The sequence below is a fragment of the Cibotium barometz genome, chromosome 49 (genome assembly GCF_041138505.1).
Source record: "Cibotium barometz isolate CiBa-2024 chromosome 49, ASM4113850v1, whole genome shotgun sequence".
Taxonomy (NCBI): Eukaryota; Viridiplantae; Streptophyta; class Polypodiopsida; order Cyatheales; family Cibotiaceae; genus Cibotium; species Cibotium barometz.
In genome coordinates, this window is record NC_141094.1 from 33,211,003 (window position 1) to 33,283,091 (window position 72,089).

The following is a 72,089-nucleotide window of genomic DNA, read 5'->3' on the forward strand; positions in this document are numbered from 1 at the left end:
ATGAATTGAACAGGGTCTGTTGTTCCGTCATATTTGCTCTAAGCATAGGTTCAACGCATGTACCTTAGTGGGGCAGGTGGGATTTCCAAAGGCTTCACATCTCTATTCAAACATTTGAATGAATTGAACAGGGTTTGTTGTTCCGTCGTATTTGCTCATAGTTTTGGAAATTTGTACGACCGTATTTCTGTATGAATCATTGAGGCCGTATGTGAGTGCTCTTGTTGGAAGAGACTCAGTGAGACCTTGGGCCACCCCCCTTCCTAGACTAGTCAGTATGTCCAAGGTGTGGGCATCCAGGAAAGGGTTGGTACTTATAGGATTTGTGGGAATGTTAGGCAAGGGACCAAAGCTTATTGGGATCAAAGTCATAGGGGGTGTAAAACCCAATGACACACTTGTTATAGACATGGCCAATGGCATTGGCACGTGAATTTGTTGCATAGATCTCAATGGCTCGAAGATGTCAGCCATTGGGTTGAGTTCTTGTGTGATCCCTAGCAATCCCTCTATCATGGCCATGTCAAATTGCCTAAATGGTCCTTAATGAGCAATCACAGTTTTTTTTTTGTTTCTTTTTATACTTCCCCATAGCCCGTTACAGCCTCAAGAGGCTTAGCGTACTCTTCGTTGGATCAAACGGGTGTTCCTTTGCCCTAATTAGCTTAGACGCTATACGTACATGAACGACCCAAGATATTTTTCCAAAAAAAGCATATGCTAGGAACTTCCCAGATGGAAGAAGAGGTCCTAAAACCTATTTTCCACATCACTCTCTCAAGAGACAAAAAATTTTCCCGAGAATTTTTTCCCTGTTTCACAGCACGTTTCAAGAGGAATTTTGAAAAACTCTGAATGAGGGAGTTGTAGTAATTTTGGAGTACTACAACTTTGTTTCCCTGAGTCATCCATGATTTTGTCGTTTAGGCCCTGAAAAAGTAGCCTGAATATGACTCGTCGTCGTCGTTTTCGTGCTGTTTTTACGATTTTTTGTGGTTCTTGGGCTGTTTTTTGCCTCGATTTTCAGGTTGAATTTTGAGACTGTTGGTTGGAGGCCAAATGGTCAATTTTGACTTCGGATGACCATCCAAAGTTGAAGAGCTCGATGTCAGCTTTCCGATAAGCCCTAGAGCGCCTTCATCGGTTTAGGAGATACGGGCCTCCAAACAGGGGTGTTTTCCAGAGTTTTTATTTTTTTAACGGAATATTAAATTATTATTTTTTTGGTGGACCTTTTCACATGCCAAGCTATTCACGTGCCAAGCCGTTCATGTGCCAAGTCGTTCATGTCCAAGCCGTTCATGTCCCAGCCATTCATGTCCCAAGTTGTTCACGTGCCAAGCTGTTCACGTCCTAGCCGTTCACATGCCAAGTCGTTCACGTCCAAGCCGTTCATGTCCCAACCATTCACGTCCCAAGCCGTTCACGTCTTACACTTTCACACCCAAGCCATTCACGTCCCAGCCGTTCACATCCCAAGCCGTTCACGTCCCAGCCGTTTATGTGCCAAGCCGTTCACGTCCAAGCCATTCACATCCCAAGCCGTTCATGCCCCAAGCCGTTCACGTGCCAAGCCGTTCACGTCCCGTACTTTCACGCTGGACCTTTTCACGGCCTGGTCTTTCACGGCTTGGCTTTTCACGCTTTTTTTTAGTCTAGTGGGGGAAATACGAATTTTCCTTTCTGTGGGAAAATATTTTTGAACTTGAAATGAAAAGGGTATTGGGATTTTCCCAAAAAGGTAAGTGGGAATCAAAAAAGTCAACCTTTTAAATGACACACCTTACACCCTTCATAAATGACCCACAAAATGGATAAATTGGCAACTCATGAGCATCTACTCATTAAATGCTCATTAGCCTTAATGAGTTATATTAAAAAAATAATTAAGAATTAATCCTTTCACTAATCTTTCTCTCTTTTACGTTAATCAAGAACTTTAATTAACCATTAATCCCTAATTAATTCACACAATTGGGCACACCATTGGATAGAGCAAGGAAAAACTAATCTTTGTGTCTTAACAATTATGTAAATTAATCTAAATTAGGAGATTAATTAGACTCTTAATTATAGTCTCCTCTTTAAGGTAAAATTAAGCAAAGAGAGTTAAATTTTTCCAATTTATCAAAAAATTGATGTGATTAGGTGTTTTGATGCATCTAGATGCTCTCAAAACACTCAAAAACCCCAATTTCGACAACTCATATGATCAATTTAGAACCCAATTAACACATTTTCTAAATTTTTAGTCTCTTGAATAAGATTAATCACCCTTAATGATAAAAACCAGTCCATTAAGTGAATTTATTAAAATTCATGGGTTTTTTTATGGTTTTAAGAATTTTTTTGAAAGATTAAGCTACTCCTAATGCTTGCTAACACTCTAATCCAAATAATTTCAACAAAAAAACACACAATTAAACTAGAATTAATGATCTTAGATCTATGTTTAAACTAAAGAGAGCTAACATTCACTAAAAAATGTATTCTATTGCATTGTTTGATGCAATGGATGCAAACTAAGCCTAATACAAACTATGTGCAAGCCCTCAGAACATGAAAAACCACCAAAACAACAAATTAATCTTAAAATTAAGCAAAAAGCATTCTTTTCAAAAACAAAAAAGAGAGTTATTCTACACCAAATCTCACACAAATCACCATCAAATCCACATCTTTTTCATGGCAAACCATTAATCAAGATAATGGGCAATGGGTTATGAGTAGATTAGAGACAAAACGATGGAAAAAGCTAAGGGATAGCTCCCCCAACGCCAAAAATGTTATGGCTCACCCTAACCCTCCTGACAAAAAGAGATTACCTGGTGAACTGCAACTGTTGTGAGGATCTTTCCAATGGCCCAGCTCATAACCCTTAAGGTCTCCAAGCTCTACAACTCCTTTGAGAAGCAATTCCACTGTGTCTCCCATGAGCGTTGTCACACCGTCGCGTTGCACTATGGGTCCTCGTCCCTCCTCTCACCTCACTTCACTCACACACACTCACTAGCATGCATTAGGGAGAGAGATTAGCAAGTGGATTAGCAAGAGCAAGACTCCATTACACAACGGGAGAATATGTTGTATTTTGAGAGAAATTCACTTATATACATGGCCATAAGTGTTCACACTCACTTAAACTATGGCCGATCGGGCACTTTAGGCTCATAAGAGGCCTAATGCTATTACAATGACTACTCTCATAATCTATCCATGAAGTACATCACTTAGGACTTCATCCTAACTTGCTACCACATGCTTTTGAAGCGGGAATCGCCCATAAATATTCTGTCACACCATTACAGGTGCCCGTCGTCCAAGTTGTAGCTTTGGACACTATTACTTCATATCTTGAATGTATGACCCTTTGGTGTGACTCCTTGATGTAAGATAATGGTGGTAGCTCTTGTTAATCCTAGAATTGGATTAACAAAGAGGTAGGTGAAAACTCCATAGCTTCAAAAAAGGGCTTCCATATCCTCCTTTGGAAAGGAGGCCTCCATCACATTCGCTTGTTGAGGTTGATTCTTTAACCAGCAGTTGCTTTCCGTGTGTCCGAGTTTCCCACACACTATACATTCAAGCTTTGGTTTATCTTTAAATTTGCATTTGTTGAATGTGTGGCCTAACTTGCCACAACGATTGCATCTAGGCTTGAATTCCCTTTTACCAGCATAAAGTGCCAAGTCCTTTGATGAGCCATTTTCATATTTGCTTTTCATCTTTTGCTCATGTTCAAGAAATGAGGCTTGTACATCATTCAAGGTTAGAGTAGAGCTGTTAGACAAGATTTCAACTATGTTGGCATACTCTTCTTTCCTTTCACAGCTAGCAAGCAAAATAGCCTTAGCTTCATCATCATCAAGCATCTTACCAATGGTGGCAAGCTATTGCTTAATGCTTTTATACTTGTTGATGTGACTTGTTAGACCATGGCTAGTACCTAGGTTGAGTTGATATAATTGCATGCGTAAATGAACTTTGGAGTGTTTTACCTGTGTACCAAACAACTTGTTTAACTCTTCCCATGCATCCTTGGCCTTCTCAATCCTAGTAATATGATGAATGGCCTCATCATACAATGCAAGTGCTATGAGTCCCAAGGCCCTCTCATTCCATGCAGTTTCTAGGCTTGCTTGAGTGTCCCTCCCTTGAATTATTCCCCATAGATTTTTCTTCATGAGTGCATACATGATCTTTGACTGCCATGTGTGGAATTCAATACCACTAAACTTGATGATTTCATCGTGTGCCATGATGAGTAGGGGCCTTACCAAAGTCCCTGTCTATACAGTGGTACTTGGCAGTGTCTACCCTTTACAATGATTGACTCAAGATGACTTATGACCACTTTGCCTTAGCATGGAGGATGCTTACATACATGCCACATTCATTACTGATTTTTAGAATGCCTCAACTCATGTACATCAATGAGGGAATGCATACACACATCAATGAAGGGATTCACTAGTGAGATCTAGGCATTTCAAGGCAACTTGGACATGATTTCTCATGAGTTCATGGGTGCAAGAAAGAATTTAAGCAAGCCTCCACCAAACAACTCACAATAGCTCAAAAGATCACTTGTACTTGTGCCTAGATTAAACCCAAAGTACTGTGATTAAGATTTCAATTAAGTTTCTTCACAATACCTCAAGCTTTCGGCTATGGCAACTAGGGTACCCTCTGCTCTTTCAGCCAGTGTGGACAGCTCCTTACCTTGTTTGAGAATCCCTCGTAAGCTTCTAGAGGACCCCTAGGCGTAGCCTCCCCTCAGTGGAATGGTCGTGAAAGTCGCCGTGCTGGCCACGCTGAATATTTCCCCCAAATTGTAAGCGGTTTTGACTTCTCTGCTAATGCCGTTGCCTACATGTGTCCATCGTCTATCTGCTCCGAGTTATGGAGTCACCCTGAGGTCTGCTAGCTCCCTCTAAGAGGGTTTGAAGAGAGATGCCTTATGGAGGGAGAACTGATAGAAAAACCAGTAGTCCCGGCTGCCATGAGAGCTTGAAAGGGATAAGATGGAGATTAAGGCTAGATTAATGAGGAGATTAGTGTGAGACCTCAAGTGAATGATTTTAGGGAAATGATGAAGGGGATTCAAGGATTATAAGTGCTCTGATACCAACTTGAAACTAGAGTTTGGGCATGGAAAGAAGAGCTATGGTGGGTGAAATGTGAAGAAAGCCATAGATTAGAGTGTGGAAATGTTGCTAATGACAAGGATGATGGATGATTAGTGTAAAGCAAGATGATCACGACTTGGATAGGGTAGAATGTAAACTCTTCTCATTACGTGAGGATCTTAATATAGCCAAATGGCTACAATCATGTGGACTCCATTGATGCCACCTCATCCAGGCAATATCTCAAATATCTCCTCTCTACTAGAGGCTGTTCACACACCTTCACACCCCCCCCTTGATACATGCTCCTTGTGCATCTAGGCACCACATTTTCAACATGTTAGAGTTTGATTGATTGGGAGCTTCCATCACTAACTTCTTAGTGAGAGCGTTACCTCCACCAATTGTCCTTCCACTTCTACCCTTCCTAACATCATTGGTGGAGGTAATGCTCTCACTAACTTCTTAGTGAGAGCATTACCTCCCCCAATTATCCTTCCACTTCTACCCTTCCTACATCATTGACTAGATCAAAAAGAGTCTCGAGGTTATCTAAAGTCTCTTTCACATGTTAAAGTTTGACTTTATGTTATGGGTAAAGAAGTATGCTTTGTGGAAGAAATTGCGGCCTTTGGGTTGCCCACCTAAATGCTACAGAGGAAGCTCATGCAAATGTAAGCATCATGCAGTTAAAATCTATGCCTAACATCATTCCATGATGGTAAATGGATTATCCTACATATTAGTGGCAAGCTCTTATGGCCATTTACCCTTCATTCAAGATTATGCATGCCCCATGAAAAGATGCAGGGCTACAATAGACACTCTTTTCTACGAGTATGTTGAAACAAATTATTATAAAGATGATGGTAGTGTGTGTGCAATGAACAAGAATAGGGTTATTTATTATGCACATAAATGTAATAGTTATTAGCTTATTTTACGTAAAAACATAAAAATCCATGTTTCTTTTCTCCGAAAAGGTAGTTAAGCCCCATGCAGAAAGCTATGAGATTTTATAGATCTATGGTGAAGGTCAAGGTATACTTGTTGCAAAGTTTTAACAACATTTCGATATAGTTTTGGCCACTTTAAGTCATATATTTGAAAGATCATGCTTTGTAGGCTTAATATAGCCATTTATATGGTAGTGATATGTGAATGTAGGTTAATAATTTGCTGGGCCACTTTTCCTTAGGAGGTTTTTCCCCCCGAGAATATGTACACACTCTTAAGTGACCTTATCATGTCACTTCACTTGTACTATACTTATTCTCATCAATCTACTTTGAGTGTTATGCTTCCATCTATCTCTCCTTGCTTCATGTATCCAAGTGTGCATTGTTACCTTGATCTCCACTCTAACAATTGGTATCAAAGAAGGTTTTCTTGGCTCTCACCCCCTTGTCATTTTCTCCTTGAGATGTGCTTTTGATTGTCTCACATTGAGCTATCCTCTTAGATGGAGAAGGTATAACCTGTAGTGTGTTGTTAACTATAATGTAATTTTTTACACGTTTCAGAGCATTTCTTCGAGCACATTTCAAGGCTCGTTTACATGTTGTAAAGTTTCCACATACATCCTAAGGGAGTGCCACTTTGAATTATCTTTGCTCAATTTAGGGTTTTCTACACTACAGCAACATCAGTATTTGGTTTGTTGACAAAGCGTCATCATCTTTGACATCGCATCTTCAAGCTCATCTTAAATAGCTTCAACATCGCCGTCAACATTATCATCGGTTTTTGCATTCTTACTAAGTATCATTTCCACACTCTATATTATAATTTTTCATACATTTCAAGTTTCCTTCGTTATCACTGATCTACTAGCAGCCATCTCAGTTACATTTAATGGACATTGATAGTACCTATAGGTAATTTGAATTTTGTATCAGAGATTAGTTATTTATGTTAAAATTTGAGCAAAATGATGAGCTATGGTGGATCATACACTAGAATCAACATGATTAACAAAGTGATTAAGAAATTATTAAGATGTAATTAGTGAATAATTAGCAGATAGATTAATGTAGGCATGGATACTCAAAAACCAGCAAATTCTCATTAGGGCTATGCCTCAATTTATAGTGTTTACATCAAGCATCAAATCCCATTGATTTCTCCATGATTCACTCCCAGAATATCTCCACCTTTTGCTTGATTCTCTCCACCTCTTCTCTTTTCCCTGAATATCTCCCAGAATAACTCCACACTCCTAAATTCCCTCATGCTACCCATTATTCTCTCCCAGTAGATTCTTCTAACCTTTTCACAGGTTCTTTCACAATTACATCTCCTCTTTTACAGCCTCTATCCAAGAGCTTGTTCCCACACACACCCTATTCACTTGTATATTTCAACACCTCCCCTCAAGTGAATACTCCTAGTACACCTAGACCCTATACCAAGTTTGCCTCCCCTTACTTGGCAGTCCGCGACCAGTGTCTACTCCTCCCCTCAAGTTATCTCAGCACACCTGGACCCTGTATCAAGTTTCTCTCTTACTTGACAGTCCACGACCAGTGCCTCAAGTCCCTAAACTCCATAGTCCTTGACACTCTCTCTCTCTATGTGTCCAAGGCTACTATAAATGCCCGCGACCTTGACTAAAGTGCTCACACATACATCTACCACGTGGCCTACATCATCGGTGGCTCAGAGGTGGTTTTACTTTATTGGGGCAGGTTACATTGGGTTGTGGGGTCTCTCTCTCTCTCTCTCTCTCTCTCTCTCTCTCTCTCTCAGAGATTTTCACATGGCTCCTCACTCTTTGAAGCCTCACATCTTCTCTTTTCTTCAGTCTTCTTCTCGTGGCAGCATCTCTCCATGCGTCCGTCTCTTCTTCCAGTCTTCTCGGGGCAGCTTCTCTTCTTGTGGCAGCTTCTCTTCTCATGTCCATGTCTTCCTTCAGCTTTTCTTCTTGGTGTGGATCCTCTTCTTGGGAAGAGATATTCTTCTTCTTTCATGGCTGGGGCCATGAGCTCGTCCATCAGGTCATTTTGCTCCATGTGAGCAACATGTTTCAATGTTTGCTGACAGTTCCTTTGGGCTTTTTATGTTTATCTTGTATCATTATGCAATGCAAACCCAAATTTATGCGGGAGGTCTTACCTCTTGCCTTAATCTGGACAAGGGCAGTGTCTGTTCCCATTTTTACACTGATGCAATGTGCCCAATACATAATGCGTATAGCATTCATTCTCATGCACATTCCAAATGCAACTCTGGCTGTGAATAATCTTGAATTTGAGTGAGATTTACAGGCATTAACCAAGGGTTAAATGCAAAATGATGATTTTCACAAATTTTATCAGCACAATTTTCCAGAAATTACACTAAATTGAGAGTAACCAATTTGTACAGGATGGTTGGAGTATCAAACCAACTCTGATTTGCAATCTGAAGCTTTAGGGATCTGTATCAGATACCTAATGGTTAATTTGAACCCTCAATTGCACCAAAATACAGTGATTAGCACTGATTAATCTGATTAGCAAATTAATGCTCTGGTTTGTGTGCAGAAAACAGAGTATGCGGGGAGTCCAGATCTGGTGCCTTCCACTTCAAATGAGCTCAAATGCTTTCAAAGGCATCAATAGCAATGAGTCTAGTAGAGGATTAAGCTAAGAAACACAAGATTTGACCAAATAATGAAAGCTTAATCTCTATTTTACCAAAGTCACCTGCAGATTTGATGAAGAGCTTGGATCTCTCTGTAGACTTGATGAAATTGATTTCTGTCTTCACCAGCTTGTAGAGCATGCTTGATTACCCCTTGGGCTAGGAGGAATTGAAGTAATTTGATTGGAGCAAAGAGAAATCTGCAGTTTCCTTCAGAAAAAACGCGCCGGCTAAAACGTTGATTTTCGCTTCGTCCATTGGGCGGTTTGCTGCGTGGAGTAGATGGGCTTGAAGCTAGAAATGTTAGCTAGCTTGTGTATAAAGCTTGTGCCCTAATTTTGAGTGTGCTAGATGCTAGAGATCCTCCACTGGTTGGGGGTGAAGGGGAAGATGAAAAACTCACTAAAAACTGATTTTTTTGCTAATTACTTACTAATCCTGATTAATTCACTAATGGGCTCATAAATCTGGTTGATTCTAGGCATGGCTCTGATACCATGTTGAAATTTGAGCAAAATGATGAGCTATGGTGGATCATACACTAGAATCAACATGATTAACAAAGTGATTAAGATGTAATTAGTGAATAATTAGCAGATAGATTAATGTAGGCATGGATACTCAAAAACCTGCAAATTCTCATTAGGGCTATGCCTCAATTTATAGTGTTTACATCAAGCATCAAATCCCATTGATTTCTCCATGATTCACTCCCAGAATATCTCCACCTTTTGCCTGATTCTCTCCACCTCTTCTCTTTTCCCTGAATATCTCCCAGAATAACTCCACACTCCTAAATTCCCTCATGCTACCCATTATTCTCTCCCAGTAGATTCTTCTAACCTTTTCACAGGTTCTTTCACAATTACATCTCCTCTTTTACAGCCTCTATCCAAGATCTTGTTCCCACACACACCCTATTCACTTGTATATTTCAACAATTTACGGACTGAAAATGGTAGGTAATGATTTATTTGGGATGCTTTCAAAATTGAGAATGAGATTGATGAGACCAACTACCCATTATGGTCATATAAGATGTGCGTCAAGTATTGGTTATTTGCCAAGGGGTTTGGAATGTCGTAATTAGCATTGAGGCATGCCCTACCTCACTATCACAAGATAGTATAGGGACCTTGGATGGTGACACTAGTTCAAATGTAATTGTGACATCTTTATCTACCTCTGCATCACCCACATCGAAACAAACCAAGTGGGATGGTAGGGATGCATAAGTGTAGCCATATTTGGTAGTGATGTGTGTGAACACACTAGGACCAATCATGGCACTTTTTCCCTCTTTAGGAGGTTTTTTCCCCCCGTGCTAGTATACACCCATCTTGGGGTATACTTATCTTCTTTGTTTCTTGCAACCCTATTTCAAACATTTGGTATCCAAGCATACGCTCCTTGCCCCTTGTGCTGCTACCTACCCCTCACCCCAAGTCACATGTCTTCTTGAATCGGATCAAGGAGCCCTTTTGGGAGAAGAAAGAGGATCGTGAAGTGTGTAGTACTTTGTATTGCAGTTTATCGTCGGCGGTTAGATTTTTGTTCCAGGAGCATTTTGGGAGCCGTTCGCGTGGTTTTCGATTTTCTGCAAACATATTTGGGGACTCGATTTGCATTTTTCTCCATTGGATTCTAGAGTAGATTTGTCAAATCTACTACAGACAGGTGTAGATACACAAGAAAGCATCTACATGCTTCACTTCAGTAACACATCGATCTTTGCATCTTACGAGTAAAATTTCTGCTCACTATACTTTGCATTTCTTTCATACACCTTGCAGGTCTCCATTGTCACAGTGCCCTTATTTAGCAGCCACCTTGGTTGCATCAAAGAGCACTCAGCACTTTGCAGGTTGCCTAATTACTTTCTTGGGTATTATAAAAAATGATAGACATTAATGTATTTTGAATGTTATCCGCCGCCCGCTGATGACAAGCTTGACGTGACCAACTACCCATTATGGTCCTATATGATGTGGCGTGTATTGGTAGCCAAAGGGCTATGGAATGTTGTGGTTGGTATTGACAAATGTCATGGTTCCTTTGATGATGAACATGATGTAGAAGGCACATATGTAGACATGGACTCAATTTCACATGGTACATTATCATAGCATAGCTTACATCCTACACATGAACAAAAAAAGTGGGATGGATTAGTATTGAGAAACATCTTGATTCCTCTCATGAACATGATGTAGAAGGCACATCTATAGACACGGACTCAGTTTCACATGGTGCATTACCACAACATAGCATGCCTCCTCCACAAGAACAAACAAAGTGGGATGGAAGAGATGCGCAAGCACCTACATTGCTTGCTTTGTCAATTAAGAGGATTATCATTCCTCACTCATGTAGGACTGCTAAACATGCTTGGGATGTACTTGTGTCATTATAACATGTACGTAATGAAGCACATGTTGCTTATATACACAAGCAATTAGAGTCAAAGCATATGGATGAGGGAGACTCCATGGATAGTTTCCTTACAAAAATCAAGGATTTTAAGGAGCAGTTGGCTAGTGTTGATGAAATATATCCTAACAATTCATTGATGCTTGCCTACTATCTTGAATACGTTGTCGAACTCGTATCAAGTTTTTTCTTCTACCATCATACTCATGATGAAAGGCAATCCAAATGCCTTGAAGTTTGAGGAGTTGGTTTGTATACTCTTGCAAGAAGAGCAATCCAAGAAAAACAGATATGTCATGCATACAGAAGATTAGGCTTTTGCTGCCAATCAACAAAGAGGCAAAGGTAAATCCTTTTCTCATGGTAGTTACAAGACGAAATCAAAGTCATTAGGGCAAGCCTGCAGACAAGGAAGTGACAAGCCAAAGAAAAAGGACAAATGCAATATTGTAGGAACCTTGTCACTACATTAATGAGTGTAGGAAACGGCAGGAGGAGTAGAAAGAAAGACTCAAGTATGACTATAGAGCTGATGCATAAGCATCCAATACAAAAAACAAAGAATCTACAAACTATGCACATGATGATTAGGCTTTCATTGTGCAATGCAATTATGAATCTTCGCATAAGGATATATGCATAGCTATTACAGATGTACATGTCTGGTATTTTGACAATGGTGCTAGTAAGCACCATTGTCTGGTATTTTGACAATGGTGCTAGTAAGCACATTACTTCTCATCACACTCTATTCTCATCTCTTGAATCTTGTCCATAGGGAAACATTGTAACATGTGCGAACAACTCCTCATATCTTGTAAAAGGAGTTGGTAAAATTGTTCTCATTGTTGCAAATGATGGAATAATCACGCTTTCAGATGTATTATATGTACCAAGGATCAAGAAAAACTTATTATATGTCTTTTCCCATTACTAAGACTATCTTAGTGGTTCAATTTGAGGATGACAAATGTGCTATGCAATGATAGCAGTGATGGCAAGACAATTGTTGCTTCTAGTACTTTGTCTCATGGCCTTTATAGGCTAGATGCATATAAAAGACAAAGGCATGCTACATGTACAGTTTCTGCCACAAAGTCAATGGGTGATGCTAAGTTATGGCATGCACACTTTGGTCATTTTAATTTTGGCAGTTTCCTGCGTTTGCATAAACATGACATGGTGTCTAAGTTGCCACATCTTGAAGTCCCTATCAATCACGTTTGTGAGGGCTATATTCTTGGAAAAATGTAACAAGCATCATTTCTCAAAGATGGTTCAGTTAGAGCTGTCCAAAAATTACAACTTATACACAGTGATGTATGTGGTCCTATCAGGACACCATCTATTGGGGGCTACCTCTATTTTGTCATATTCATTGATGATTATTCCAGCCATACCTAGATATATCCATTCAAACAAAAATCAGAGGTTTTTATGTGCTTTAGACAGTTTGCTGATATGGTTCAAAATTTTTCTACATGTAAGATTAGTACCCTACTTATGGTTTAAAATGTTTCTACATCTAAGATTAGTACCTTGCTTATTGATTGAGGGGGGGGAGTATATGTCTAAGGAGTTTCATGCATACATGGCTAATAATGGGATAAAACAACAATGTATTGTGCCCTATACACCTTAGCAAAAAGGTGTAGCTAAATGTAAAAGCATGTATATCATGGAGATGGCACATTGTATGGTCAAAAGTCAAGAGTTACCCGATGGTTTCTGCCTAGAAGTAGTCTTGTGTGCGACATATGTTTTGAATAGGTGTTCTACAAAAGGCTTTGCATACAATTATGCCTTTTGAAGCTTGGAATGGCAAAAAGTCCTCTGTGGCTCACTTACACATTTTTTGTTGTCTTACTTATGCACTTCTGCCTAAGAAACTTCGCAGTAAGCTTGATGATAAGGCTGTTAAATGTATTTTTGTGGGGATATAGCTCAGAAAGTAAGGGTTACTATCTCTATCATCCTGCTACCAAGAGGATTCTTGTTGTTGTGAGTAGAGATGTATTTGTGGAAGTGCAATTCAGCCCTTGCTTGCATGTAAAAAACTCTTTCATTGTTCAATGTAGGACACATTGATATAGAGCATTTGGGTAATCCAAGGAATGTTGAAAATCATCCCACACAAGTTACAAACCAGCATGTTTTTCAACCCACAGATCAGCCTATTCATGAGGCAACTGTGGATGATGCATGATGAGAAAAGAAGGAAATTTGTGGATTCTAAAAGTATGCAAAAATGGCTAGTACTACAAACACTGCGTGATAGCAAATTGGCCACTCCTTTGCCTAGCACAACATGTGCAAGCTCTCATCATGCATCTCTTTTTGACATAGGTTATGCTCTTATTGATGAAGAGGAACCTGTCTCCTTTGATGAAGCAAAGGAATCTAAAAATTGGATTAGTGCTATGGAATCTAAGTATGATTCAATACTCAAAAATGATACATGGGATTTGGTAGACTTGCCTCTTCGCAAGAAGGCCATTGGTACGAAATGGGTTTACAAGCTCAAACGTAAATCGAATGGTAGTGTTGAGAGATACAAAGCTAGGCTTGTTTGCAAGGGTTATGAACAAGAGAAAGGCATTGCCTATGGTGAAACCGTTACACCCACATGTTGTATGACTACCATGCAGAGTATCATTACATTGCCACACATAAAGGTTGGGAATGTACGTCAGTTAGATATCAAAACTGCTTTCTTGAATGAAGATTTGTATGAGGAGGTCTATGTATCTCAGCCACATGGTTTTGTTCAAAAAAGTCAGGAATCAAAAGTATGCAGATTGAAGAAAGCCTTATATGGTCTTAAGCAAGCTCCCAGAGCATGGTATGAAAAGATACATGCATACTTGGTTGCATAGGGTTTTTGCAACAGCAACCCAACTAATAGTACCCTCTATATTAAGGAGACTAAGGATGCTTTATTGGTCATCGTGTTATACGTTGATGACATGCTACTCATCACACGCCCTAATGCTAATTATATTTTAGCTTTTATATAACTGATTTACAGAAGTCTTTTGAGAATTTAGATCTTTAACCATTACACTATTACTTGGGCATTGAGTTTTGGCAGTGTAATAATGGCATTGTTATGATACAAAGGAAATACATAGATGCATTATTGAAGAGGTTCAATCTTAAAGACTATAAACCTGTGGGCTACACCTATGGAGCTAGGTTTATGACTAAGTCTTGAAGATGTATGTGACTCTTTTGATGCTGGCTTGTATTAAAAAGCTGTTGGATGCCTTATCTTTTTGTGTAACACTAGGCTTAACATTCAATATGGTCTCAATATTGAGCAGATTTATGCATAGCCCAAGCATAAAGCATTGGCAATCTATCAAACGGGTGTTCCGTATCTGAAGGGCACTATGCACTTTGTTTTATTTTATCCCAAGCGGAGTAAATGACAACTACATACATTTATAGACTCAGACTCAGCTGGATGTTATGACACACGAGTGTCCATGAGTGGTTTTTTCTTTTGTTGGTGATTCATGTATATCATAGCTCAACAGGAAGCAACGCACTATGGCCACTTCTAGCTGCTGTGAAGATGAGTATCTGGCAGTGTTTATAGCTATAGTTGAGTGTGTTTGTTTCAGGCATCTTATTTTGCTAATTTGGATATTGGCAAGTCCTTAGCCACCACTACCATCTTCACTGATAACAGTCAGAGCACTATGACAGTTATGAGGAATCCAATTTTTCATGCTCGCACAAAGCACATTGAGGTGCACTATCATTATGTCAAGGAGAGATGCTCTATAATGCTTATTCAATTACTACCACACATGTGCTATGAGTGATGTGGAGCTATGACATTTCCACTTTAGTCACTTTAATTTTGGTAGTTTGTTGCACCTTAAAAGGAAAAAGATAGTATTAGAATTACCAAAGCTGGAGGCCCCTGTCAAGCATGTATGTGAAGGGTGCATCTTGAGCAAGATGCGCGTTACTCCCGAAAGATAGATCAGTTATTAGGACTATCCAAAAATTATAGCTTAATGTTTGTGGTACTATGAGGACACCGTTGATCCGGGAATATCTCTACTTTGTGACTTTTGTTCATTTGACTAATCTATGCACTATCCATTGAAAGAAAAGTCAAAGGTTTTTACATGCTTTAGACACTTTTTTTCTATGGCTGAAAATGCATCTACATGTAAAATTGGCACCCTTCATATAGATCGAGGGAGAGAGCAAAAGAGTTTCATGTATATATGGCTGAAACTGACATAAGACATCAATGCACAGTGTCTTACACACTTTAGCAAAATGGTGTGATTGAGAGGAAGAATAGATCTCTCATGGAGATGGCCCGTTGCATGGTTAAATGCCAAGATTTGCATCATGTTTTTTTGGTTGGAGAAAGTTAGAGGTCTTGCAAAGCATTGCCCCTTATGAAGCTAGTAGGAAGCCCTCTGTGGCTCATTTGTGTGTTTTTTGTTGTCTTGATAACGCTCTTATACCTGAGCAACAAAGCTATAAGTTGGACGAAAAGGTGGTAAAATGCATTTTTATGAAATATAGCTCAAAAAGCAAAGGGTATAAACTTTACCATCTGGCCACAAAGCTAATATTGATGAGTAATGATGTTGTCTTTATTGAGAACTCAGTTCATCCCATGCTTTTATACAAAAAAACAACAAAATCTATGCCTGCATGACATTCCTCTTTGACACACTCCTACCTTTATATAATGTTGGTAGCCATATGTGGAATAAATAAATGCTCAACGAGGTGCTGCAAATGAACCCACACACCGATTGAAAATGAGCTAAAATTTCGGCCCATAAATCATCTTATTGATGATGCAATTATGGATGGTGTAGTGGATGAGGAAAGGGTGTGTTTAAGAGTATACCAAAATGCCGGTGCAAACATTGCAAGACTGTAAATTAGCTACTCCTTAGGTTCTTAACATGTATCTTATTCTTTTCTGGATCATGCTCTTATTACCAGTATATGCAATGAAGAGGACCTATTTTATTTGAGGAAGCACATAAAAATGATCATTGGATGCAGGCTATGTAGGATGAGTATGGCGCAATCCTAAAAAATGACACTTGGTATTGAGCATATTTGCCTTATGGTAAAAAGACCAATGGTATGAAGTGGGTTTATAAGCTAAAGCATAAATCTTATAGTAGCGTGGCCGCCGCTACTATAGGGCAAGGCTTGTTACAAAGGGTTATGCTTAGGAGAAGGGCATAGATTATGATGAGACCTTTGCATCCACGTCTCGTATGACTATACAATCAGGTAGCGCATTATGGTTGGAATGTACATCAGTTGTATATCAAAACTACCTTCTTAAATGGTGATTTGCATGAGGAGGAATATGTATCTCAATTTGTTAAGAAGGGACAAGAATCTAAACTATGTAGATTAATAAAAGATTTGTATAGCCTTAAGCAAGCTCCTAGATCATGGTACGAGGAGATAAATGCATACTTGATTGCAAATGGTTTTTGCAACAATCCAAGTGAATATGAGGCTAGTCATTTAGTTTGGGGTCTCCCAATTGTGCAAGTTTATAGAGAGTCCCGAAAGTAAGCATTGGCGGGCTACCAAGCGAGTATTGAGATACTTATAGGGCATTTAGTCCCTTGGCCTATTCTATGCTAAGGGGGATGATATTCAGTTGTATGCTTTCAATGATTCTAATTGGGCTGGATGTTCTAACACATGAATGTGTGGCTTTTGCATTCATCTTGGTGATTTATGTATATCGTGGCGGAGTAAGAAAGAAGTAGCCAACAATGGCCACTTTGATGCTAGCAACTATGGAGTGTGTATGGCTCAAATACCTTTTGGGTAGATCTTGGTGTTAAAGTAGCAACAATGGCCACTTTGATGTTAGAAACTATGGAGTGTGTATGGATCAGATACCTTTTGGGTAGATCTTGGTGTTGAGTCCGCCACCTCCCTATTCACTGACATCTAGAGCGCATTAGCCGTGTTGTTGTAAAGGAACTCAGTGTTTCATGCTTGTACAAAGCAGGTGCATTATCATTACGTCAGGGAGAGGCTCATTACAGGACAGGTTAGTCTAGCTTATATCTCTACACACAATAATGTGACAGATATGTTCACGAAGGCTCTCTCACAAGAGAAGTTTGAAGCTTTCACAAAGCTTTGGGCTTATTGCCATTTTGGGGAATTTATCAGCCACATGATCTATATACATGTTCACATTATCACTCTAGGGAAATTTGTAGCTATTTATCACTCTATATGTAGTGATGTGTGGATATAGAGTGTGTATAAGTGACCTTATATGCCACTTCAATTGTACTTCACTCATTCTCATCAATCTACTTTGAATCTTAATGCTTCCATCTATCTCTCCTTGCATGTTGCATCTAAGTGTGCATTGCTACCTTGATCTCCACTCCTACACTTAAAAGATAATATCTTCCCATGCCTATTCTCTAGGATCCCAAAAATTTCATTTTTAGTATGAAAATCTTGGAAAGCAAGTAATTTTTTTGAATAAAAAATAAAAAAATATCTTAGGGCATACAAAAGAGAGATTTGGAAGAAAAATTTTAAAAATTAAATTTTTACCTTGTGATTAACAAATATTAATTGGATGATTTAGGTTTAAAAAGTAGAGAAAAAGCATGAAAATCAAATTTCTTGGAGTACTTGGATTGAAATCAAAGTTTTAGAATGCAAAGATGATGCAAATTTTGAGAAAGAATACTTCTAGAAGCAGGTGCTTGGTTTTTACTCTCAAAGAGAAGATAACTTCTTGGGGTTCTGTAGTGGTGATTTGGCTTCAATATTTGTGTAAATTAAGCAAAAATTTGTTAAATAATACTAAATAAGCTCTCCAAAGTAGGTCTTCCTATTCATGATTGGCTATACAACTGATTTAATTTAAAAACTCACCTACATATTAAAAAACACATATAAAGCATTAAATATCATAAAAATAGCTCAAATTTCATTTTAAAAAGCATTCAATAAAATGTAAGAAGTAAAATGTAAATCCCAGATGCATAGAGGACCTTGAATTAAGTATGAAATTTATAATGAGCATTATTAATTACCCGTCACCCATTCAATTTTGCTATTTTTAGCTCCCACTCATAGTTGTCAGAACTTGGCATGCATGTGGGCCTTGATGAGAAACATATTATACCAAATCTTGTGAGTTCTTAGATGATCTTCTTACCCAAAAGGCTAGATGGTGAAATTACCCTTTCTAGATTAATACATGTGATATCAAGTTTTGAGTAGGATAAGGCCTCTTTTGAAGAGCAAGCGTGGGAAAAGAAGATGTATGTGGGAGTCTTGAGCAGTCTCTTCGTCGGGCATTCTTCTGTAGAATTGGAGAATTGCCTGATCCTTTGACAATTAGGGTAGAGTCTGTAATGGCTTAAAATTTTATATGATGGGGGTTCCTAGTTATTAGGTTATTCTTGTGTATAAGCATGGAACTATCTAATTACTAGAAGACCTTTTTTTTGGAGTAGGTGGAGAAATTTTTGGATTTCCAAACCAGAGTTATTACATCTCTATCGAAAGACCACTTCTGCTTGTTATGATGTCGGAATCAGTTGAGGTTTGGTATACCTAATATGTGCATACTTTGGAATATATGTAGAAGACCTTTTCTGCTATACGTAGCATGGGAGAGCCCCCTTTGATCTAGGCATGGAAACTTGGAAGCCTGCCTTAACCAAAGATAGTCTTGTGTAGAGACTGTGTCAAAAAACATGTCCAATGGAGGCCTAGGATGCCCAAATTTGTCAAGATTTTATAGGCCAATGATGAAGACATATACATGATCTCCTGACAATTAGGCCTTCAGAAGGCTTTTTCCACATCACTTTGAGAAATTTCTAGATTTTCAAGCAAGGGTTTTAAAACTTGTGTTGGGAGGCTACTTGAAAACATGACCAATGGAATCGTAATCAAATGGGTTCTAGTATGCATATATGTGTAAGCAATCGTGCATGAATTTAAGTAGGGAAAGGGCCTCTTTGAAGTAAGTGTAGAAATCTATTTGCCTGGGTGTGCTTGGATGTGCCAATTGCATAAACCAAGTGCTTGAAATCAGCTCTGACCTCTACCAATTGGCCTAAAGTTCTCAAATCTACTTCAAGTTACATATGGTTGAATGTGCCAATTGCATAAACCAAGTGCCTAAAATCAACTCTGACCTCTACCAATTGGCCTAAAGTTCCCAAATCTACTTCAAGTTACATATAGTTAAGGCTTTTAGCCATTAGAAGGCATGCACATGAGCATGTCATCAAATTTGATCACCAAAAGGTCTTTTTGGATCGAGAGATCTATGGAATTATGAGCCAAGTTGTGAAACCTTTTCCATGAGACCACTTCTATTTACCAAAAAACCATGCAAATGATGTCAAAATCACTGGAGGTTTGATATATATGAAGTGTGGATTCCTAAATATAGTAATCTGACACCCTAGACCCCTTTTTGAAGTAGGTGTATAAATAAAAAGCTCTACCTTGGCATCTGTGGTTTTGGAACCCACCCTCTGCTATCTAAACTGGTATTTGGTCAAGTTAGCCAAAATTGGAAAATTTTGATATCACGTTGATTAACCACCACCAAAGGAAGATCGCTAGTAAAAGAATTCTTTAAACTAATTAGCATAAGTCCTTCTTCAAAGTTGGCATAGAAAACTTTAGTTAAATATGCCTAAAAATAGCTCCATGCTGGTAGAAAACTTTAGTTAAAAAAGCCAAAAACAGCCCTGTGTTGGTAGATTACCTTGCACCTACCTATCAAACACATGGTTTGAACCATAGTAGGTGATTAGCATAAGGCCTTCTTCGGAGCTGACATAGAAAACTGTAGTTTAATGCATTAAAATAGCCCTCTATTTTGGTAGACTACCTTCTTGCACTTACCTAGTTTAATGCATTAAAATAGCCCTCTATTTTGGTAGACTACCTTCTTGCACTTACCTAGCTAGACACATGGTTTGAACCATAGTAACTGCATATTAAGGTGATGGTCTCTACAAGACCCTACACCATTCTACCATGGTTAAGATCCCCAAACCCTGAGGCTTAGAAACCAAATTGTTGAATAAAAAGGCATCACACTTGGTTTGAACCATAGTAACTGCATATTAAGGTGATGCGCTCTGTAAGACCCTACACCATTCTACCATGGTTAAGATCCCCAAACCTTGAGGCTTAGAAACCAAATTGTTGAATAAAAAGGCATCACACTTGGTACAAGGCTAGTTCATATTCCCATTCACATGTGTGTAGATCCTTCTCTAAAGATTTGATTGTTGGGTCCACCAATCGGTTGGACATAGGAATCCAACTTTCCACTTGGAAGAATACTTCAAGTCAGGGCCTCTATAGCCACCTAGTGTAGACCTTGTCTTTTGAACTTTTTTTATATTTTTAATGGATGTTTGGGTAAGTGTCAAGAAGTGGCCTTGTATATAAGTTATTTTTTTACGTTGTATAGACACACATTCTTACACATGATAGAAGTGACCTTGGCTAACTCGTGCAAAAAATAGAGGCAATGAGCTTGAGAGAGTCTTCCCAATTGTGTGGTGTGCCTCTTGTTATCTTACTTATGTGTGAGAGAGATTGACATATTGGACCATTAAGTGCAACAAAGTGGTGCGATGAATGACACATCAACGGAGCAAGAGCCAGTGCAGGTAGTCTAGACCAACTCTAGAACCTTAATGGTGTCAAATAGAACTCCATTAATATTTTCCTACTTAGTCATAGACATTCTTCAATTTCTTGCATAGCTTCCACCTAGTAGCACACTTTAAAGAGGGTGTATTTTTTTGGCGAACGCTTTTTGGTGTTGAGGCAAGCGGTTTCTCTCTCTACATGTCTCTACTCCTCTCCCTCTATTGTCGCACCTACGAGATGTTGAGCACTACACACCATAGGCCACTATCATTGCAACTCATTTATAAAGACACCATATTATGATCCAAAACTTCCATTATATTCCAAGGCAAATTTACAAGACCATGGTATTACATGACAAACACCTATAAGATGTCACGAACACACGCAAAAATACATGAAAGCATGTCTGTGCACAATGTTCTTTACTTCCATGGGCCACTATCACTACAACTCATTTACAAAGAAACTATATTATGATCTAAAACTTGCATTGTATTCCAAAGCAAATTTACAGATCACAACATTACATGGCAAACTCTGGCCAAGATATTGAACACATGCAACAATACATGAAAGCAAGGGTGTACACAATGTTCTTTACTTCCATGGGCCACTATCACTGTTACTTCTTCACAGAGATACCATAGAGAGATGTAACTTCCGTTATATTTCAAAGAAAAATAACAATATTGTAGCATATTATGACAAACACCTACAAATACTTCTTCACAGAGATACCATCATAGAGAGATGTAACTTCCGTTATATTTCAAAGAAAAATAACAATATTGTAGCATATTGTGACAAACACCTACAAATATAACAATACTGTAGCATATTATGACAAACACTACGAATATGTTGTACACATGCAACAATATATGAAAGCATTTTGGGCATCAACTATCACCTTGGCCTTCTCCTTCTACCCTTCATTTGCAATGAAGCTGGCAACTTCAGCTCAAAGAGGAGCCTCCTTTGCCTCTTCAATGATGCCAAAAGCTCTCCATATCCCAATGGTTGTTTCTACTTTCACCTCTAGCATGTTCTTGTCTACAAGGTCTACCACTTTCTCTGTTGTTGTGAGCTTCTTGTAGAGCTCCTGCACTTTAGACGTTGTTGTCCATTCTTCCATAAGAGCATCCGATCTAGGTTCCTTTTCTTTGAGGTGCATTAAAGATTAAATAGCTTTACTTAAGATGCTTGAAAACGTAATAGTATTAGAGTGATTGCTGGATGAAGCCATGATAAAAGAGTTTACAAAGAGCCTATTTGCAATATGAAGATATAAGGGGAGGGTGGGGTGGGATGTGTTCCTAGAAGAAGAGTACCAGAACATGGCAATCTCTACTATATTTATTGGTGAGTCTAGATTGGAGAAATAAAAGATCCTCCCTATTAAGTTTAGACATCTAAGCCAACACATCTTGTCCCTTCCATGATTGAAGAAGTCCACTAAAATGTTGTAAAAAACTAACTTAGAGGTTAAATTGGTTGATGGCACTAAAGTGAGACCAATGGGGATTTTTCCTAATCTCAAGATCAAAATAATTGGTTAAAGCTTCAATCACAATTTTTGGCCCCATGACTTCTAGTAACGGCCTACAAATTTTGATGCTTTTCTTGGTTGTCCATTTATGGGGATGCTAAATTGGTCCATGACTGGGACACAATAAAATCTAAATTAGAAATAAGGACCAAACTATTAAAATCAACCTAAGAGCTAGTTGTAAATGAGTATAACACCACAAATAACAATGATATACCTATGAACATGTCTCTAGCTTGATAAACCATTAGAGAATGAAACCTCAAATGACAATATTACTATGAACATGTTGTGTGTCTAACTTGATAAACCCTTGGAGGATGAAACCCTCTCTTGACGAGCGTCAGATTGGGTGACCATGGCTTGTCATATGTATGATCCAAGGTAGTATATTACCAATGTAGAGTATTAAAGTAGTTAGAGCTGGTCAAGTGTGTTACATCATAAATGACTAGAGTTTTCATGCAGCATGCAGGATCTTCTAATAATTGTGACATGTAAAATGAAAGAGGAGGATATGGAGACCCAATGTTTGTTACGAGAATGCATTAATGAAGTGGAAAACCATGGTTGTGAAAGGACAGATTTCTTTGGTTTCATGGAAGATGAGGCTCAAGCTAACTGGAATGTAGTTCGACATGTGTTCAATGGTGGGAAAAATAATGTCATGACCGATAGGGAGAGGTCTTGCCTATTTCATTGGGAGCAAAGCATGGTTGTCCACACAACAAAGTATGTGTGCGTTACATCTCAAGGAGAGCACAAAGCAATGTGCGAGAAGTGGCGCATGGCTCCTACCAGCAAAGCTGGATCAGTGGAGGCTCAATTAATATGTTAATGGTGGCACAATGGTCATGTGATGGATAGGAATATGTTAGCAATGGACTCTTGGTTAAGTTGGTGGGAGGTGCGCATAGCACATTAGAGTTCAGTCATGACAGTAATAGAGAGAAGTAATGATGATCCAAATACCCCAAGAACAAACCTAGAAGAAAGCAAACATGGAAGTTGGCTTGCAAGGGAAGGGTATAGATACAAGATTTCTCTTTACAATGCATGTACTACCGATATGGCAAATGCACTTTTGCAAAGCACTAAGGTAGTCTCTTACTCTCAAGGCAAGCACATAGGGAGAGGACCAAGCTTGGAGAAACTAAAAGAACGACTGTCTACAAGCCTAGCCCAAGTTGTCTGAAAAGTTAATCAGGCATTTGAAGGAACACCCATGTATAAGGCACCTACCCCTCTCATGGTGACAAAGAAAGTGCATATATCACAAGAGACTACCCGTTGTGGTCATTGATATTGATAATGAGGCACGCATTGACCAAAGTATAATACATATATGTACGAGACCGCAAGTATGTTGGGAGGCTACATAAGATCATTTTTAAGGAGCATGATACAAGTAGTACTCCAAAAAGAATAGCGGAAGTCACAGAGTGCAATATCATTAAGCGCAAGGTGAATGAAGCAACATGGGGAATCCGAAGGACATGCATTGGTAGCAAGGTCACATGTAGCAAAATGCCTCTTGGGGGTAAAAGGTGTGGGCAATAGCCAGATTTGAGAAGGGTGTTCTTGCACCATCTTTTGAAGGCTATTTTGCAAAAAGCACCTTAGTGGTCTCATTAGACAATGGATGTGGTTCTACCCTGACCACATGCTTCATTGATATATTATGGACACCAACATAGACCTAAAGCCTAATCCACCACCCAAGATATGGCCAGTTACCTCACAGACGAGGAGGTATATTCATTATGGGAAGGTGGATACCAGGTGGAGAGCAAGAATACAGAAGGGTTATGCCCACCCCAATGAGTAGCGGTGGGGCTTCAAGGTTCTTTACAACTACAACTTCCATAGAACCACCGTATGGGTCCACTACTAACATAGAGGCTAGTGGCTCAAGCATGCGAAATGGCATAAGAGTTAAGTACCGCACGTTGATATCATAGGAGCTAAAAATACAATAAAGGCCACTTTGAAATGAAAGCTACGGTGGTAGAAGAAGTGCAAAGACTGGAGTACAATTATGAAGTTTTCAAGATCGAATTGCACGGGGATGATGCACATGTGGGAAAATATGATGTACATGTGAAAGACCAAACAACCATGTTGTACGTGTCCAAATTTTATAGATAGAGAATTTAAAAAGAAGCCATATCTTGTATGCAAGCACTTGTACTTAATTTATTTACGTGTGCTAGGCTTAAGCTAGAACAAGAATATGTTCATCCACCAACCTATCCTATCGAACCTTGAGCTTTACAATGCCTTGTCTTGTAGGAGAACCTACCCTAATTTAGACTATGTAACCTCTGTGTGGAAGCAACCTCATTATAGAGGGATTGATTGTGCAATATCTTTCTCCCGCCCTTCCTCCCTCTTAGGCCACCAATGTGGAGGTCAGGCAGAAGACCATAGAAAGTGCACAAGCATGGAAAGGTCTCACATCCTTTCCACTTCCTGGTAATGATGATGCTATTTCTCAAGTGAAGGCCAAAGTGGTGGGCTTAATTGCGATATGGCGAGCCCATGGTTTTGTTGATGAATCGTCTAAGCGTGTCTTGCTAGAGGAAGTGTAGAAGGGTACGAACACCATTTGCTTACTTTGTGCCTTCACCCCGAAAGACAAGAGAGGCCCATAGTAGTAAAGATAATGTTTTTCACATTTTTGTATTTGGAAGTTGTATGTGAATGAACTTGGTTTTATTTTCAGTTTGAAGCAATAATCTCGATGTAGAGGATGTGATGTTATCATGTTTTTCTATTTTCACTCCCTCTGACTCTCTATCACCCTCTCCCTCTCAAATAATTATGTCATGAAACTCTCTCCAACTCTCTTTGCCCCTCTCTCTCTTGATGGAGGGGAGGGAGGGTATCTTTTTGGACTCTACCCGCTCGATTCCCAAAAAGCGATCTCTAGGAAATGCTCAAAAAAAAAATCCCCCACTTAAAGAGGAAAATGCCACTCTTAGTCTTGAAGTGCACTATGCATTTTTTCCTCCTTGAGGATTATGTTCTTCTTTCAGACATTTGGAAAAGCGATGGAGCCATTGGTAGTAGTCTTGGTGTACTAGTAGATGATCTTGGAGAGCGAACCCACATGTTTGATGCTACCTATGCCCTTGGAGTCCAATGTTGTCCAACTAGGGTATCAATAAAGGGTCATCAAATTCTTAGTAGCCCTCAATAATGTTATATATTAGCCTCATCAAGATAGTTAGTGTGATGTGTGAGTATTGTACTCATGTTCATAAGCATAGTGTTTTTCTCCTCTTTGAATGTTTATGATCCTACTTCTTCCCTTTTTCTAAATTTTCTCCATCCTTTTTCTCTTCTCTCATTACCTTTTTGAATCTCCTATTGTATAATTTAGTTGTACATTTGGGCTTTTTGTTGTATAATTTAGTTGTACATTTGGGATTTTTGTTGCTACCCTACATTATGTACAAAAGTGAACATGGACTTGGCCAATCCCTATGATGAAATTAAAACAAAATATTGGGCTACCAATTTTAGATATGACTCAACATTTCTACTAATGAGAACAAGATTAAATCCGGTCACCACTAACAAAATTTAAGGGTGTACAAAGATCTATTGGCTATTATAGATAATTAATTATACTACATGCCTCTCTTAAAAATGATGGGCACTGATTTCATTAGAATCATAAATCTTGGAGCCAATATTTTCCCACCATGATTCACTTTGACTTTGATGTTAGTCTATGCAAGAAAACAACAAACACGATCCTTGTAAGTTTTGAGAAAACACATGGGTACGACATAGCAAAGGAATCATCACTTACAATTGAGTGTTTCACAACAAAAAATAATTCAAAATTAGCTAAGAAATTATCATGTTGGAGACTATGAAACCCACAATAAGCTAAAACCACAACTACAAATAATACATGTAAGGTATTTGGTTGCATGGGATTTTACCTCATAATACATTATGAAAAAGATTTAATTGGAACAAAAATAGGCAAAAATAGGTAGCGACGACGAGGAAGAGCAAGACAAAATTCACCCATCCATAAATGATGAGTCTAATGCATATTAACAGGATACATTATGCTATGACAAATGATGTATTGGGTAAACAAAAGATTTAAGAAAATGCTATGCATATCACAAGACTAGTCCACCTCTACTGTTGTTTTAGGTACAATCCTTTGATTGGCACGTACTTCAAAGTTTAAATCCTAGACACTACATATGACAAAAGCAAAGTAGATACATTTGGAGGAAAAATTTATAGCATAGATAAAAGCAACAATATAAGGGTATAACAACTTCAGAGCGACAATCTAACTTCCAACAAAAAAATTACTTCCTGAAAAATAGAGACCTATTATAGCTTCTAGTCATGTATTAAAAGTGCAAGCGAATACTATAAATCCCATCATGATACTTTTGATACAAATCCAATGATATGATGTCCACAAATTTTGCAAAATAAATTTTCAATCTTTTGGAGTGGAGATCAAGGCACATAGATGTACCAACAAGCAAGGAGAGATATATACAAGCACAACACTCAAAGTAGATTGATGAGAATGAGTGAAGCACAAGTGAAGTGACATGATAAGATCACTTACACACACTTATAAGAGTGTGTGCATATGCTCGAGGGAAAAAACCTCCTAAGAGGAAAAAAGCTCCTAAAGAAGGAAAAAGTGTCCCAACTTAGCCTACATCCACACATCACTACCATATAAATGGCTACAAATCCCTCCTATAGAGATAATTGAACATGTACATGGACCATATGGCTGATAGATCCCCAAATGGCAATAAGCCCAAAGCTTTGCAAAAATCTTCAAACTTCTCTCATGAGAGAGCCTTCGTGAACATATCTTCCACATTGTTGTGTGTAGAGACATAAGCCATGTCAATCTCTCTTGCACAATGAGTCTCTCTCTGGCATAATGATAATTCACCTTGATGTGCTTTATGCAAACATGAAACATTGGGTTCCTTGAATATCGGCTAATGCACTCTAGTTGCAGTGAAGATGGAGGTGGGGGACTTTTGTCCAACACTAAGATCCGCCAAAAGGCGTCTAAGCCATACATACTACATAGTCACTGTAAAAGTTGCCCTGTAAACTTCACAGCTCGAAGTGGCCATTATCTTGTTGCTGAGCCATGATATACATGAATCACCAAGGTGAAAGAAAAAGCCACTAGTGTCTCTCGTGTGTCACAACATCCAGCCCAATCGAAATCATTGAAAGCATATAGTTGAATATCACCCCCTTAGCATAGAAGAGGCCAAGGGATTGAGTGCCATAGTATCCGAATACTCGCTTAGTACCCTACCAATGCTTATTTATGGGACTGTGCATAAACCTTCTCAATTGGGAGACCCCAAACTAAATGTCTAACCTCATATTACATAGATGGATGAAGCACCCAACAGCCTACTGATAAAGTGATGTATCAAATGGTTCACCTATATCTTGGAGACTAATCCTAGCACCTGTCTCTATTGGTGTAGCAATAGGCTTGCAATCTTTGAGGCCAGACTGTGTAAGCAGCTTTTGTATGTACTTTAACTACAACATCATAATACTATCATCACACTACATAAATTGTATGCCAAAATAATAATACATTGAGTCCAAATCTGTCATCTCAAATGACATATGTAAATCAGCCTTGAAGACTAAAATCTTCTCCTCATTAGGGCATATGAGCAGTATGTTATCAACATATCAAATGATGACCAAAAAACAATCTTTACTGCTCTTTACATAGAGGGAACTCTCAGTTGGTGGACAGTTACAAAACCATTTGCAATCAAGTACGCATTTATCTTCTTATACCATGCTCTAGGAGCCTGCTTAAGGCCATATAAATCTTTTCTTAATGCACATACTTTAGATTCCTGTCCCTTCTCAAAACCACAAGGTTGAGATACATATACCTCCTCAGGAAAATCACCATTCAAGAAGGTAGCCTTGATATCCAACTGATGTACATTCCAACCATGATGCACTACAAATGTAATAATACACCTGCTGATCGTAGTCATACAAGATGTGGGTGTAAAGGTCTCATCATAATCTAGCCCTTCTCTTGAGCACAACCCTTTGCAACAACAAGTCTTACCTTGTAGTGGTCAACATTTACTAACATCTTCACGCTTTAGCTTATAAACCCACTTTGTACCAATGGCCTTTTTACCATAAGATAAATCTATTAAATACCAAGTGTAATTTTTGAGGATTGAGTCCTACTCATCCTGCATGGCTTGCACATCTAATGATAATTTTCATATGCTTCCTCAAAAGAAATAGGTTCCTCTTCATTGTATATATTGGCAATGAGAACATGATTCATAAAAGAATAAGATTGATGAAAATCTGTACGTGTCTTACTAGTTAAAGGAGTAGCTAATTTGCTATGTTGCAATGTCTACATTAGCCAATTTGGCATACTCTTGGATGCCTATATGGCCAGCCTTTCCTCATACACTATATCATCCACAATTGCCTCATTTAACAGGCTAATCTGTGAGTTGAAATTCAAGTTGAATCGACTGGCATGAGCTGACTTTTGTAGTATTTAATTGAGCGCTCATTTGCTCCACATATGGTTGCTTGCCATTATACAAAGGTAGGAGTGTATCAAAGATGTCTTGTGAGCATACATTTTACTATTTTTTACATAAAAGCATGGACTAAACTGAGTTCTCAACAAAGGCAATATCTCTACTCACCTAAATCCGCCTTGTGGCCAAATGGTAGAGTCTATACCCTTCATTTTTTTTATATAAAAGCATGGGCTGAACTGAGTTCTCAACAAAGATAACCATCTCTACTCACCTAAATCTACTTTGTGGTTGGATGGTAGAGCTTATACTCTTGCTTTCTAAGTTGTATCCCATAAAAATACATTTTACCACCTTATTATCCAGCTTATTGCACTGTTGTTTATGTATAAGAGCATAAGCAAGATAACCAAAAAACAATCAAATGAGCCACAGAGGGCCTCATGCTATTCCATGTCATTCCATGCCTTGGTGGGACTTCTGTTTAGCACATAGGGAACACACATAATTGCCTCTCACCAAAAAACATGAGACAAATCATGGCCTTTAACCATGTAACATGCCATCGCCATAAGAGACCTTCTCTTCCTCTGAGCCGCACCATTAATCTGAGGTGTATAAGGCACTGTGCATTGATGTTTTATGCCTCTTTCAGCCATACATACATAAACTCCTTTAATATATACTCCCCCTCTCGATATGTATGAAGGGTGCCAATTTTACATGTCGACATATTTTCAGCCATAGAATCAAAGTGTGAGAAGCATGTAAAAACCTCTAACTTCAACGAATACACCCAAAGTGTGCTTAGAGTAGTCATAAAAATCACAAAGTAGAGATATTCCCCAATTGATGGTGTCCTTATAGGACCACATACATCACTATGTATAAGGTATAAATTTTGGACAACCCGAACTGATCCATCTTTTGGGAATGATGCTCCTTGCATCTTGCTCGAAATGACCCCCTCACATACATGTTTGACAAGAGCCTCAAGCTTTGGCAACTTTGACACCATCTCTTACCTTTTAAGGTGCAACAAATTGCCAAAATTAAAGTGACCAAAGCGGGCATGCCATAACTCCATGGCACTTATAGCATGTGTGGTAGTAACTAAACAAGCATTATGTGCCAATCTTTCATACCTGTCCAACCTGTAAATTCCACAGCTTAGAGTATTGAATATAACACAGTGATGTCTCCATCAATTTGGTCATGAATTGTATACTTGTCATCAACAAATTTGACCATGAGGCCTACCCTAGCAATGGCAAAGATTAATAGCAAGTTCTTTTTAATGCCTAAAACAAACAAAACTTATGAGAGAGTGATTGTCTCGGGGGGTTCACCTAAAAATATGTAAGTATAGCACGTGAGTTCAAATGAAAGGGTTTTTTAATTCAAAAATTTAAGGTGAATTTATAAAAATACATTTATGGGGTTTTTAAATCTATCTTGAAAAAAATCCATAAGTCCATAAAAAAGGGGTCATTTTATTCATGAAAAATTTACTGAGAAAGGGTTTTAAAAATACTCCTTGAATGCACATAATACATAGGGTTTCTTAGTAGTGTATCCCCCAGGTGATTGTCTCACCATTTGTAGCAGCAGTGAGCACAACCTTACTAACTCTTTTTACTAAATATGAGGAATTGTTTGTGCATGACAGTGGCTCCTTGAGGAGCAATCATAAGGGAGGAAAACAAGTCATGCCAAGAAGTAATGTGTCTGCTAGCACTGCTATTGAAATACCAGACATGTTGATCTATCATCACTGACATGCATACACTGACATGTATACATCATATACCGAAGGGTCATAACTGTAGTGCATAATGAATGCCCAATCATCTCGTGTGCATAGTTTGTTGACTCCTTCTTTTCAGCACTTTAGTGCTGATGCATTATTCCCACAGCCATGCATGACTATTTTTTCTTCTCCTTCTCTAGTTTTTTTCTACATTCTCAAATATAATGGCCTGGCTTTAGACAATAGTTGCATTGGCCTTTCTTTTTAGGCTTATCACCCCCTTCTCAGCATCCTTTCCAAAAGACTAGAACAATTCTGTCATTGGCTTATTAACTTCCATGAGAAAAGGCTTTGCCTTTATCTTTTTGAGTGGCAATGAATGCTTGATCGCCCATATGCATCTAGTTTGGTTTTGCCGAGATTGCTATTCTTACAAGAGCACTGCAACCAATTCATTAAACATAAGGGCATTAGCATGAACCGAAATATGGATGCAAAACCCTGGTATGACTTTGGTAAATCTATGAGAACAGTAAATACCAATGACTTTCTGGATAGGCCTCATCAATACATGCAAGATCTTTAATCCATTGTGAGAAACTCATCCATTAAATCTCTCTCATTCATATGCTAGAAATCAAGTAGGCATCATGCCTCATTATGCACATGGTAAGGCGTATCAAAAGTGCATCCCAAGCCTTCTTGGTAGTTTTTACATGAATAATGCTCCTCTTTACATGAATTGCCCCCAATGCATGTGCCTGTGCATGTCGACCATTTCACTTGGCTTGTTCCCTGTGTGGAGATGCCACAATTACATTTGAACTAGTGTCACAATCTAAGTACTTGTATACTAAATGCGACTGTTTTGCTGCTGTAGTGTAGAAAACCCAAAATTGAACAAAAGTAGTTTAAATTGACACCCCCCTAGACGTCAATGAAAACCTTACAGCACGTGAATGAGCCTCGAAACACACTCGAAATGCTTTGAAACATGCAAAAACTCGATTAACGTAGTTAGTTACACACTATAAGGGTATAACTTCTCCACCTAAGAGGACAGCTCAATCTGAGACAATCAAAAGAGCAACTCAAGGAGAAGATGATATGGGGGTGAGCGCCAAGAGAACTTGCTCTGATACCAATTGTTGGAGTAGAGATCAAGGTAGCACCATACAGATGGATGCACCAAGTAAGGAGAGATAGATAGAAGCACAACACTCAAAGTAAATTGATGAGAATGAGTGAAGTGAAATGATAAGGTCACTTACACATATATACTCATAAAAGTGTATACATACGCTTAGGGAAAAAAACCTCTTAAAGAGGGGAAAAGTGCCCATTACTAGCCTACATCCACACATCACTCACCACATAAATGGCTACATCATATAGATTTCTATGTGATTGAAAACATGCAAATTGTTTAATGTTGATCTAATTGAGCTGTCGTTCTGTTCCGTTGTTCATCACCTCAAGTTCAACACTATCAAGATTCATCTTCCATCTTCACTTGAGAATACATCTTCGAGCTCTGGGGCTTGCACATTCTTGTTTTACATTAGGCTGAAATTTTGGGTGATGGTTAAGCAACTCATGCACAAAGTGCCTTACATACACGAGTTTAAGACATGACAAATGAATATATTAATGAGAACGATGATTAAATTCATAGACTCTCGCACAGGTGACACACACCGAGCTAAATCCAACGCGCGCGCGCCCGCCCGCGCGCCTGCACACAGCTCTTCCTCGATCATCTCAACAATTAAGCCATGGGCTCAGGTACTTCTCTCTCTCTCTCTCTCTCTGTCTGTCTCTGTCTGTCTCTCTCTCTCTCTAAGCTCGTTGTTAATGATATTGTAATCTTTTCCATGACCTCTCCAGCAGGAGCTCTTACCCTGTGGTTAGTCAGTTTGCCAAATTATTCTGTTACCTGAGCTATGACAAGCTCATGCGCGACATGGGTTTTCGGATCTCTTTGATCTGTCTTTCGTTCAACAGAGCATCTACGACAATACATGCGTCTTTTTGTGTACGGAAATAGGTGTATCTTGAATTGGATGGCAACGCGTCTGCATTGCAACAGTGGTGTACGGTATTATGTGCCTTGAAGGTGTACGACACGATATTCTGAAGTGTACACTGCTGTTTCTACCTAGAGATATACGGTGACAGCAGATGCACATCAGAGTATGAAACGTGTGTCTTTATGTGTACGGCAACTTGTGTCTTGATGTGGTATGACCCTAGGAGTTGTATGATCTCATGCTCTCCTCTGATGTGCATGAAAATCCATCCGCTATCATGTGTACTGAAATGTATTCCATTTGAATTCTATGACGGCAATATGAAGGATCTTGAACATGTGTATCTTGAATTGCATGACAACATGCTGCTTTGAAGTGCACAACAATATGTGACTGATTTCTATTTTGGAAAATTCATTAAAAACCTGAATTGTAATGGCCAAATCGCGTATCTAGAAGATGATGTGTTTCTTAAAGTGTTTGCCAACACTTCTCTTTGAAGTGTATAACCGCAATTACTGTTATGTTTCTTGAATTGCACTGCATTATATTCTAAATTGTACAACATCAACATGTATATTTTGATGGTGTACATAAACATGTACACCTTACATGGCAACATGTAGTGCATGACAAGGATGATATATCTTGAAGTATATGGCAAAATCCATAGGTAGTACCGAGAGCACCTTCAACTTTGAAGTTTTTGACATTGCATGGCAGTGTGCTTCCGCCAGGATGCTCAGATGGGTTTAAGTTTTGTGTTCTGCTCGTTAGTTCTTCCACGCGGGCAAAGCTCGGTCGCCTACAAGTGTAAACAGTTATTTTGACTTGGTAAACATGAAATTCATTCTTCCTTTTGCAGATGCAGATATGGAGGACTATGGATTTGAATATTCGGATGAGGAGCCAGAAGAGCAGGATGTTGATATCGAAAACCAATATTATAATTCAAAGGGTATGCACTAATATCAAGGTTACTCTGCAAGCACTTGCAGGGCATCACTGCTTGTCACAGTGCTGCCATCTAATGGGTGACAGTTTTAGAGCTGTTTGCATGCAGTATTCCTATGTTACACATGGATAACGATCAAAAGAAGGATTGACAATTGATTAGCATTATCAAATTCACAAATAATGTGAATTTTCAAGCCTATCCTGAATCAATACCGACTAATTGAACTACTCTGAAACACAGGCTTGGTGGAGATGGATCCTGAAGGTGCATTGTCAGGTTTTGCTGAGGTGGTTAAGATGGAAGGGGAAAAGGGTGAATGGTATGTAGAGGTTTTTTCTTAAATTCTGTGATATTTGATGTTAGCCCATGCAGCATTGACCACAATATCGTCCTGGCAGCTGAAAGGTAGATGCTTTTATATGTTTTTGTTGACAGGGGTTTCAAGGCCTTGAAGCAGACAGTCAAGCTACACTACCGTTTAGCCAATTACAAACAAATGATGGATGCTTACAGGGAGATGTTAATGTACATCAAATCAGCTGTGACACGCAACTATAGTGAGAAATGTATCAACAACATTCTGGACTTTGTGTCTGGAAGTGCTAGCCAGAACATGGACTTACTCCAGGAATTCTATCAGACAACCCTGAAGGCCCTGGAGGATGCCAAAAATGAGGTCAGAAAGTGAATGGCACCCTGTCTGTATTTTGATTTTACAAAAGTATCTACTTTGTATCAGTTTTTTAGGTCACTGACACAACTTAACTAAGATTGCAGCGGCTATGGTTCAAAACAAACTTAAAGCTTTGCAAACTCTGGTTTGATATGGGGGAGTATGGCCGCATGAACAAGGTGGGGATTCTGTTCACTTGTTGCTTTAGGTTTCAGATTCTAGCTGCTCAGTGATACATGTGCTATAACAAGTCCAGTGCTTGGAATGATCCATGCCCGATAGATATTGAAGGAGCTACACAAATCTTGTCGGAGGGAGGATGGCTCAGATGATCAGAAGAAGGGCACACAGTTGCTGGAAGTGTATGCAATTGAGATACAGATGTACACAGAGACAAAAAACAACAAAAAGCTTAAGGTATGTCAACAGTGTGCATCTATGTGGTGGGGGTTGCCATGTAAGCAGGCTCTCCTTCCTAGTCATGTGGGGAAATCGCCTTTAATTCACTATTTTCCTTGTCATTGCAGCAACTGTATAAGCAGGCACTAACAATAAAATCTGCAATACCGCATCCTCGTATCATGGGTATCATACATGAGTGTGGTGGGAAGATGAACATGGCAGAACGGCAGTGGGCAGAGGCTGCAACGGACTTTTTTGAGGCTTTTAAGAACTATGATGAGGCTGGAACTCACCGGCGAATCCAATGCCTCAAGTATGCATTACTGAGACCTTCCCGTGTTCACGGGCTAATTTTACACTGTAAAGCCTCTTTGTATGCATAAGTTTTGGGTATAGAAAACTAATTCTATGCAATCATATGCCGATCTGATTGTAGGTACCTGGTATTGGCAAACATGCTGATGGAATCTCAAGTCAATCCCTTTGATGGTCAAGAAGCAAAACCGTAAGCAATCTGCTCTTTGAAAAAGCTAAGTGCATGTTTTTTTTTGGCTACTACCTCCCCCCGGGCTCCTCCTCCTCTCCCTCCTTCCCTTCTTCTCCCCACACAAAAACACATGCATGCATGCACATACACATGCACACATGAGAAAATGCACACGTTTCTGTCTCACACAGGCATTTTTAAACCATTTTCTGTTTCTCAACATAGATTAATTCTTGTTGACAAATCCAAGAAAGTGATCTTTTTATTGCTCAGTTTAAAAAAGCACCTTGAAATGCACTGCTTGCAGACACATACATACGAGTTACCTTTGTGCATGAATCCCACAAGAGAGAGGGAGTGTCTGAAACTCGATGACCGGTTGGAACTTGTCATCCTACCTCCCTGGACTATTGACTTTGACTCTGATTACTTGAACACCTTGCCACTTCTCAGATTCCACTCCAAGTCTAGTTGAAGAAACGTGCATCTGTTCCACTTTGTCCCCATGCTTGCAATCCCTTTCCCTTAACACAGCTATGGTCTCCTATGGAGAAGGATCATGCTTGTTGCTTTGCCTCGGGAACTGAACTGAGAGTTAACTCATGTCCTCCTTTGGGAACTGATCTGAGAGTTAACTGGTGTCCTCCTTTGAGCACACTTACAGAGAATGATTTCCTTTGGCTTTGCTTGCTGCAAACCATCTCATGATGCTACCTTTGCTGTATTCTGCTATGGATTTTGTGCACCTTCCTCGGACAGCTTAGAGGGTTGGGCTTGAATGCTTTGATACCAATGTTGCATGCACGGAAGCCTTACTTATTTGATTCTCAACCCTAAGCCTGATAAAGAACAATGATGCAAACTTTAATGATGATTAGATAGAGAGAGAAGAGAGAGAGATGAGCTGTGTGTTCAATGGTACAAAAAGATGATGATGTCTGTTCAACTCATGAGGCCTTTGGCATGACCAAAAGGTTGACTTTGGACCCTTTACTGGCTGTATGACCTGATTCTAAAGGGGGATTAGATGATATGTACAAATGAGAGCTTGGCTATTTATAGGGAGGAGGAGGAAATTCGTAATTCAGTCGGTTTTGCCTTTTCAGCCCACAAAACTTCGTCCAAAAAGTCATCTTTTCTGCCCAAAAGGTGTCCCATATATGGGTGTATGTCTTGGGCACTTTCGGAGCCTATTGGGCAGCAAAATCGGCTCTAAATGTGCCTCTAAATCTCCCCTAAAATGTTGCCAAATCCGGGCCTAATGATGAGGTTATCCATGTCCACGGGTGTAAATGTGACATTTCTCATTCATTCTGGAGAAAATAGCTTTTATAAAGAGAGCTAAACTTTTAATACACGCGCCCCCCCCCCCCCCCCCCCCCCAACCACCCAAAAAAAAAAAATCAGTGTTGAAAGCATATCATTTGCCTTTTTCCACTCACCACCTATCAAAAGCATGTTTATGCGTTTTTTCTAATCATGGGAGTGCTCTTCCAGTCTTGTATTGGTTGCCAGTGGTGTTGCTGTCCGACTTGTTCATAGTGCTTCGAATGGTGCCTAAAGCTGTCTGGATTGTTGTACGCTAGTTTTATAGCTGCAAGAGTTTGTATTACACTGGTGTTTTGGATTTATGGTATATGCGGAAGTATTATTTGCTTCAGTTGAGTTTTTCTCACGCACGAGCGTGCACTTGACATTGGCAGCTTGCACATAGGAGCCACTCGATAGGCTTTTGGTTGGCTTTTGACGAATGGCTAGTCACTTGCTTCAGTTGTGGCTTCACGAGGAGTCTCAATGTCATTGCCTTTGGGATTGCTCCAAGGCAGACCAGTTCAGTGGTGGATCCTCCGCTTCTTTATAGCAAATCCCAACACTCTCCAAGCTGTTACTTGGAGGGGGGGCTTGTGTGGACCACATAGGTATGTCCATACCTCCTATACGAGGAGGCTGGCAACGACATTGCACATAATTCAGGATTACAGTTATCACAACTTCATTGGCTCTAGCGCTCCTCTCGACTCTCAACACCCACACTGACCCGAGGTTAGACATTATCAGCAGCATGTGGCCACCTACTTTTCCTAATCCCGAGGCTCCCCTAACCCCAAGGGTTAGTGCTAGGTACATTACATTCCTCCCCTCTTAAGTCATTTCCACCTCTAGAAATAAATGAAGGCTACCTGCATCAATTGTCTATCAAACCCACATAGCCACGTATCAAGGAACCACCTCAACTGAAGCTGTTGTTCCTCCATACGATCGTGGGAACAAAAAAAAAACAAACAAAAAAAACCAAAAAAAAACATTCTCATGAGCTTGAAAAACATAAACCATCCCGTGGTGATGGGTAAGATCAGTACCCTCATGAGAAGAGGTGGTTTACACATTCATTGTATTTTGGGGCTTCTTTTGATGATAGCTTGTGTGTAACACGCGGAAGCTATGAGAGTCTTCTTTTAGCCCTAAACTCTGGACCCCTTGGGACCGTTGCTTGAGAACCTATCTGGCTCACAGGACTGCCATCCCCTCTGGCTTTGTGGAACACCACCAAGAAACCTCCTGGGAGCTCTTCCCGATCTTGTGTTCCTTGCCTTGGGCTTTGTACCTGTGCACTTTCTTGTACCTTGGACCTGTACACCTTTATATGGGACTGATTCAGTGTTTAGCTTTGCTGAGCCTGAGCCTGATGCTTTGATACCTATGTAACACGCGGAAGCTTTGAGAGTCTTCTTTCAGCCCTAAACACTACTGAGAATATGTTGATGCAAAAATGCAGACATGAAGAGAGAGTAGAGAGAGAGAGATATGGCTGGAAATTCAGTATATTTATATGGTACAAAAAGGTACCTAATTCTATAGCCATAGGCTGCCTTCACACAAAAGGTGATAGACACCAAAATTTGTCCCTACTTGGACCCATTCCCTAAAGGAATGAATGAATCATTGAGGAGCACCACTTGCCTATTTATAGTCTTCTTGAATACATGGCATACTGGCCGACTGTTGGTCGGCCAGCTTACAGTGCATTAAATGCTTCTAATGCTGTCTGACTGGTTATTCCTCCACATAAACTGAAGCGCCCTGCATCCGACAGCAACTCTGATTCAGCCAACAAATCATCTGCAGCCGACAGCCTCTTCCAACGTAGCCGCCAGGTCCTATGACAGCATCTTCCATGTCTTCCATGCTCCAAGTCCACACTACTGCCAAAACAGCACTGTGTGCTCCAACTTCTGGTTCTTAAACTCTTTTTTTGGCTACCTCTTCTAACCAGCATCTGAGAATGTCCATGGCATTTTATGCACATGACATTGGCTGCCTTCAAAAGGTGATAGACACCAAAATCTGTCCCTACTTGGACCGATTCCCTAAAGGAATGAATGAATCATTGAGGAGCACCACTTGCCTATTTATAGTCTTCTTGAATACATGGCGTACTGGCCGACTGCTGGTCGGCCAGCCTACAGTGCATTAAATGCTTCTAATGCTGTCCAACTGGTTATTCCACATAAACTGAAGCGCCCTGCATTCGATAGCAACTCTGGTTCAGCCGACTCCAACTGGCTCAGCCGAGAGATCATCTGCAGTCGATAGCCTCTTCCAACGTAGCCGCCAGGTCCTATGACAGCATCTCCCATGTCTTCCATGCTCCAAGTCCACCCTATTGCCAAAACAACACTGTGTGCTTCAACTTCTGGTTCTTATACTCTTTTTCTGGCTGCCTCTTCTGGACCAGCATCTGAGAATGTCCATGGCATTTTATGCACACGACACTGTGTGTATGGTCAAATGGTGGTTGCTTATGGATAATCTGGCATCTCCCGTGGGGAGAGTAAGGCCCTCAAAGCTTGTGCATGATATTTTTCTCCTTGGGTAATAAAATACTCCAAGGGGGGGTCGGCCCTTTTCGGCCTTTATGTGGTGTTAGATGTGCACATCTCTCTTTTTCAGTTTTGTGGAATCAAGTGGCATATAGGATGTGGCCAATTTAAGTGTTAATTGCATTAATGGTCAAGTGTTTTGCTTGCCCCACTCCGAGTTACGAGGTTAACCCAAGATAAGGGTTAAGGGTTAGCAGGGCATGGGGATTTGGAGGGCTCACATGTAGGCTAAGGGCACACTAGCAGGATGAGGTTTTGGATTGGCCGTGGGCTTACAAATAATAGCGAGGGGCTAATTATGGCTAAAAAGCTAATAAATAAAGAAAGGGCCGATTATTGCTATATAAGTGACTTTGGGGGCACTTATGAGGGATTGATGTATCCACGTGGCGGACAGGAGAGCTACGAGTGTAGAACACTTGCGCCTATGTGCCAGGGTTTTCCAGAGATATAAAGAAGAGTGCGACAGAATCACACATACATCACACACAAGAGTCCTAAATTACTACTTTGCACAACAAAAGGGTGCTCTAAAGCAGCCCATAACAGGGCCATAATCAGCCCAAGTCCAGTCCAAGTCAAGGCTGTCCCCTGGACAGCAAGTCATCATTGTACAAGTCATTCTCTTTCAATAAAGAAGCAAATACATCGACTAGTGGTGGGGCCTTGAGAGGGTTAGTTAGGACCTAATATTGTAATTTGTGGATCAACTAGAAAATGAGTGCTAGCAGCTACACTACTGTCTAGCCCTTCGGAGTCCTTTTCAGCTGCTAACTCTTGGATATGTACGTGCTGAAAATGCTTTGGAGCATTTCTATCATCGACAATTTGATCAGAATTCTTCTCAAAATTCAGTGGTAAGAGCTTCTTCAAGTTCTCTTTACTTGCTGTACATTCATGTGCTTGACCATTAAGGTCTTCTATGACTCGGATTGGCACACACATGCTTGTGTATGGATGCCAGTGTAGCATAGCTGCATGTGGCAAGACACTGGGGATTGGGGAGTGAGGTTCTTCATGACAAAAGTTGTGGAATCAACCCTGACTTTGACAAAACATGTTTGCAAAATGTTTTCATTGCATGGATGTCATTGGAAATCTGGCATGTGATGCCTTGTGAAGCTTGTATCTTGAGAAATCCTTGATAATACAATCATATTACAAGGGGGGTCGGCCCTTTCCGGCCTTATTGCAGCATTGCCATCTTATTTGGTTTTGTGCCATTTCATCTTGTTTAATAGTATTAGAAGTTTAAGTGTGTGCCAAGATTGTGCTCAACCCTTTTTGGGGCAATTACACTCTTGGGCAACATCCTGCCGACACACCATTGTAAACTGACCTCAAAATTTCAATCAGATTACCTGAGCATGCATTTCTTTTGGGGGCAAAATTAAAGAGAGGAGTTGGGCAATGTTGAAGGTTTTCTTAACAGGTACAAAAATGATCCAGAAATCCTCGCAATGACCAATCTCGTTGCAGCGTATCAGCGGAATGATATCTTGGAGTTTGAGAAGATAATCAAGGTAATGTGTTGACGTGGTTTGTAAATGCTCTGTATAAGCATTCTTACAGTTTTTCAATACAATCATGCAATCCTTATTGTATTGTTGATTTTTCCTTAACACTGAGGCCTGTTGCACATAGAGATTGATTGGGGGGCAGACATGGCTGATGGATGGCCTGGTGTGCTCAGCAAGGGAAGATGCATGGCAGTCGCTTCCCACCGCAAGTGTGTAAATATCTTAATTTCAATGGTTTTTGGGATGCAGAGTAACCGGAAAACAATAATGGATGATCCATTCATCCGTAACTACATTGAAGACTTGTTGAAGAACATCCGGACACAAGTTCTCTTGAAGCTTATCAAGCCATATACACGCATCCGTATTCCGTTCATCTCCCAGGTCAGTGCAATTCGTCACTTGAAATGGGCTTGCATCATGATAAGCTGTATTGACACCATGCATGATAACCTGCCGACACAGCTTATTATGTTGGTGTTGACAGAATGTCTGTGCTGACAATATGCATGATAAACTGCTGACATGCAGTTGCTAATTGTAATGCTTTGTCAGGAGTTGAATATTCCTGAGAAGGACGTGGAGCAACTGCTTGTCTCTCTGATCTTGGATAATAGAGTGCATGGCCATATAGATCAGGTCAACCAGCTTCTAGAACTTGGGGACAGGTAAATGTGGTTGGGTTTTTGACTCGTAAGCTTCCGATGCTTGCTAGTTGTGGGAACTTAAAGGCTAACTATGCAAGCCATGTTTTATCTGCAGGTCAAAGGGCCCAAAGAAGTACACGGCAATTGATAAGTGGAACACTCAGCTGAGAACTCTGTGTCAGACGGTCACAAACCGAATAGGCTGATGTGGCCATTACTACGTGTGCAATGGACTGAGTTGGAATGCCAACTTTGTATATTTAAGTAATATTTTTGTAGACTTTCAAAGCAGATCATTTGTATTTTGTATAGGGGCTGCCTTATGCTCCCTATCAAGTGCACACATCCAAGAGAGCTGTTTTTTTTTTCGGTTCTCTTTTTCATATCAATTTTCCCACTTGAGATGCTCTCTTTTTCAGCATTTTTAATAGCTACCAAGTATGTATGGCCCTTTTATCATCATGAGGCTGTACTGCTATATATATGAGTTGTTTTCAGGATTCAGCCTGTTTTACAATAGGGAAGTCTGTAGCAATTTATCATAGGGGTTCCATGTTTTTGTTATCTTCTGGTATGTTACAGTCTGGTGTGAAAATGATGTATTTCCGGACGGGAAATTACACCTACAGAGCGTGTTGGGCTTGGTTGTTCAGAAGAGGGCGGCGGCACACTAATTTTGTGCAAGAGTTGTGTGATACTGTTTGGCTCGCTGTGGAAGCAGCACGGGAAGCAGTGTTGAGCTGGAATTCAGCTGTGCGTTTTTTGGCAGCTTTTACTGGATGGCTGCCTTGGATGAGGTTGGAAGAGTTGGGAGTAAATGGTGGCCGTGAGCTGGCCATCCAGCTTAACAGCAGGTAATGTCTGCCCGACGTGAATCCCCTCATGCATGTACTTTGCCCCTTTGCCCACCCTAATTTCACACGGTCAATAAAACAACAATGTGGTAATAGGATGTCCACCATTGCACAATCAGATTACTAATGTGTGACACTGGTACTTTCCTTGCACCATTTTCCATGGAGGTATTAACATTACATGGAAACATCCTCTCTGATTTTTCTTATGTAATGCACCACCAACTAGGAGTGCAGACCTTTTAAAGTAGCCACTGCCACATATTATTGTGGGTAGTGTTGTAAAGTACATGGTTTTCTTGTTGGTCCAATCCATGTTTAAACGTTTATTCTTTTTCTGTTTTTTTTTTCTGACTAGCCCCTCAGGCCCAAGGTCCTCTCATGGTTACTATTTTTCACCGTGTGTAGGTGCTTTTTATCCGCCCGTATAGACGATGCCGCCTGAGGAAGCACCTTGGGGGGGCTTGAACCTATGACCTCTTTGTCATAGTCAGACACCTTGGGCTATCACAATAAGAATTTGCACTTTTTTATGAGACAACTTCATAACTCTTATTTTTCATGCAAGATCTTCACAATGCACGTGGGTAGATACACATTTTCCTAACATGAGGTGTAGAATCATTTTTTTAACTATGACCTTTAGTTAATGTAGAATCTATTTTTTTGCAATGAAGAATATATTCTAATAGTGAAACAAAAAACCCAACCTAATTCCGAAGACATGGTGTGCAGACCTAATAACCTTTTTTTGATGTGTGTGTGTGTGTGTGTGTGTGAGAGAGAGAGAGAGAGAGAGAGAGAGAGAGAGAGAGAGATTTGGATGATTTTGAGCTATTTCAAATTTAATTTGTGGTGCACAACAGAGCCTAATGAGACATAGTTTCCGTGCAGAAAGGCTGATTTTGAGCTTGAAGAGTGGACTTGGCCCCTCAGGAGTGACAAGGACCTTTATCAATTTCATAATGACAAATAACATACTTTAAATGCTTTCACTACTTGAACGAAGGAAAACCTATTTTGTGTTGGAAATCAATGCTTCGCCCTCATCGTCATGACTGCATAGGTACTAGCTAGCTCCATTTCGTTAAGGCCCTCTTTATGAGAAAAGATTGCTTTGTTTATGAGCAGTATGGATGCTCAAGTAGATCCCGAGGAGCCATATGTAGCTAGATGGTTATAAGACTGCTTAAATCAGTTTTGCTTCACACCAGATAGGCTACATGCAAATGTGGGCTCATGTTCTTACGTCGAATCATACTAAGGGTAGAGAGAGATCTTATTGTCCTTGGGCCGCGGAGCTCGAATGAGATGCATGGTCTCGTGTTGACTTTAACATTACCCCAATTGCGTGATATCCTCTAGAAGTTCAAAATGAAGTCAATGTTATCTTTGTATGAGTTGTGGAGATAGTTAAGTATTGGGCTTGATAGGATGCTAATAGAAATGCCGGGTCCACAAGATCGAATGAAAAGAATTTCACCTAACCATGCTCTTGTTTTGGCATGAGGGAGGAGAAGGGATGTAGGCACTTTGTGTTCTATTGTCACCATCGTTAATGAAATTAATTTAGCATGTGTCTATGGTACTTGGTTGACTTGAGCTAACTTATCATATGATCGTTTTTGGGTAGTATATATATAGACATGTTTGGCAACTCTCCATCATGTTCAGATCATCTGTTTTGATATCTACCTTCCTTGTATATGCACCATTGTTTAACAATGCATACAACCTCCATCTTAATCTTTCTAGATTACCATCTAAGCTCCCTCACTGGCGCACAATGGTGGAAGTAGTTCTCATTAGTTGTCACATTTGTTTCACAATGCATACAACCTCCATCTCAATCTTTTCAGATTACCATATAAGCTCCCTCATTGGAGCAGAGGGGTGGAAGTAGTTGTCATTAATTCACATTTGGGTGGAATAAATGAACATTCAAATTTTGGTGTTACTTCTAATGATTTTTTTTTCATAAATAATTATAGGGTGTCATACTCAATATATTAAGACAATCTTGTTGTAATTATGGCTTGCTCTTCAATGGAGGCCTTGTTTAGTTCATCACTGGTAAAAACATATCAATGATTTGATCACCTTAGTAAGTGTAAGCACCTTTCATCACTTTAATGACCCAATTAACCCATTATTGGCGTCAAAACATTGTAGGAACCCAGAACCTATCCACCCATCTTTGTATACACATATCGAGACCATCTATGTTGCATGTAGCCAAACCATCTTTGTATGCACATATCTAGACCATCTATGTATGCACATATTGAAACCATATCCACTCAAATACCATATCTACTCAAATACTCATAGAAAATATCCATGTACAAACTTGGAGAACCTCTAGTCGCATACATACCCATGTCCCATATCCATGTATGTTCCCACCCTTTTTAGTCACACATGTTCCTTCATGTTCCCGTGCATATGTCCATAAATTAATCCTCTAAGAATGTAAATCCCTTCATCTACTTAAGTAGGTACCTAGAGCTCCCTAGGAAAAAGTTCTTTGAATTAGGCAAAGTTAAAATTCTAGAGCTGACGAGTTGAATTCAATTCCATTAGTCGTTAATGAACCCTTAATGAACATACACTCTAAAAGACTAGTGAGCTCTCAGTGCATCTAACCACGAACACTACTAAAAACCCTTAAAGAAAATATTTAGCCTTATTTTCTCCATTAATAAGAACTTGGTATAGTTATATGACTAGTATTTGATGAAATGAGCAAGAGTGAGGGTAACATAAGCATAGGTTAAGGTATTCATGACTCCAAATCTAGACAAATCAAGCATTGCATGGACATAGGACCCATTGAGATTCATGCTCTTGCATCACCCATGTCATCTCACCGAAGCTTGGGTTCTAGGGTTTGAGACTTCATTTTAGTTGAATCATCTACAATCGTCAACTAATTCACCCAAGATGGCTACAATGCCACCAATAGGCCCTCCCAAAGAGCTAATCCTAGGGTTTGAACTTGGCCATCTAGGATTAGAGGATGCGGAAGAAGACCTCCTAGGGTTAGGATGACTTCCTCCCTTGACCACTACTCAAACTAAAACCTTCTAGCCACCAAGGCCAAGAGAAGACCTCATAAGACCAACCAAACTTTTTGGCTCACAAACAACTTTCCTAGAACGGCACCATGCTAGATATTATCACCATCATGATAACCTTGCAACTCATGGTGGTTTTATTGAGCGCAATCCATTAACAAAAACAGTTTATCTACCTCATCTTCCCACACCGCCATATCGTGCTCCTTACCCTCCCCCAACAGCTACCAACTTTACAGGATAAATCCCAAATAGGTTGAGGTTAGCAATGAATATAGGGAGGGGGATAGTTTTAAGAATAACCCCACCTACACTAGCACCTATGTGGCTATAATCCTTAGAGAGGACCAAGCTAGATAACATATCCAAGTTCTTGAACAAATACAATGGATTTTCTATTCCACATCTGGACATGTTTAACCATATTTGAGAGACATTCAAATGTCTTGAGTGAGTGCCTTTGGCATCACACTTGAGGGGAAAAAGGGTCTCCCACTCCTGCTATGATAAAAGTGACAATTTCTCCGATGAGAGACTGATAGGAAGGATCTTAGAAGGTCTTAAGGTGGTAATGTTAGATAATGCCTTATATGCCCAAGGTCTTGTGTTCTTTGAACAATGTTGTTGGAGTGCTATCAAGGTTAACGATGGGAGAACTTGCACACACAAGCAACTAGGAGGGGCATTGTCAAAAGATTCTTTTGGCACATCTATCTCCAAACCAAAAAAGAAAGGAATGAACCCTTGCTTGGACAACTGGTGGAGGAGTTAGGTACAACCGTGATGCAACAACAAATGATCTATAGTGGAGAGTGGGCTTGTAAGAGACTAAACATCCCCAAGATGTGAGATGGTTTGGTGTGCAATCTGTCATCCAAAAACACACTAGCTTAGAGTGCACATACTTAAGATTGTGGCAAGCTCTCTATGTGAGAGGCTTCGAAATCATGAGATGGCAAACTATCATAGCCATATGATCTCTGCACGCTTGGCACCTTGTGGTGACAACACCACTGGAAAATTCATTGATCAAAATGATTAAGACCCTTGTATTTCTTTCCTTCTTCCCCTCGTGCAAGGCACAAGTGTTCCCATTTTGGTGAACATATTTGGCACTGCTCCCGTCCCTTGCTTAATCTTTGTGAGTGGTGAATCAAAAATTGCCGATTGGATGTAAAGCCACAGATTTGCTAGACTAATTTATGTTGTTTTTATTCTGTTGGAACCTTAGAGAAATGGATCATCTCAATAGATCAATTGGATATCTTAAATGTTCTTAACAAGTATTTTCTCTCTTTTTTGCTAAAAAATTATTAAATTTTGCTATTTGGGTGTGTTTTTTTTGTTGTTTGTTTCATAGGCATGTTAGATTAATTCAGCCCCTTAATCTTCAAAAAGAATAAAAACATTTGTAATCTCTTAATTTTTATTACTTATCACTAATCTATTGATTTTTATTAATTGGAGTTAAAGAGAAAAAATAAAAAATAAAAATTTAAGGTTAGTTTGAGTTATATGTGTCATGGGTAGTGGTTAGAGGGTAGTAAATACTCATCATAGATCAATTTTATGTCCCAAGTCATTCAATTGGTCTACATTTGAGAAATTAGGCTGCAAACAATCAAGCCTCTTTTGTGCCTCTTTTCTCAAGCACAATGAGAACATGGAGACTTGGTGATCAATGGGTTAGCTTTGTAATTTAATTGCTTTGTCTAAACTCCCAATCCAAAGCTTAATCCATTTGGGAGTAATCAAAGGCTCAAAATGGGGATTAGGTAACTTAATTAGTGAAAATGCTTGATTTTCCATTCGATTTGGAGGAACTCAGAGAACCCCTAATTTTAGTGAAATTATGAAGGTTTAGTGAAAATGCTTGGTTTTCCATTCGATTTTTTGAGGAACCCCTAAATTAGAGGAGAACCCCTAATTTTAGTGAAATTATTAAGGTTTCTTGATTTTTCATTAGATTTGAGGAAAACTCCTAATTGGTGGAGGGCCACAATCATTAAAGCCACAACCCCTAAACATTTCTAAAAAAAACATATTTTTCATCCAATCAAAATAAAGACAACTCTTAAATCTATTAGGTTTTTGTTTCCACTATCTCTGCCATATGCCAGTTTATAACTTAAATATATGAAAAATCATTCCTTACAATAAAGGCTACTTAAAATATCAATCAAATTTTCTTATTTTTGGCGGGTAATAATATACTTGAATGCTGTTTTTTTCAAGCACTGCCCCCCAAAATTGACAAAAAAAATATTTTTTTGGTCTTTTGTGTAAAAGAAGGTTACACAAAAAGAGGTGGGGTGTCATAAAGGAGTTAAGACAAGAACAAGGCTTTCTACATTTCAAAGGGTGAGGTGAATTTAAAAATTCAAAAAAACCATTCACATTGGACCATACAGATGTATTTACAAAAATCTCTCCTCTTTCCCTTATCATCTCTCTCTCTCTCTCTCTCTCTCTCTCTCTCTCTCTCTCTCATCTATACTTAATGTTATCCCAAAAAAACCTCTTTTTTTCTTTTACTTCCTCTCTCTTTCCCTCTCCCATTAACAAAAAAGGACACATTAAATTCTCTCTCTCTCTCTCTCTCTCTCTCTCTCTCTCTCTCTCTCTCTCTCTCTCTCTCTCTCTCTCTCTCTCTCACACACACACACACACACACACACACACACACACACACACACATTTATATTTAATTTTATCCAAAAAAATAATTCTCTTTTTTTCTTCTACTTACTCTCTTTCTCTCCCTCTCATTAACAAAAAAAGACACATTAAATGATCTCTCTCTCTCTCTCTCTCTCTCTCTCTCTCTCTCTCTCTCTGCCCCTGCGCCTTGTTCTATATCTCTTTCTTCCTTGCGCTAGACATCTTTTAGTGCCAGCAGACAAACCGGTTGATCATCATATCCTTGCCTCCCACACCCGCTCCATCTCTGTACCAAACATGGGTGGGACATACATGGCTAGACCATAGGATGCTATGCATATATGTGTATGCACAAGGAAGGAATGGGTGTATGGAACTCAGTGGCGCTCCCCTTGAGACCTTGCATCAAACATGTGCTGAAGTTAACTCCCATTTATATCAGGTATCACCTGATCAAAGATTTGCATTCGCAAAGACTTCTTGTGGACATAAGCATTATGTGTAGTGTAGAAATGTGGGTGAATTTCTATACAGGTGTTCCTACATAATAGTTGTGCTAGTGGTAGAGCTTTGGGCACATGCATATGTAGGACTTAGCAAATGTTCATGGATATGCAAAGAGCCATTTATGTATGTATATAAATGGCTAGAGTAAAGACTTCTTGTGGACATAAGCATTATGTGTAGTGTAGAAATGTGGGTGAATTTATGTAGGAACATGTGTTCCTAGATAACAGTTGTGCTAGTGGCTAGAGCTTTGGGTACATGCATATGTAGGACTTAGCAAATGTCCATGGATATGCAAAAAGCCATTTATGTATGTACATATGTAGACACTTGTATGTACATATGTAGACACTTAGCAAATGTCCATGGATATGCAAAAAGCCATTTATGTATGTACATATGTAGACACTTGTATTCCCACACAGATTGTAAAGGATAGGTGGATGGATGTGCAATTTTGGTATATTTAGGGCTTAATTAGAATTATCCCTAACTAAAGCTCTTTATAGTCTAGATTTGTGTGGATATACTGCTCTAGATAGGTGTTATGGGCTACCACAAGTCCAAGAGGGAACTCAATGCATTCACCTAAAGGATGAGCAATAGATCACAACCGTCGTACCAATACTTCAAAATTGAGTCCCTTGAGGCCTCCAAGCTCACTTGTTAAGCTCCAAACCTCCAAGCTCCACCTCCACGTTGTCACAGTAGAGTCACTCGCACCATCACATAAGGCAATCACTCTCTCTCACTCCCCCACAAAAGCATGAATCATACAAGCATAGAGGAGGCACAATGCTAGAATGCTCTCTCTCTCTCTCAATCTCTCTCAAGACACAAAGAAGAGCTCTCTATAACACAAAAGGGGATTGTGTCTTTTCATTATGAGAAATGCCTTTTATACATTTTGGCCCTTATTCACACTTGGGCACCCAAAACTCACTTAACCAGGCCTTGGGTGGCCAGTATCTCATAAATGTACAACTTTTATAGTGCCGTTTCATGAGACTTATTAATGTCTTCAATTGGAGGAGCATGTTTGTTAATCCAAAATGGGATTAACATCCCCCCTTCCTAATGTAGGTTCTATCCTTAGAACCTGTTTATCGAGGTCTAAATACCTGGTCCCCGAACTCATGTCGGTAGAAATTTCTTTGTGATTGAAGCTTCCTGAGTGTGCGTTTGAACATCGAGTCCACCATGTCTTCGAACGTTACATGCATGTAAGCGGGAAGACACCTTAGACGATGGTAATAGAGCATCATGCCCCGGTCAGATGGCCTTTGATTCATGTCGAACTTCAATTGCTCAGCTTCACAGCCATCATAGTTCTCTTTAGGCTGATCAATCAGGACCACTAGCAATTTCAAAAATCTAACACTTGCCACGATTGCTGGGTCTGAAATTCATCGCCATGCTTGTATCCATGTAAGCATTTGTTTCCTTTGCTCCCGTATGTCTGGAAATGTTGTTGGCATGAAGAGGATCAAAAAATTGTAGCAGGCATGGGAGTCCCACCGTTTGGCTTCCTGAAACTCCAGCGGTGTCCATCTTCTCTTAATTGGCATGTATAATGGTCAACCCGCTGTGTTGGTGGCGCACCCATATAGACCTAGCTGTACTCTGGAATTGTTAAGTACTCTTTTTGCCAGTCTGGTTGTATTCCAAAATCCTCTAATTTGGGCTGCGCTTCATCTGTGACAATGGTGGCATAGCCGTCTCTTGTGTGTACGAGGTGAGCCTTCCTCCACCTGCGGAAGTAGTAGAGCTGATCATGAAGGTGACGATCTGATTTCTAGTAGGTCAGCTAATTGGGGATTAGCCAATTTTGTGTGCTTTGCCACATTTGCCCATAATGTGCCCTCTCTAGCCAAGGGAAGTAATTCTTCTAAATCAGGGCGAGGTGTTCGAGGATATGGCACATAGTGCTGCTTTGTTGGTGTGACCTCGGAGTAGGCTTATGGCATAATCCGTCGAGTTGGCTTAAATGGAGTGACTTGCATCATGAGAACCTTGAACATCAACTTGGGCTTTAAGAGAGGATTGCCAGCGCGAATGAAGCCCTCGTACTCTGCACCAGACAATGATTCCAAAATTGTGTTGTCAGTGAAGGCTTCAATATTGTCATGGGGAACAGGATAGCGTGCCTCTTAAGGGAGCCGTTGGAGAGACGGTTGAGGTGCCAGTATGTCCTCAGGGGCAAGAGGGTTAGTGGGAAAATCTATCTACCGAGGAGTGAAAGTAGAGAATATGCAGTCGGCTTGAGATGTGTTAGTAGGTGGTGTATTAGGATAGGGGTTAAGGAGCTTACTACTAGCGACATTAGAATAGATGGGGTAAGTGGACTTTGAAGATGAGGACGAGAATTCTTCCTGACCATGACTTGTGCTAGGGGGTAGGTGGCTGGGCTTGTGAGATTTTATGTGAGATTTTATAAATTCTTGTAAGTCAGGGATTTCCTCGGGATTTATAGTAGGATATTCAATATGGGTGGCATCAAAATTGTAATGTACATTGGTTAACATGGCTTCTAAGTGTTTGTAGATATTAGAGTATAGCATTAGAATTCCAAAAGGATGATACAAAGTAGACCCGCATAAGTTAAGATGTTGGTGAGTATTATAAACTTCGAGCCACCCATGACTTATAATCCACTAATATCTATGTGCCACCACCTCATAGTTGGCCGGTGTCTCGGGAATGTCATCTGGAATAAACAGGTCTAATTTTTCGACACTGTTGTCTAGAATTTCAGAAATTTGGAGTACCCGACACCAACTACAAAGGTTTAACACAATAGAATATAATCAATAAAAGAAGATATCTTGTGGATTAGTTAGGACTATGTCCCCCCGTAAAATTCCCATTATTATTGTAGGGTCAACATTGTGTTCAGTATTCTGCTTAATAAGGGTTAGCTCACCTAGGCCTAGGTCTTCAGATAGATTTATATCGTACTGAAGTAGAGAGAGGGTTAGTGTAGACAAAAACAGAGTGAGAGTTTGAGGAGAGGCCCGAGGAGTTACTGGCAACAACTGATCCAACTCTGAGGCATGCTCAAGGAGTAGGCGTAGGTCATCTGTAGGCTCCGGCGGCAGCGGCCCGTTGACGTTTGTCTTGGATCGCCAACCGGCATTCTAACTCTTTTAAGTGAGAGTCGTTGTTGCTGAGAGGAGGTTTGATATTGTAGTTTCACAAACCATCCTTGCAGCATCCAATTCCTTGAATCTCTGGGTTGTGTCCTCTTGGGCATATCTTGTTGTTGCTTCCGAGCTTTCTTGAGCTTCGGTGACTCTTTGGAGCCTTTTGGGGGCAGCCATCCTATGATTGTCTTGTAGTTGCTGTGTAAGTTGTGCCATTGCTTCTTGGTGGGCTTCTTCTTTCCTTCGCATTTCGACTTGACTTGCACTTATAGTGTCGTTAAGTGTTCTTATTTTTTCTTCATGTGCCTTGTTCGATTGTTCTCTCTGTTGTAAGTGAGTGGCCTTGTCCTCCACTGCTTTCAAATTATTGGAGGATAGCTGTTGGATCTGTCATTGTTGCAGCTCCTCTTCTTTGGCCCTGGAATTGTGCTGGAGCTCTTGTACTTGGTGGGCATTAAGTGCTGTGAGCTCATGGGTATGGGTGGCCTCCTTTTGAGGTTGCTCTTTAGCTTGTTCTAACTTTGCCTTGAGGTTTGCATTTTCTTTGATCCTTTGTACAATGGTTAGGCTATGGACCACAATTATTGCTCTCCAGTGCTTTATATCTATTCTCTTGATCCTTATTTTCATTTTTGACATCTTTATGTGTGGCTGCTGTGCGGCCAAGTGGTCCTTTAAGGTTGCACTTGTGTGTTTGTCTCGTTAAAACCTGCTTCCAAAGGGTAGTGTTACGATCATGGAGCATGTGTGTTGTGAGGAGGTGGCAACACTAGACTTTTTGCTCTTGCTCCCATAGTGCACTTGTGCTTGTGCCTTCTTCGAGTCGAGCCTGGTGGTTGGTTAAACAGTTCATCCAAACCTTCCATTGTATCTTGCATGAATTGTTGATAGTTGAATTTTTGTAGGGAGGCCATCTGGGTATTCTTTTCTCATCTTCCAAATACCTTATTTTACTTGGGCTTGATGGTTCTGCACTTCTTGGTCTTTTGCTTGCATCATTATGGGCTGCTGGTTCATGCACTTGGGCCATTTCCGCCTCAATGCCTTGTGTTTCCTCAGCTTGTACTCGTACTGATGCTGCTTGTTCAGGCTCTATCTTTGTTGGTGTGTTTGCCAGAGCTGAATCCTTAAGTGGGGATAGGTTTATGAATTTCAGGGGGAGTAACTTGCTGCATGGGATTTTGTGTGGCTTGGCTGATTGTGGTTTCTTGCAATGCTTCTTGGTATATTCTAATTTCTTGTGCCACCTCCACCTCTAATCTTTATGATTTTGCACCTATGTCTGGATGATCCCTCTCATTCTCTTTTCTATCTTCTTCTTTCTCCCTTTCTTTATCTCCTTCATAATTGCATGGGTCTCCATTAAGACAGCTTTCCCCTCTTGCATTTCTTCAGTTGTTAGTGTTGGTTGCTCTGGCAGTAGTGCCAGTTGTTTGCAGTTGCTCTGCTGGTTCGGGCTCTGGGAGAGGCCTTTTTGCCACATGACTAAGAACTTGGGTTAGCAGGTACCAGTTGTAAATTTTGGAATGGTGAGCCTTCATATAGTTCTCCATCTCTCTATGAATATAATAGGCCCAGTCCTCCTCCTTCTCTTCATGTACCTTAGCTATTCTGTTCAAAGGCACCCTATTGTATCTATCCACCGGCTTGACCTGCATCATCAATGACATGGCCCAACAGGCTTTCTCTGTAGCCTCATCTCGGATATTCTCATAATCTTTCCCATTGGAGTTATAAGAACTCTTCTTTAGCATTGCGTCTAAAGGTATTTTGTTGAATGCATGGGCGTGGACTTTGATTGCTGTTTGCTGGGCGGGAGATGCAAAGCATCATGTATAAGTTCTTCCGTGATCAAGAGCTGCTCTCTGTAGTGCCATTAGCCTTCATGAGATAATGTCCAGTTTGGTGCATTTGTCATAGGTCTTTATGTATTCGGCGCGTAGAGCTCTGTGTCGATGCTTCTTGGGAGTATTTGTGCCATTCTCCCCAAACCTACTTTCTCCAGCTTCGCCTTCATCACTTCTGCCTCTTCCAGAACTTGGAGGCACTTTGGGCTGTGGTAATGTAGTGGGACCTTTCTGTGGGCTGTAAGGGCTTCTTTGCTGATGATGGCCCCATGGAAGGTTTGGGGATATGGGCCCAAAAAATTCAGCTTAGGTATCCATTCTTGGTTTATTTTTCTGATTGGCTGGGGAGCTTGTAGCACTAGCTTGAGTGGCAGCTGGGGTTTCTGTAGCTTCTGATTCTGAGGCCAACATTTGTACATGAAAAGCACATTTAGGTACCATTTTTTTTTTGGTAATTTGGTTAATGGGTAATCGGTTAGTTAAAATGAGAAGTGTGTTCGTGTAGGAGTAATCACAAGGTGCGTTAAGTGACAGGTGAAAGTTGTGGCATGAAGGTGCAGGGTCTGGGTAGTTTCGTGAACCTATAGGTCGTGAGAACTTGTATCGTTGAAAAGTGGTAACGTGAACTGAGGTTCCGTGAAGTGAGGTTCCGTGAAATGTGTTTACATGAGATCAGGTGTCATGAACTTAGGTTCCGTGAGATCAGGTTTCGTGAACTCAGGTTCCATTTGGGCTGCCATTCTTGTCGAACTATAGGTGAAGTTGTTGGGGTTGAAGTCAATGGTGAGGCTTTCTTCACATTGTTCAATTTTGGCAACCATATGATGGAATTACCAGCATAGTATCCTTGTTGTTGAAGTACATGAACATGCACCCATCTTTGACGAACATTCTTTGACGAACATTGTAATTTGGTGGCCGTTGTGCTTGGTGTTGAGGCTTTCTTGCTTGTGCAAGCTTAGGAGACTTTGTGATGCGCTTTTAGGGACCCAAGCTTTGGTATTTCTTTGATAATACCCTTGTGCTTGTAGTAGTGTCTTTGATACCTACACTTGTTGCATTGGTGGAGTTCTTTGAGGAACTCGCATAGGATTTTGTGGACGGTGTTGTGGAGTACTCTTCTTCTTCCTTGGCTTTCTAGTGTTACGTTGAGGAAGAGATTTTGATTGTCGAGGCACCCAAATTTGATTGGTACCTTAATAGTAGCCTTGAGCTACAAGTAGCTGCTTCTCCACACCCACATTTTGATACTATTAAGATATCGTGATTGTGGTAGTCTTGGTGGAGTTTTCTTTAGGGTTAATGTGGAAGGTTTGGGGCCCTCCTTGACTTTGGTTGGCACTGGGGCTATAGGTTTGAGACTCATTGGCATTGTTGATGATGAGGTTAGAGTCTCTTGTGGAGTGGCTGTCAATGACGAGGCCTTTGAGCATGTGGTTGTCTCCTTTGTGTTGAGGTTTATTGAGATGAAAATGCATAGGCTCTGGGGTCTTTCCTTTGAGTTCCCTGTTAGAGATAGATGGTCGGGCTCTGGAAAATTCTTCAGGAATAGCTGGTTGATTGCGAGGTTTTGGCATTCAACTTCGTAGGTGAGGATGGGGTTGAAGGAGTAGAGGCTTTATCGGAGTTGGTTATTAATGCAGATGGTAGGTCATTGTGTAGTAGAGGGGCTTTTGTGGAAGAGGCTTGTATCTTTTTGCGTTCAGCATCATAGATATCCATTAAAGTTGGATCCTCTTCTTGGTAGTATGGTACTGTTAACTTTTTGTCGTTGACCATCATGATGATTCTATCGCTAGTAAAGCATAGTGGTGCTTAGGCAACAGCAGTCCATTTATGCCCCAAGATCAAATCTGCTTCCAACACATACTCAACCACAAAAAACTTGCAAGTGAGGGGATTAGTTTCAATATACACTGGCATGTTCAAGTCTTGTGTACAGTGTATTCTTTCAGGATGTGTTGTGAGTGTTGGTTGACCTAACAAATCCCATAGCTCGAGGATCATGAGATTGTGTTCTCGTGTTAGATAAGTTGTGCTTGAGCTGTGGTGATTTTATTCACGATTTCCAATCCCACCAAAATCCTAGGGATCTTTTCAGTAAGATATGCTAGAAGTTCTAGCTCCTGTAAGGTTTCTTTCTCCCATAATAGCAATTGTATATTGCTTGCAAGAGTATTCAAGGTAACTGTTTGCATGGATTCATCTAGTGAATACAATGATTCACTTATCCAAGGTCCACCAAAGATGACATCATACTCAAGGGGGGAATCTAGGGTAACATGAAATATAAATTCCATATCACCAACCATCGATTGTTAGAGTAGTGTATCTAAAGTAACCTGGAACTTCAATGTTTTGTTCATTGGCTCCTTTTGCAAGACTATTGCTTGTAGGAATGATTTTAGGTTGTCCTAATGACACCCAAGTGTCTATTGTCATGATGTTATGAGACTAGCGCAAGGGCTAATGAATGTGCGTTTGCACTGAGCACCTGTAGGGAAATCCAACCACACCATGATAGAATCTTCCAAAGAAACCATAGGTGTTTCAGTTATTATTTCAGCTTCAGATCCTATTTCTCTTTCATATTCCCATTCACTTTCATCCTTTGTTTGGGTCTCAGCTTTTTCAAGAGTACCCCAATGGGTACACTGGCACACTTGGCCCTCTGACAATTCTTAATGAGGGCTATTTGAAAACTTGTGAATCCTCACAGTCTTGCTTCATGAACTTCGTTGTGTCCTTGTATAACTCAGGTTAAGCCATTAAAGGTGCAAGTGTTGATGTGATGTTGGCTTTATCACATGAGAGAAGATCATTCCTCCGAATGAGTTTTTGAGAGATTGTTTTAATCTTGTAAGGGAATTATCGAATTCCTCACGTGCTTTCTCAAGCCTATAGTTCGTATAATCTGTCTCAAATGTCTCTTTTGTAGAGAGTATATCTTCCTATTTAAAGGGAAAGGGGTACTCTTCTAGGCTTTGAATCTTGGTTGCTCTTTTAGGATTGGCATTATGAGGCTCAATCACAACCGGTGACCGTGTAAGACATTCAACCAAGCTAAGCATGTTCTCCTGAGCTTGCTTTTTACATTCCGCATACGTCATGTGATCATTATTAATCCATTTGGGGTAGTTGGGTGGGTTCTAGTTTCTTGATTGGTCTATGTGGTGCACTAAGCGAAGAGTAAGAACTTGTTTCATCCTCACTTAGTAAGCGTCAGGAAGGTCATGGTTCGACACCAGTTGTTGGTTCTCCATTTGGAACTCTGGACAGGTGGTCGGCCAACACATGCTGTGTTTATTTCCTTACCGTGACAGTAAAGTCAAATTCCAACAACAAGAGTAGCCAACAGGTGATTCTTCCTATGGTGCAAGGTTTATTCACTAGATATAGCAAAGCTTGTCAGTCTATAAAAAATATGAACTTGCTAGCTAAGAGATAATGTTGATATTTCTTGACTGCGTAGACCATGGCCAATCTTTCTCTTTCGGTAGTGGTGTAGTTCACCTCTTCATCATTCAACTGACCAGGTTTAGGGTAGCACGCAAACTGGATAGTCCAATTTGAACTCACTAGGTTGGGCTAGCACACAAACAATTGTAACATTTGATGCATCGATGTGTATGTGGAATATGAGATCTCAATTGGGGGTTCGCAAAATGGGTGCGCTTGCCAAGGCTTGCTTCAGACGATCATAAGCCTCTTGACACTCTTTGGTCCACTCAAAGACAATGAGCAGTTTATACAAGGGTCTGATTATCTCTGCATAAAATACGATGAAGCGTCAATAATAATCCACATGGCCCATAAACCTTTGCACACCTTTGTAGTTGGTAAGGTGGTGGTAGTTCCAAGATCAACTTGACCTTGCTATCATCAGTGGATATGCCATTTTTTGAGACTATATGTCCTAGTATCACACCATGCTTGACCTAGAAATGGCACTTCAAAGGGTTTAGTGATATCCGATATAATCGACAACATTCAAACACCTTCCTTAAACAGTTCAAATGATCTTCCCATCGAGAATGTGTACATAGATTATCAATAAACACTTCTAACCACTTTTGCAAGTAGTCCTTAAAATCTGTGCACATTAACCTTTGAAAGTTTGCCAAGGCATTTGTGAGACCGAACGGCATAACCTTGTAAGCGAATGTTCCCCACATGGTATTGAACACAGTCTTATGTTGGTCTTCTGGTGCTATGGACACTTGATTGTATCCTGAAAACCCATCCAAGAAGTTGTACGCTTCCCTTCCAGCCACTCTTTCCAAGACATGTTCGGTATACGGTAATGGGTAATGGTCCTTACGAGTGGCTGCATTCACTTTCTTAAGATCGACACATACTCTCAGTTTCCCATTCTTTTTAGGTACTATCACAATAGGTGACAACCAATCCGTATGTTCAATTTCATAGATAAAGTCAGTAGCAATGAGCTTATCAATTTCCTCCTTTACAATCGCTGCATACTTTGGATTCATCTGGTATGGTTTCTGCCTGGCAGGTCAGATCCTTCCATAATTGGAATCGTATGTTGTACCACCTCGGGCAGTACCCCTTTCATTTCCTTATAGTTCCAAGCAAAACAATCTTTGTATTCCTTGAGGAGAGCAATGAACTCTTCTTCCTCTGTAGAGGTCGAATATATATGGGCCTTGCTTCTTCCCGTGATCCCGCAATATCAACCTCCTTGACTTCTGCCGGGCCATCGTATGATGCCGACAACCCTTCTTTTTTTACCCTAGTGGCTATTAATCGGACCACTCTCCGATCATCAATTGTATAGTTCTTGAAATGGTCAGCACAACTGAGAGTACATCTGTTTTGTCCTCATTGTCCTTTTTGGTTTTTTCCATGATTTTCTTGGCCTCACGTTTTGCCTTTGCCAAGGCTTTGTTGCATTTTTGTAGTCCTGATTTTGTAAGTTTGGGTGTATCGGTTTCCTTAAGGGTGATTTTCTCTAGATCCCTCCCTTCACGATATTTTACTCAACTCTTCGCCCCAATCCTTGGGAACTCATCATGTACCCTTGTAGCCTCAAGGTATCTCAACCATTGGGCATTCGTAGGTCTACTTCGCAACAATGCGTTTCATCGGGCGGCTAGGTACCATTTTTGTCTCCGCCATTTCCCTGATGTGTTGATTACTGGTACGAAATCGTGCCACAATACCTTCTATACTCGATGTCTCCCCTCCGTTGACTCCTCATCCATGGTTTGCCAATCAACCATGCAGATAGACATCATACGGATGTTTCCAGATTCCAAATACTGGGTTCCCTTAGGTTGCATCATATCAATTGTGGCCAACACATGCATCCAATTCTCACTGAAGCTCGGGGGAGGTAGTGATGCATACATCTCTGTATCCTCCTCATCCTTGGTCTCCCCCTCTATGGGCTGGCATATCTGTAGGGATGTGGTTCACTCCGTTGTTGTGACTGAGTCGTTATACCAAACAATTGCCCTTCCATGGGGTGTGCCTTCCATGCTCTTAGATCAACGTTCAATATTTGTGAGTCCCTGTGTGCATATACATGATCCAAGGCCCAATCATGCACCAACTTGGCTTCCCTCATGAAGGGTCGTCCCAATATTATGTTATATGTATCAGGTTAGCAAAGGAAGTCCATGACCACAAATGTATGACGATAGTGGAACGTATGAAGAGTCTGAACTTCACATTTTCCAAGAGACCAATGGGTCTCAAAGATGTTCCATCAGCCATCTTGACAATTAGATCTGCTCTTTTTAGATCTGGCTTCCCCCAATTTTCCCAGCAATGTTTGGTAATGATGTTGACACCTGCCCCACCATCCAGGATTGCCAATGCCTTGTATCCATTATGATGAATCGGGATGGTAGCATTCGTGTCGTCAGTCTCATAGTAGCGTCCCAGTTGGTTAACTGGTATCTTAACTACTAATATTTCCTTTGTATGCCTCAAGGGTCTTTCTGCCAAGGGTGGCAGAGCATCATCAATATTATCAGCTGGCCTTAGACCTCCTTTGACCCATTCTTTTATATCCATCCATAAGGTGGGTGAATTGCGTAAACAATTGACCCAAGGGCATTTGGACAGGCGTGGATAATACAGCAGCTAGGCTTCCTATATCCTTGGGTTCCTTGGATATAGAGTGTTCTTCCCATCGAGGTGTCTCGTATTCTTCCATTGGGGAAGGAGTTAATGGAACCCCCCAACTCATTTTCCTCAAACATTCTAGTCATTGTGTTTATTTTGGAGTCTTCTTCAGTTCCCTCTGGAATCGGGGTGGGTAAGTTCAAATTCCTATTACGGGGTGGTTCATCTTCTTGTGGATAGATGGTATCCCTTACTTAGCTAGCCCTTGGCTTAGTTTCATGAATTTGTTGTTGGTACTTTTCAACTAAAGCTTTGGCATCCTCTAACTTCCTTATTTCTTCGTCGTTCGGCATTAGGGTATTCACCAACCCCCTTTGGAGTTGCTAGTTGTTCTCCTTGTTTACCTAGATCTAATCCTTCCAGATTGATCCCTTGACCCCCCTCTTCCTTTGATTGTGTGGATCCGATGTCCATTGTATCTTCTTCAGATTCTTCTTGGATTGTAACTCGTGTGTCCCCCTTTTCTAATTTCTTCACTCTTTTCCTGCGACCTGCCAATCTGGAGATAGTAAGCATCTACCTGGTTCCTTCCTTTGTCACCTAATTGAGCTTGAGATCGTGTTAGGACATTGAGCGGTGTGATCTTCCCAGATTGTACACTAATGGTACGAATGGTGGCCTGATTGGCAGTTGAAGCGGAACCTCTTGCTTGGTAGGGACAATCTTTGATCAGATGATCGATTCCAGACTTAGTGCAAGTGAGCACTAGCATGTCATTGGGCGTGGTCACACCACTTGTTGTGGCTGATGTGTATGAGTCATATTCTTATTTGGGCATTCGGCGACTCGATGTGGCATACCGCAGCCATAGCATTGTAAAGGTCCTCTTCTCAGATTTAAGTTAATTTCCTTGCCCTTCCACTGTACTGTGGTTTGAAACACAGGTACTGGCGTGTTATTCTGTAGGACATGTCAATCTTTCTTGAAGTTTGCATCTTGAATTCAAGTTTTTCAGGCAAGAAACATAATCTCTCATAGACTCATCTTCCTTCTGTTTGATGTTATGTAGTTGGTGGGCCACAGGGCTCCATTTGTCACCACTATGTGCAAAGCTAGGCACAAAAACATTTTTTAACCTGGTGAAGTTAACCTTGTCCTCAGGCTTAAGGGTTCTGAACCACTGATGAGCTTTTCCTTCTAAGGTCAGTGAAAAATCATGTATCATGGGTCACATCACTGACCGGTCCTCCGCAGGTCTCACATGTAGATTGAAAAATCTCTACATATACTGGATAGGATCTCCATCCCTAGAGAATTTTTGGCGGTGCGATAAGTTTTGAGATGATATGGGGTTTCATTTGGGAAGGTCGGGGTTCTAGAGTAGAACCTAACTCCCTGACCATCCCCCTACCCATCTCAGCTGCAATATTTAACAAGTCTGTTCTTGTGGCTCCATTAAGGTCCATGGCTGGATCGTTTCTCGGTTTCTGGGGAATTGCTCCCCTACTTCCTAGATCTCGTCCCCTACCCATATTGGCTCTTCTTGGTATCTCAGGTTCGTGGACTTGTCCGGTTGTGGTACCCTAGTAGGATTCCCCAATAGTAGCCTCTGTATGTCTTTGTGTAATTAAGAGCTCCATATCTAATGCTAGAATGTTCTCACTCCTTCCTCTCTCAAAGTACAAGGGAAGAGCTCTCAATAGCACAAAGAGGATTGTGTCCTTTTCATTTGAGAAAATACCTTAAATACAATTGGCCCTTATTCACACTTGGGTGCCCAAAACTAACTAGGCCTTGGGTGGCCAATCTCTCATAATGTCCAAATACAATTGGCCCTTATTCACACTTTGGGTGCCCAAAACTTATTCACTAGGCCTTGGGTGGCCAATCTCTCATAATGTACAACCTTTATAGTGCCTTTACATGACACTTATTAATGTCCTCACTTGAGGATCATGGTGTTAATCCGAATGGAATTAACAAAGATTAATCCAACTGCTCTGCAGATGTAAAAGAATACAAGGATTGGAATCAAGGAGCAAGGAAAGTCATGTATTGGCTTTCTATTAGCATATAAGACACCATGATTGGGCATATATAGGATGCCAAGTCACCCAAGGAGGCATGGGACACCTTGGTGAAGCTGTATGAAACTAATACCAAGGCACGAAAGATTCAGTTGAAGAATGAGCTTCATACTGTGGAGAAGAAAAACATGTTTGTGAATGATTATGCCTTGAAGATCAAGGGCATTATGGAATCCCTTGCATCTATTGGTGTTTCTATTGATGATGGTGATGATAAGGTGGAAATATGTCTACGTGGTCTCGGGCCACAATACAAGGCATTCAAGACGTCTATTCAGACTCGAGAAAATATTCCCAACTTTACAGATTTGGTGTCAATGCTGATCATTGAAGAGAAGAATCTGGGTGAAGATCAACAGTCTTCACAAAACAAAAATAGTTCAGAGGAGCAGTAGGCCTTCTACACAAGTTCATGTAAAGAATGAGGTAGACGTTGTGGACGTGGCCAAGGTAGTGGCCGAACAGGTAATCAGAATTATGGTCAGCAGTAGCCAGCAATAGTCCCATGAATCACAACAACACATAGGTGAAAGAGGCTAGTTCATGGGGAGTCAAAGAGGTTGTGGTAACTGGCAAAGGCAACATAATGATACACATACATACTCTGGGTGACTTGTATTCTCAAAACTAGGTGGCTGATCCATATACACTTCTTCTTGCAAATCACCATGCAAGAACACATTTTTTACATCCATTTTATGTAAAAACTAGCCTTTGGCTACAGCCACCACAATCACAGCTCTCACAGTTGCCATCTTTGCATCCAGGGCAAACATCTCCTCATAATCAATCCCATGTGTTTGTGCATATCCTTTGGCTACCAATCTAGCCTTGTATCTGCTTATGCTACCATCACTGTTATGTTTCACCTTATACACCCACTTACATCCAATAGCCTTCTTGCCTTCGGTAATGGCACCAAATCCCAAGTCTCATTTCTATTCAAAGCATCCATCTCCTCATCCAGATCTTTCTCCAATACACATTTCCAATAGAATAATCAAAACATGTGGGCTCTACAACCTGCATAACTTTTGCCATCATATAAACGTAGTAATGTGCCACATAACCATCGTAATTCAACCTCTGCACATGGTTTTTGACTCTTCTAGATCTTTGTAACTTTGCATTCATGGCTTTCAAGGCCTTCTTGACGCAAGGTGTTCTCATTGCTGGAATCTCAAGCTCCTCATCAAGGCTCATCTCCTAGCCACTAGACTCTCCATCAACAAGAGAATGCCCTGCAAAAATATCAGGCATACCAATGGCCTCAAAACCACTTTCTCTTTGCCTTTATGTGATGTCTACATTTCTAGGACTAGTATTATGGCGCAGCCTGCCACGCCATGGTCTATCAATAGAACCACTGCGCATGAGGACTCTCTTGGTCCACTCAATGACTGTGATTTGCTGACTTTCATTTTGTGCAACCACATTCCCACTTACATTAGCCCCAACAACATCTTTTTCAACAGCATACTAGCAACTCATCTCATCAAATACAACATCCCTTCTTACCCTTAATTCTCATGTAGCAAGATCATAACATCTATATCCCTTTTGCTCAAGGGAATACCCAATAAACACACATTTTTCTACCTTTGGATCTAGCTTAGTATGCAATGGTTGCAAATAGGAGTCATGTGCATGATATAAACTGTTGTAGACACAGCCTTAGCTTAATACCTAATGCGGCATATTCTTCTTTGCCATCAATGCTCGTGCTATCTACAATGTGCCTGTTTTTTCGCTCTCAGGAACTCCATTTTGTTGCAAAGTGTATCTACATGTAAACTGTCTCTAAATGCCATTCTTCTGCAAGAAATTAGAGAACTCATTGGAGAAGTATTCTCCCGCTCCATTTGACCTTAGGCACTTCAAATACTTTCCTGTCTACTTTTTAGCCATCACTCTGAAATTCTAAAAATGAGTGAAACTTCACTCTTCTCCTTCATGAAATACACCCACACTTTTCTCATGTGGTCATCAATGTGTTACATAGTACCTGTAGCCACACACCATAAACATAGCCTTCACAAGACCCCATACATTTGAATGCACAACATCAAGTACATTCTTGCTCACATTTCTATCATGTGGAAATACATGCTTTGTTTGCTTTCCAAATTGACATGCTTCACATACTTTTTGCATACCTTCAACCTTAAACTTAGGCAGCACCGTCACAATTTCTTTAGTCTACATAGACTTCATTCTTTGCACATTTACATGCCCAATTCTCTTATGTCAAATGTCTGTATAAGCAACAACTCCTAAACCATTTGCAAACATTGCAACACTCACTTGAGGAATATTTACATTCAGTGTAAACATTTTGCCCACTTTGTTCCCTTTTGCAACTAACCTGCACTTATCTTTAAAGTCTTCTACATAACAACCACCATACTTACAAGTCTTGCTCAATCATTTGGCCAACAGAAACCACATTCTTTGTAATGTTCAGAACATGAAGTACATCTGTAAGGTATTTCACCTTACCATCCTACATAGACAATGGTACATCTCCAACATGGGAAACATGGGAAATCGGATGAGTAGTGTCATCACCTATTTCAACAAAACCTCATCTTTAAAGACTCTTCAATTCCTTGAACCACTCACCATGACTTGTCATGTGGTTCGAAGCACCTGAATCAACATACCATACATCATCCTTACATGTTGCTACATCATTTCCAGACACAACATTAACTACAAGTTACATAACAAATAATCTCTCATTGTCCTCATTATTTTTTCCAGAGGACGCAGAGTTATTTTTCTACACTTTTTCATTTCGCATGTCATTCCGGTTCCTATAGCAATCTGTTTGCACATGTCTAGGCTTACCACAGTAAAAACACAAAAGCCCGACCACACCGCTACTACAACTACAAGAACTCAACTTGTTCACCAACATAACCCCCGTCCACCTCGCAAGCTACCACACCATCGACACGCCCATATTGCTAGGTGCCCAAAAAAACATGCACCATCTCCTTGTTAAATTCAAAGCACCGACGCACCCGTCGCACTGGCACGACCAAGAAAGCCAACAATTGGCATCCTCAAATATACTGATAGCACGGTAAGCAGACCATGATATTGGCACACCACCCCTAAAGCTGATACATCTACAAGAAACCACCTGGTACACCATGTCGCACGAGTATGATCTCAACAAAACCAATAATCAACATCCTCAAAGATGCCGACAAACCCTTGATAAGAAGATCGTGATGTCGGTACACCAACCCTAAATCTCACACATCTGTAAGCAACTAGCCGATCTATGTTCTTACCTCAACAAGCTGATAAGTTAAGGTAAAACACTTCTCACCCTCCTTTTATTACTTACTTTGGATCCCCCACCACTGATTGGGTTTTTCCATGGAGGGTAGAGCTGGTAAACAATTGAGTTTGTTTGTACGCACCCTCTTAGAAATTCCAAAAATCATCCTATAAAAAGTCCAAATGCCTCCACCCTAACACTCCAAAAGCCTCTCCGATCATGTCCAACTAACCACATCACATCATACACACCTGGCTAACATGGAATTGCCCACATAACGACCGTGCACTTGCCAAAAATGATCGTGCACTTACATGGCACTGCCCACATAATGACCGTGCACTTACCAAAAACTAAGAATTCAATCCAATGCTGCACAAGAAACCTTCAAGAAATACTTCATGATGGATGACACCACCTCCACATCATCAAAACCTATTTTGTGAGCCTAGAAAGTGGCCTTTGGATCTTCCAGATCCATTCACCAAAATGTCCCTCACCATTTTAGATGACTCCTACTCTCTCTAGATATTCTAGATCCATTAGTTGAAATGTCACTCACCATTCGGGATGACTCCTCCTGCTCCCTTGACCTTGAAATGCTCCGAAACATCAAGGGTGCTTACTTTATGTAGAGGGTGTCTACTTTATGCATAGATTGTTCTCTAAATGAACCATCTCATCTCTTTAGCATCACGTTGTGCAATTAGGCCATACTCCCATGTCATGCCATGAATATTCGGACCGCCATCTCCTCGTGCCAATCATTCCATGGTGGTCCCTGCTGGCACTCATTGTGCTAATACAGGGTGTAAATTACTTTCAACTACCTAATTTTGAAGGGTCCATGCCACTTCCACAACCCACTTTCATGAAGAACCTCTATATCGCCTATCACCTCTCATGTGCCCACCGTACCAATCTACCATCAAGACTACCCAAAGCTTTCGATCACTTTTTGCTATATTTGGCTATGGGTTGATCCCAAACCATACCCCTTAATCTTGACCATTAACTTCATGGCATATCCTAAACCATCCACACCTTTCCACCCTGATAATAACTTCACACCACAAAATTGGGTGTGACAATTAAGAAGGGGGATATGTTAACTCCTCTATAGGTTAACATATTTTCACCCTCCCGACCTACCATAAAGGTGCTTTGTCATCTTAACTCTAGACACTTATCCTTTTTAAGATGGTGCTAGAACATATAAAGGGGCCTTACCCTATGCTTAATGTCAAATAGGGAAAGTCTACCAAGTTTGTGTAAATAGTTTCTTAAGACTAGTACTAAAGGTCGGACCATTTTTTAGTTTGGTCGAGCTAGTGTGAAATTGATTATTTATATATGTGTCATTTTTAACAAATAAGCAAGACACAATCATTCCCTTACAATAGTTTACTTGTGAGCTCCCCTTCTCTTCTTGCTTGCATGCACGATATTGTATTCTTACATCCTAGGTGGATGTTTGTTTGAATAGGTTTGATTGTAGGTTTTCCTCTTCCATTAGCTTCTTCTTTCCCTATCTTTTGTGAGAGAGAATCATCTCACGAAGGACCACCTCTTTTTGCCTCCATCTAGGCATAGAGATCTCTCCCTTCACCCCTTTGGAAAAGGAGCATTTCGGTGTAATAACATAGTGAGGATGATGTGACAAACAAGCTAGTGCACCCACATAGGGAAGTTGCAGAGTTTGTGGCTGTAAGGTAAGACCCAACCACACATGCTTCAGCAAGGCTAAGGTAATCTATTGACTTGAACAATCTAACTTGGCACGATTTCCCATAATCTTTCACGTATGTAGTGCCAAACATTGTGCTTACCACATTCTGCAGAATTTTCATAACTATTTCATGTTTCCTATGCACCCTTTAGTACTCAAGTTATAGCCTAGGCAAGAATAAATACCATGTTAGAATTTTTTGGGGGTGAAGAACCAAAAATTAACTTAGTAGTTCCAAGAGAGATGTTAGCCTTTATCAATAATTTAGAGTGGGTACATGATAGCATATGGTAGGGCAAGAATGATTACCACGTTTGAACTTTTTGGGGGTGAAGAACCAACAATCGACTTAGCAATTCTAGGAGAGATGTTAGCCTTCATCAATAATTTAGAGTGGGTACATGATAGCATATGGTGGTTGGAAAGATTTGGAGTAATAGAAGTGAAAAATGTATACTTGCACTTGCAAGTATGGGGCATTGGCAATTTCCATCCTTTGGGCAAAGTCCATCTTTATTCTCGGATTCATGACACCTCTAGTGATGTCTATGCAGATTTGGTCAACTATCCTTTAGTGGATGTAATAGATGTGCCATAATTTTAAGATCTTTATAGGAATCTGAGAGAGCGAAGATCCTAAGCAAACACAAAGGATAAAGAGCTCAAGAGGTGCATTCTAACCTATCCATGTCAAGCAAAACATCACAAGGCCATGCTATCTTTCCCAACCAACGCATGAAGTTAATTAGATTCCTTATGTGCCAAAACAAGGAAGTGGGGTAAGACCATGACTTTCCAAAATCCAAGACAACAAGGATGGAAGATAATATTCAAGTAGAGGTAGATCCAACATAACCATTTTTGTAAGCACAGAATATAGAAAAATATCCAATCAGGTATAATAATCTCTTCCATGAGCAACCACACCAACACTTGACAACGTTCAAGAATTGTTTGAAGAATCAGATATTTTCAATGACATGCCATACATGACTTATCTTAATGTCATTAATGAAGGGACCTTGGCTTAGATCCCAAATATTACATGAGGCTCTAATGCTTTCCTCTCCACCTTTAACCCTACTAGCCCTTTTGATCCTATACTACGAAAAATCATACCCACATAGGTAGTTTCTCAAAAGAAGCCATATCTTGTTTACCAACCTGTATAGGAAGTGTGAAAGAATATGTGGAGCAAAGTAGGTGGAAAGCCAAAGATATGTGGCTACCTTTGTCTGAGCAAACCCAATTATATGTAATCTTCACCTTGTTGATTTGTTGGATATATAGCTTGTGGCCTTCATGATAATCCTTTTAGAATTAGAAGAATGAGTATCCTAAGAGCAAGAAAAGGAGGATACAATTTTCTAAGGTGTTATCATGACAATCTACCTTAAGATTGGTAGGGAATTTAACTTGAATGGAGATATACTAAAAAAGGGAGCAATGCGCCAAGGCATTTATAGTTATTCCTAGGAGTAAAAGAATCAATCCTTGCTTTATGTTATACTAAGGAGGTGGTCCAATTATGAATTTATCAAAAATCAAAAAAGGCATCTGCATTGTGTTTTTAACTTTCCAAGGTTCCATCCAACTTTTACCTCTACAAAGGAGATGATAAAGAGCTTAAGGGAAAATATTATTCTTGGAGCCAAATTTTGAATCTTGCATTTGTGGCCCACTATTAGGTTCATCTTGTTAATCATCACTTTGATGGACATGCAACATTGGGACACTAAGTGGGGATATGAGGAGCTATTGTTTGATTTGAACATAACACCAAATGTAGAGCAAAAAATCTTCTACTTTTGCAAACTTAGGTTCTTACTAGGTGAGATGCTTTGTGACTCTAAAACTATGATGGATACTAAGTTCTGCCCCCCATAAATACTCAATTCTCCTTGGAGAACTCAACGTTTACATTGGGCGGTATTCTTTAAAAAATTCATATGTTCACATCCTAGTCCGAGTTTCTAGCCTTAAAATTGTTTGCACAAGAGTAGAGAGTCTGAGTTACCACCAATCTTGTTGGGCTTAGATTTTCTTGCACCATGCACACATACTAGAAAATGCTATAAAAAGTTTTTGTGCATAGATTTGCTAGTTGGTTTTTTGACCACTCATTGCAAGTCCTAATTGGATAGCACATGCATATTATGCATAATTATTCCCCAAAAAAACCATGACACTTGCAGAGCAAACCACATGCTAGAGAGTCACCAGTCCAAGAATTGATATAAATGTCGCCTAAAACTTTTTAGTCAACGACATAGTCATGCTTTTGAGTCCTGCACATCATATTCTATACAGAAGCATCTTTTAATTATAAAAACCTTATAAAACATCCTCCTTGCTTTAGCTTCTATATGTACACATAGTGCATAATCTTTCTAGGATAGAAGCCTCGACAATAGAAACTCTTTTGGTGGTGGCTACATTGGCCTAAGGTACAGTCCATCATCTGAAGCACCCAATCCATGTGCTTTTCTTGCACATCATTCTATTCTTTTAATGTGAAGCATATATGCACTTGTATTTTTTGAGGGCACGCATTAGACACTCTTTCATTATTTTTCACCCAAGCACACTTGCTCTCCATGACATCATCTGCAACCTCATCAAGACAGCCACACTTCCAATATGATGGAAGTCTTAGAAGTTTTGAAAACTACCATGCAACTCACATGGATGCCTCATAGGTTCCTAATGCATTTCATCAACTCTCTAGTGAACTCCATCTCCAAGTCCCTAGCTTTTTCTTCATCGTCACATGAACTAACTCCCAGGACCTTACACTTCTTCAAGGATGAACCTACATAGTAGGGGGAGATGTCAAAAACTTTTATGGTAGTTAACTAGGTGGATGAATTCAACGGATCCCATCGATAAATTTTCACAAAGTTGGAGCTATTACAATTGATCGTCACTCATCAAGGAATCATCTATTTCACATCACTATAATTTATGTTCGCTTGAGATAATTTTTTATTTAACGAATATCCTATGGATTTTTTAACTTAAATGAGCTACACATGATGTAAACAAGGGATAATCGAGCTAAGTGTAATAATGTCAACATCGATTTCTTATGTACACTAGATGACCTAAGCCACACAGACATTATAAACAATGCCCAATCATCCAAACGAGGTGCCTGATCATTTATAGCTATGTATAAATAATAATTCAACTAATGAGAACATGCTTTTTCCTTGTGTAAACTAGTGAGCTCTTAAGCCCTTACTTCCTTATCCTCTTATGTGAGAGTGAGTAAGTGAGACTTTCTGTTGCAAGTTAGCTTCTTTGCACACACCATAGGTCTCCTTAATCTATAAGGTAGATTTGCCCTTAGTGCTTCTTCTACAATTGGTGACGACAAAATCAAAGCGACCTTGGTGAGCTAGTTGAGCAATTGGTTGGATAGCCTCCCTTGGGAAGTTACAAACACGTGGCTATAAAATCCCCACAACAACATGTTGGTTTCTTTCCTCTCTTTAGTGTTTACACTATGTGGGTGGACATAATGCTACTATGACCTTAAGGGTGGGATTTGAGCTTAGCAAGGATAAAATTTATGAAGGAAACTTATGCAAGGAGACAAGAAGGATGCCTTAGTCGAAGTAAGAGCATTACTTTTGTGTCAAAGTTAATGGTTCAAAGGGTAATGTAATGATTCTAAATTTGTATTGAATGGATATTTATGAGCAAGTGCATTACAAGAAGAGACAATTTGTGTCAAAAAGTTGGTCTTGCAAGGTAATGCAAGCATGCTAACTTTTTACGGTATGAATATTTATGAAAGGTGTAATTTGGATCATAGCACAAAGGGAAACTTTGAAGTTAACGAAGATGAGAAAAATCATCTTCCAATTTACCATAGACGAAAAAGATCGAATGAGTATCCTTAGTCATCTCATATGTCTAACTATCTTCAAAAGTGCTTTATAACCTCTTTTTGATCTATAAAGAGGCCTAGAGAGTTTAGTAGGGATTTTTTGTTCTTATATGAGATGAGTTTAGTGGAGGGTTTTTGTTCATATATGAGATGAGTTTGAGAGGGTCTTTCTACATATATCACTTAAGTGCATGATTCTTAAGTCTATATGAGTTTTGAATTTAAGAGAATATTTGTGCATCGTTTGAAGGTGAAGAGCATGACTCTCATAGAAAAGAGCACAATTTTACTTGCAAAGTGCCATATGTACTCTCCATGTGTATAGGGTTGTGTCTTGCACCTTGGCTAGATCCTATGCACTTTATCCCCTCTATGATTCACTTTGTTTGGGACATTATTCTTCCACATTCTAGATGTTGCTTGTAACTTAAGAAAGAGCATATCAAATCCCAATGTTCTTAGAGGTTTCACTTATAAAATCATATGAAGTTTTGGAAGTGTCTTTTGTGCTTGTCCTACTTCATCTCATAAGGAATGTTTCTTTTAATTGGTTGCATTTTAAGAAGCCTCATGTTTCATTGGAGTTGATTCTTTTTGTTAAATAGTTTTTGAATCTTTTGAGCTTCTCTTATCGTGTATAATTTGTCAACTTAATACAAAGACGTCTAAACACTGAAGAATAAGAAGATGTGAAATTCAAAAAGGGATGAAAACATCCTAATCTATCCATGTCAATCAAAACATCACACAGCCATGCTACCTCGCTAAATGCATGAAGGTAATTTGCAGATGATTACTTATGTGCCAGACAAGGCAATGGGGTTAGACCATGACTTTCCAAAATCGGAGACATGGATGAAAGATAATATTCAAACAGAGGTAGATCCAACATAACCATTTTTGCAAGCACAAAATGTAGAAAAAGATCCCATAAGGTATAATAATCTCTTCCATGAACAAATGTTCAGGATTTTTTTAAAAAAGCAGATATTTTTAATGACATGCTAGACATGACTTATCTTGATATCATTAAGGAAGGGACCTTGGCTTAGATCCCAAATGTTACATGAGGCTCTAATGCATGTCTCCACCTATTAGCTCTTTTGATCCTACATTGGGAGCAATCATGCCCATAGAGGATGTTTCCTAGAAAGCTATATCTAGCTTACCAACCTATAGGAAGTGTGAAAAAATATGTGCAGAAAAGTAGGTGGAAAGCCAAATATTTATGGTTACCTTTGTTTGATCAAACCCAATTATACGTAATCTCCACCTTGCTGATTTGTTGGATGTGTAGGTTGTGGCCTTCATGATAATCTTTTGAGAACTAGAAGAATGAGCATCCTAAGAGCAAATAGAGGAGGATATAATGTGCTAAGGTGTTATCATGAAAAGCTACCTTAAGATTGTTAGGGAATTCAACCTGAATTAGTGGTGGTTACAGTGGCCTAAGGTACGGTCCATCGCTAGGAGCACCTTGTCCATGTGCTTTTCTTGCACGTCATTCTATTCTTTTAATGTGAAGCATATAAGCACTTGCATTGTTTAAGAGTATGCATTAGGCACTC

General features: G+C 40.0%; 2 protein-coding genes across 2 annotated transcripts; both read left to right on the forward strand.

Moving 5' to 3' along the window:
• The first annotated feature begins 32,387 nt into the window (after positions 1 to 32,387).
• FUS12 (proteasome family protein) lies at positions 32,388 to 41,853 on the forward strand. The gene is made up of 12 exons (XM_086786150.1): positions 32,388 to 32,523; positions 33,634 to 33,726; positions 33,967 to 34,045; positions 34,162 to 34,402; positions 34,504 to 34,578; positions 34,682 to 34,816; positions 34,927 to 35,114; positions 35,238 to 35,306; positions 40,602 to 40,692; positions 40,939 to 41,073; positions 41,245 to 41,357; positions 41,452 to 41,853. The coding sequence occupies exons 1-12, from the start codon at positions 32,514 to 32,516 to the stop codon at positions 41,540 to 41,542; spliced, it is 1,320 nt and encodes a 439-aa protein (XP_086642276.1). The 5' UTR covers positions 32,388 to 32,513; the 3' UTR covers positions 41,543 to 41,853.
• Positions 41,820 to 43,304, forward strand: LOC147610505 (uncharacterized). The gene is made up of 2 exons (XM_086786151.1): positions 41,820 to 42,190; positions 43,085 to 43,304. The coding sequence occupies exons 1-2, from the start codon at positions 41,820 to 41,822 to the stop codon at positions 43,164 to 43,166; spliced, it is 453 nt and encodes a 150-aa protein (XP_086642277.1). The 3' UTR covers positions 43,167 to 43,304.
• Positions 43,305 to 72,089: the final 28,785 nt, after the last annotated feature.

Bases quoted from the DNA above. Each gene is read 5' to 3' on its own strand.
- FUS12 (XM_086786150.1), top strand. The intron at 35,307-40,601 runs GTAAGCAATCTG...TTTTCTTAACAG, and splicing joins GATGGTCAAGAAGCAAAACC to GTACAAAAATGATCCAGAAA. The intron at 40,693-40,938 runs GTAATGTGTTGA...TTTGGGATGCAG, and splicing joins AGTTTGAGAAGATAATCAAG to AGTAACCGGAAAACAATAAT.
- LOC147610505 (XM_086786151.1), top strand. From the start codon at position 41,820: ATGAGTTGTTTTCAGGATTCAGCCTGTTTTACAATAGGGAAGTCTGTA. The intron at 42,191-43,084 runs GTAATGTCTGCC...GTTTCCGTGCAG, and splicing joins GCCATCCAGCTTAACAGCAG to AAAGGCTGATTTTGAGCTTG.